Below are 72,089 nucleotides of genomic sequence, written 5' to 3'. Positions count from 1 at the left end.
CATTAAAATTTACTGAAATAAAGATATTGAGTGAATGGTTGTGCAGGCACCAGCTGTGTGAATTCTGTGTATCCTTTGTTTAGGAAGTACCTGAAGGCTTCTCAGTCCTGACTTAGCCTGTGCCAAAACAGCACATGAATAGCAGTGTCTTAGATCCCACATTGCATTATTTGCAGGCAATATAACATTGAAAATGAGTGTAATTAAGACATCAAGTTATTAGTTGTGCAAGTACCAGCTTTGTGCATACTGTGTATTTGTTCTTTGACGACAAAATGTATTTATGTGCCATCAGACACGAACCAGGATGAAGAAGCCTAACCTAGTCAATAATTAATTAGTGGATGCTGTTGATGCTTTTATTTTACTATGTATTAATTGTTGTTAACTCTTACTGTCTCTAGGTAACCTCCTTGAGACTGAGTATGGTCTTTGCTCATACAAGGATCACCAGACAGTGACCATCCAGGAGATGCCTGAGAAGTCTCCAGCTGGCCAGCTGCCCCGCTCTGTTGACGTAGTATTAGATAATGACCTTGTGGACAGATGTAAGCCTGGTGACCGAGTACAGGTACAGTACACTTTTTTTATTATTATTTTTTTTTATTGACTGATATTTTGGTAGCTGCATATACAGTACTGTAATGACTGGCAGACAGGGGCTGAAGCCAGCTCTTTGGCTTTGGAGCCGTAAAAGTCATGAAACTGAAGGTGCTCCTTTGGAAAGCTGTGAAGCCGAAGTCGTAGCCAGGTAAACATTCACGGAGACAATGCCGAAGCTGTATGAATTTTTTTAAGCCAATAATGGTTTCCTGTCACAGTATCCCAGTTGTAACCAACCAGTAAGAAAATCAGAACTTCAATTGTAGAGAGCCCTTGCAAGCGAGTGAGTGCCTAATACCTTGCATCTTACCTAGGGTTAAATTGATACAGTATATACCATTATCTCTTACATGCAAATGTTGACCCTAGGAATGGACAGTTTGGAAATAAAGTACTGTGTAAAATTTAATGTTTTATTGAGCTGAAGTAGGTGCAAAAGAAAGTACTGTACTTGAAAATATGAAAATCAGTATTCATGCATATAGAGTTTTCAGTTAATATGCCAGCCAAGTTCTCAGAAAACTTAAATTGTCCCATTACATTCTAGACCTGTTCACATCATGATCCTCTTACAGTAGCTTTGTTTCCACTGTCCTACATGTTGTAAACGTATTCCATTCCTGTAACGATTATCTGGACTTGGTGCTTTGGCCAGCAGTTGGGGCTGAAGCCAGAGCCTTGGCTTCAAAGCTAAAGGCAAAGCCCTTTGAAAGTTACAAAGCTGAAGCCGAAGCCGCGACCTAAAAACCATGGTTTCATGAAGCCGTAGCTGGTTTCGTCCTCGTGTCTAATGACTAGAAGGGACACAGGTTGCAGTTGCTAAGTACTGTACCAGAATCTTTACATACAGTACTGCTGATAGATACCTACCTACCTACCATAGATGTTGATAGACAATGAAATAGGCAGTGTTTGTGCTAAAAATTTTAGCTTATACTGTATTACACACTCATGAGAGAGCACTTATCTGCTTGGCTGAGATAATCACAACAGATGTACAGATGTTTTCTGTTTTCAGATTGTTGGTATTTATCGATGTCTGCCCAACAGGCAGGGGTCATTCACCAGTGGTACATTTCGCACTATCATGCTAGCCAACAATATTATTCTTATGAATAAGGAAGTTTCACCTCAAATCTCTACTGAAGATGTTCACAAGTGCAAGAAATTTTCCAAGCAAAAGGTAATTGTATGTCATTAATTGATGGGAATAGTATTAATTTGTGGTGGGTAGGGTGCTCACCATCCACTCACTTGATGTAGTACTGCTTTGGGTGTCTGCCCTTTCCTCTTTTCCATCCTTCCTCTTCTGTGTTTCTTTCCTGCATTCTTTCCTCTTTCTTCTGTCTACAGGTGACTTTGCATTCCCTCTTCTGTCTTTCTTTCCTGCATTCTTTCCTCTTCCTTCTGCCTGTGGGTGACTTTATACTGAGTGACAAGCCAAATGGTTTCCTGTACACCGGGAAACGATTTACTACGCCGGATGGTAGCTATATAATGAGATTATGGTGCCTGGTGGCTTAGTGGGTAATTGTGGTGCTTCAGTTAGAATGAGTTGGTATAGGTTTATATCTAAGGGATGGTTGGGGTTTATTGCTTACGTAATATCAGTCAGGGATGAGTGAGGCAGGTCACCCTTATCTTAAATGTCAGGACCAACTTGCCTAGCCCCAGGTTCGTATTCTCCTCGTGGGGTGACATAAAATTGGATGTTGGATGGATGGATGAATAGTATTAGTGTTAGTGTAGAAGTACTGTGCTGCTGTTTTCTTCATTGGTATAAATATATGCTAACTTGTTTGTAAAAAGAGAGTTTGATGTCTGAAGATATATCTCATTTGTAGTACAGTATTTCAAAAAAATTTATTATCACAGTGATTCCTAACTACCTACTCTTCATTGAGACAGTCGAGTGATGATAGTAAAATGTCTTGCAGATGCACCATGAACCTTTTCAGATAAACTTGTAAATAATCATAGTCTCAACAGAAATTTTTGTTTGTTATGGTGTTTATAATGGAAGTGGAAAGTAGAGTGACACAAGGAAGGAGTGTAGCTGGTGCTATGAAGGCCTTGATAAAAAACAGAGGTTTGAGTGTTGCAGCTGCGCGAGGCTTACATGAAGGAGTGTTAATGTCAACTAACATATGGATGTGAGACAATGGTGTGACATCATAATGAATGAAAGAGGTAGAAATGGGATTGCTGAGGAATGTATGTGGAGTACAGAGAGTGGATAGGATACCAAATAATGTGATTCATGACATGTGGTGTGAGGAAGTCTGTGGACACCAGAATAGAAGAGAGTGTACTGAGATTGTATGGTCATGTGGAGAGAATGAATGACAATAGAGTGATGAAAAAGGTATATCTGAGTGAATCTGAAGGAGGGGGGAGGCGAGGTAAACCAAGGAGAAGGTGGAGGGATATGGTGGATGAGTGTGTGAGGAAGAGAGGTATGGAAGGCGGTGAGGCTAGGGGACTGACAAGATATCGAGCTGGCTGGATGAATGTTGTGAGGAGAAGTGCATGATCAGGGATTTGGCACCCTTTTTTAACGTGACAGTGTCCGGATTGACTCAATTGGAGTCAGTGAAGCTGCAGAATGTGGTGAAAGTTTTTGGCGTATCAGATAGAGCCAGGATTCTGGGGGCTTGAATGATGAGTGAATGGAAGTGTGGCCCATTGGTTTGGGTGAACTTGGGCTGTCTGGAGGTTGCTACTTGTCACCCTGCCCTAGGATGGGAAAGGAGGGTCCGGATGATGGTGATGAATGATGATGAACTGTCAGTTATCCTTCAGTGCAATATCTGGTCCAACGCAATAGCAGGTGCAGCAATCTTGGCTTTGTTAAAGCAATATCTGGCAATTTTATGCAACATCTGGTGCTGAAATGGGACTTAACTGGTGGTCCAATGCAATATCCAATGTTGAGGGGTTTCATCCAGCTTGTCAGCAGTAGCCACCAGGTGCAGGGGAAATTCCGAAGCTTGGGAGCCAATGAAAACGCCTGCTATGCGCCAGCCAATCAGAATCTGTTTTGGGTGTGGCTTATCTGACACACCAAGAATGCCCCCATGCTCTCCTTCCTGCCCATGAATGTCATAGAGTCAAGACGTGCTTGTGTGCACCTGCTTTTCTGACCATCTGTCTGTCTGTCTATCTATCTATATATCTATCTATCAGCTTAACTATCTGTCTATTGCCAGGCACCTCAATCCCATAAAGGGTGGCCACAAACAAATTGCCTCCATGTTGCCCTGTCCAATGCCACTTTACTGCCTTGCTCCCAGCTCACACCCTCCTCTCCCACATACCTTCCACTCCATCCTTCTATCTCATCCTCGGCCTCCCCCTTCCTCTCCCCTCCTCCACCTCACTCGCATACACTCTCCTCATTAGTCTCTTGCTGTCCATTCTCTCCACATGGCCAAACCACCTCAGTGTATTTCTCCTAATGCTTTCTGTCACATTCACACCACTGCATTACTTCACTTCCTCATTTGTCAGTCTCTCTCTCCTTGTAACTCCACACGTTCCTTTCAGATAACTCATTTCCACTGCTCTCACTCTTCTCCAAGAAGTTCCAAGCTTCACTTCCATATGTTAGAGTTGGTATCACAATACTGTCATGCAGTGACTTTTTTACTTTCATGCTCACTTGCCTGTTTTTTACTTTCATGCTCACTTGCCTGTTTCTTATCACTGCTTTCAAGGAACCAGCAACCTTTCTTCCTTATTGTACTGTTTCAAACACTTCACCTTCTAAACTTCCATCCTTACTCATCACACTACCCAAGTACTTTAATGCACTCTCATTTTCCATTTTTTCCTCATCCAGCCTTATTGTGACTTCATTTCTCTCAAAGGCCATAACTTTAGATTCCATTTCTTACACATGCTCCCAGACTCTTTCACCAAGCCTTGCAGTTCCCCTTTGTCTTCACATAACAGCACAGCATCATCTGCAAACAACAGTACAGGGAGTTTCCAAACACTGCCCTATCTTATTAGGGTCTCTCCAACATCCACAGCCATACCTTGTATCTCTTTTATAACCATATACTTTTCCTATTATACTAATAAGTCAAATGCCCCAATGATTACCACATGCTTCTTTTTACCCTTTTCCCTCGTACAGGGGAATAATTATATCTGACTTCCAGTCCTCTGGGACTTTACCTTCCTCCCAGGCCAATCTGCACATCTTCCATATCCATTCTGCAACTATCTCTCCCCCATGGTTCAGCATTTCACAACACACTCAATCAGTTCATGGAATTTTCCCTACTTTGACTTTCTTCATTGCTTCCACTACTTCCATCCTACTGATTCCTTCCTCTCTTCTCACCTTCCTCATCATCCCAGCCATTTCCCAGTCACTTTTACTTGCATTGCTTTCATTCTCTGTGTTCAACAATTCCTCAAAGTGTTCTCTCCATCAGCTTACTTTTTCTCCCTTCTCCCTAGCAACATGCCATTTTTATCTTTCACTCCCCGACTAACTTCTTTATAACCCTAACTCTCTTTACCTCTTTCCAGAACATTTTCTTACATTCCCTCCACTTTACACCCAAATTCCTTCCAAATTCCTCATCCACTCTCTTGTTACTCTCTCATGCTAATCTTTTCACCTCTCTCTTCCTCTCCACATATATATAGTCCTCTCTTCTGTCTGTCAACTTCCTCCACATCCCTGTTTCTCATCCACTCACTGTATGCTTTCTTCTTTTGTGGCACAGCCTGTCTCACCTCCTCATTCCACCATGCTGTTCCTTGCACTTCCTTTCGTCTTTTTTAACCCACCACACCACCTCATGCTGCACAGGTTTCTTCTGTGAATATCTTGCACACACCTTCCACGTCCCCCATCTGCTCCAAATCATATTTACCCAATTGCTCCTTCACTTCTCATATATTCTGCCCTTTTTCCATCCTCTTGCAACCTTTCTGACCTCCGTGAATGGACTACATCTTCCTGTCCTTCCCTCCTCTTGTTACTCCATTGCATTTGACCCTTGACTTTCACCACCACCACATGTTGGTCAGAAAGTCCATGCCCCCAGGCTCTGTATGTTCTTGCATCCATTATACACCTCATTCTATCATGCACACACACATAATCATTGCCTTCTGTTCATGCATTTCACCACCCTAACACCAATGTATGTTCACGCTGTAGACTGTTAAATTAAAGTTTAGTTTTTCAAACTAGGTCATTTTGTACTTCCCATGCTGGTTATCTTAATAGTAGTATTGAGTAGGTTGTTGAATTACCTTGTGTTGTATTTGCTTCATATAGTCATAGATAAAGGGTTGTATGCCATAACTTGAGCCAAGAAAGCAAGACAGTGGATAGTACGGTATCTCTCTCTATTTTTTTTTTTTTTTCTCCTCCAGAATGTTGATGTATTTGAAATGCTGGCCAAGTCACTGGCTCCAAGTATCCATGGACATGAATACATAAAGAAAGCCCTGTTATGTATGCTGCTGGGAGGAGTGGAGAAAGTGTTGCCCAACGGTACCAGGCTGAGAGGGTGAGAAATGAATTTTTTTAGCATTTACCATGTTAAAATGTCTTAGGTAGCAACCTAGGACTGGCATGTAGTTCTTTTCATTTATGGAGTAGTTGAATGAGTGTAGGAATATTTGGCAGTCACTACGAGGTCTGTTCATTACGCACTAAAAAAAATAAAGATTAACCAGTTGAGCTAGGACACTAATCCCCCTCAAAGTAGGCCCCTTCTGATTTGACACACGTAGCCCAGCATTCTTTCCACTGCTTGAATCATTCTTAAAAGTCAGTTTTCAGTATCTCCTGCAGGTGCTTTGTCCCATTCATCATGATCTCTTATCTCGGATGAATGTTGCTAAAGACGTTATGGAGTGTGCAAATCATGATCCAGACTTTCTGAAGACTGTTATAAGTGGAGATGAGACTTGGGGGTACTGGTACAACCGAGAAACCAAAACACAGTCGTCCCAGTGGAAGCATGCTGGGTTGCCTCGGTCAAAAAAAGCGTGATAGGTCAGCAGCAATCTGAAATGCATATTGACATCCCCCCCTGACTATTGCGGTGTTGTACATCATGAATATGCACCAGAAGGTCAGACTGTCAACAGACATTACTACCTTGATGTTATCCATCGTCTTCATGATGAAGTTCAGCAGAAGAGACAGACCTTTGGAAAGCAGCAAGTTGGATGCTGCACCATGCCAATGTCCTTGCCCATTCTTCAACTGATTCAGGGATTTTTGGCAAAGCACAGCATCCCGCAGGTCCGGCAGGCCCTCTACTTGCCAGACATGGCTCCATGTGACTTTTGGTTATTCACCAAGCTCAAAACTTTGCTTAAGTGTTCCTGATTTGAGATGAGAGAAGAGATCATGACGAATGCGATGAAGCACCTGCAGGGGATACCGAAAACCTATTTTGAAGAATGTTTCAGGCAGTGGAAAGAATGTTGGGTTATGTATATCAAGTCAGAAGGGGTCTACTCTGAGGGGGATTACACCCATAGTCTTGAAACTGGGGGCAGGGGTTACCCTTCCTGCACCCCGCTCGAGGTGGAAGCTCAGACCTTCAACTTAAGAGGTAATTTTGAAAGCGGGAGAGTGCACCCCTTCATGTGGGTAGGCGTGGCAAAGAGTTGTTAACACTGATTAATTTTAAAATTCAAAATCCTAAAATAAAAACAATACATATGACAGTTTCCAATATTCACACAATATGATATATTAATGTTTGCAGTTCCTATCTCTTCTGTTATTAAAGACTAGCATTTTTTCTTAAATACTCCGTATAAGAGTATGCATACAGGATTTGGAGAACCTGTGCCGCAAAAAAAGTTCGGTGTCAGACATAGCTTCAAAGGGGTTCATGCGGTCAGTAATAACCCTATGAATAAGCTTTGGCTGGCATACCGATTTTGACTATATTTCTGCCCCAAATGCTTGTTTTTGCCATTCTTCCCACCCAGAACCCCGAAATCCCACTCCCCAAGACATGGGGTGGGGGGGTTAATTTTAAAACCAGTCACGAACACTGTAAATAAAAGCCAAATTCGTTCAGATCACACCAAAATACTGTACTCCACAATAATATACTGCCAAGCCAAAACAATATAGCACAGACTTGTAAAAGCTCACTGAACGCAAACTTGAGACTTTGTAATTCAAATTAACTGGCTGTGCGCCAGTCATCTGTTTAGGTAGTACTTGGCCATTCTTTAGCATAGGAATTATTTCACATACTAATCAGACATTATAAAAGTATCATGCACCATATCTGACTAACAGCTTAGCAGAAATATTGAGAGATAGAATGGAAGTGGATACAGTTCCTCATCTTTGTTTTTGTATCGTCAAAAATTAACCATCTCCAGAGAAACAGTGAAGTCTTCCAAAACGCTAAAAATATTAAACACTTATTTTTTTTCTTTACACGATGTTGTAATCATTAAATTAAAATTCCAGTCACACACATCATAGGGTCCTTCAAATTCTACAGTTTTCTTTGCACAAGACTACTATAATATGACGAAGGGGCATTCAAGGGGGTGCAATGAGACTCCCCGCAGATTCCAGTACTATGCTGTGGTAATCCTCCCGTTCACCAGGGAATGCTCTCCCTTTTGTGCGTTAAGACTACCAAAAGATACGGATAGGGCAAGGTGAATGCCTTCCCACAGTTTAAGACTATGGCCGTTAGTATCCTAGTTCAACAGAATAGCTATTTATTTTTTTAGAGCCTAAGGTCGGATATTTTCTGAACAGACCTTGTATCTTTGGTCCTCTGCCCTTGCACAATACTGTCATCACAGTGTTTGTAACTGAAAAACATTTAGTATTCTCATGTGCTAGTACCCTTAATGTTGGGTGTGAGACTTTGGAATGACATGAGTACTGCATTATAGAAAATCAAGATTGAGAGCAGTAGGGTGGATGAAAGAGTTTAGGTAATGGTTGAATATTTAATTTAGGTTGACCAAACAGGACAACATAAACATTATGTACTGGAACTGTAGTTTTTGTATTAGTGATACATTACAACAAAGAGTATGGTACACAGTAGGCAGCACTGTGAGAGGGGCGAGTACAGTCTGGCTTCGTCAGATGATAGGGTCGCGTGAAGTGAAGACCTTTTGCGTAACGAATTTTCACATAACGAGGCGAATATAACATGGGTTTGGTGGGGTTAGGGAGCATGACCTTGACCGCAAAACTTAAAATGACTAAGCTCTGCTACCTGCCTGAAGTTTTCCCCATGCTGGTAAGGATCTTCTCCCAGGGTCCCCTTTGAGGCTTGGGGACAGTTGGAGGGCTGTCACTCCACTCAAAAAGTCACTTAATGTCAAACTGCACGCTATTTGTTAAGTTTTTGTGCTGTTATTTGGTGATAGCATTGGTGTTTTAGTGGCTAAAGTATTTCATACAAAAAAACTTTCACTTCCTTTAATATCGCACTGCACTATTTGTTAAGCTCTTACACTGTTCTTTGGTGATAATAGTGGTGTTTCAGTGGTCTTTCATGCACAGCATAGAATGAAAGGCAACAATCACAGTCAACGTAAACACTGTGCGACCATCTTGGCATGTGTGTGTCACTGCATCCACAAGAGACTCTTGAAGGTGACGGTCAAAAACATCTTTGAAGTGAAATTGTGATTAATTTTTTAATGCTGTACTGAGACAGTGTAACTTTTTGGTTATCATTGTAACGATTTATCACGTAACAAGGTGTTGTATAATGAGGTTTCAGAATGTGTGTGTGTGTGTGTGTGCGCGTGCGTGTGTGTGTGAGAGAGAGAGAGAGAGAGAGAGAGAGAGACTGGTTGTGAAGTCAGCTGACTGTAGGCCTCTGTGCTTATATTGGGCTTATTTCCCAGAGGTGTATGTAAACACCGGAGTTTGCTGGCAAGTTTAATCCAGCATTATCTTTTTCTTAGTAAGGATCTAGTGGATGGCTAACCCTGCCTTACCTGTGAGTTTAATCCAGCCTAACCTAAGAATCTAGTGGACAGTTAACTCCACCTGCATCTAGGACAGGTGTGACAAGGCTACATGGTGACTGCCACTGAATAGTAGGTGAATAAATAAGGATAGATTGTAAGGGGATTAGGTAAGGAGAGAGTGATTACATGCACTGGTATGTTACAGGCTCCCTTCCTTCACACCAATGGGAAATTGTATGCAGCTTGTATGAGAAGTGTAATGTTTAATGGTACCGAAACTTGTGTAGTAAAAGACACTAACATCTGTAGGGTTAAGCATACAGAAATGGGGATTGTATGCTAACTACTGGGTTTTCCTGAATGGCAGGGCTGTAGATCTCAGAACTGTGAATGAGGAATTGAATGCACTGATAATGGGTAATGGAGGGTGGGATGGACATAGAAAAATGGAAGATGAAAATCAGATGAAAAGATCAAGGAGTGTGATATTAAAGGGTATGAAGAGGTAGACCTATGAAGGCTAGGGATGATTTTGCACAGTATAGCCTTAGGGTTAAGGAATTAAGCAGAGATTGTGCAGCATGTAGAACAACCATCATCTAACAAGGCTGACATCTGCAAACAAAATCACTGAACAAAGGAATTTATTGTCTCTTTGTACACTGTAAATGTTGATATTTTCAGAAACTGTACAGAACCCAACTTGTCCACATTACAGGGTATTTTGTTTGATGAACTTAAGAGGAGGAGGTTAGCTTGTATACAGTGAAATTATTTAAGGAATCCTAATTCAAGAATAGGTAGTAGGTTGGTGGCTACCATTGATCCTGGGAGGTACTGCCATGAGAGTGAAATGTGACTGCAAGCTTGGTAGCTACCATCATAAGCATCAGTCATAAACAGGAAACTTCAGTCATAAGCACAGGCACTCTTCTGAGTTGCTGTACATAGAATCAAAGTCCAAGCTGAGACAGTGTTACAAATGTTTTTACACATCTCAAATTACATTAGTTCCCAGCAGCTTCCAGCAAATGTTGCTACGTAATTAGCTGGTTTTGGAACTTGGTTTATCTTCCATAGAAAACAGCTGTACCATTGTCAACTCCAAGTTGGGGATTCCTGAAGAGAAAACCTGTCATAATTTTTATGAGTAGATAAGATTACTTTTGACTCATTAACTCACATGAATTTGATTACAGAGACATAAACATCTTGCTGATTGGTGACCCATCAGTGGCAAAGTCTCAGTTGTTGCGTTATGTTCTTCACTCTGCCCCTCGTGCTATTACCACTACTGGCCGTGGATCATCAGGTGTTGGTCTCACAGCCGCAGTCACCACCGACATGGAGACAGGCGAGAGAAGGTGAGGATGGTGGTAGAGTAAAGGGTATTTTTTATAACTATAGTTTGTTCTAGAATTTGGCAGTCCATACTGATGTATATATTTGTTTTACTCATAACTTGTGATATGAAAATTTAGATATTAACTGGGTTTAGCACTGTACATAAGTAGAGTTGATAAAAAAATGTCTCCTGCAGGAGGGGGCCAGTGATATCCTAAATGATCAGTATAGCTTGTGATGTCCCAGGAATAGTAATTGGTTTTTATTTAAATGAACTTAACAATATCTGCTATGGATTAGACCAGAAATGTTACTAGTAAGCTATGTATGAAGTTGGGCTACTGTATTTGGGTAGAGCCAATGGATGTTTGACAGTATTCATTGCTGCTAGTGCCATCTTGTTGCATACAGAATGTGCATTGGTAGTGTTTTGATCGACAACATACATGATTACATATGTCTTCCAGTCTGGGACTCACCTATCATAAGTGTAGGGACCCGAGCCTTGGCTGTTAACCCTTTCGCGTACCAATGGCAGCTTTGCCTGTCATCTGCTTTTGAGGCTCAGACTTTCAAATGACGGCCAAAGTCGTCATCCAAAGAAATATTTAAGACAGAAGCTTATGCTTCCTTTTCTGGTATTTCTTACCTTGTTATTGTTGATCAGAATGCGATAAATAATACAACATTGGTGGTTAGTGGGGATGCTCACCATCCACCCGCTCGATGTAGTGCTGCTCTTGGGTGCCTGCCCTTTCCTCTCTTCCTTCCTTCTTTCCAACCTTCCCCCTCTGTCTTTCTTTCCCTCATTCTTTCCGTTTTTTTTTTTTTTCTGTCTACGGGTGACTCTACACTGATTGACAATCCAATTGGTTTTCTGTACACCAGGAAAATATTTACTACACTGGGTGATAACCTTATAACCAAATTATGGCACCTGGTGGTTTAGTGGGCAGTTATGGCATTCCAAGCGGATTGAGCCAGTGCTGGTTTATATCCGAGAGATGGTTGGTGTTTATTGCTCACGTAATGCTACTCAGTAATGAGTGAGGCTGGTCGCTCTCATCTTAAATGTCAGGACCAACTTGCCTAGCCCTGGGCTCCTATGCTCCTCATGGGGTGACACTATATTAGGTGATCAGTAAATGAATGAGACATATTCATTTTTATGGTCCAGTCTCAGCTAGAAAAGTGATCCAGGAAGAAATAATGTAACTATCAGGGAACAAAAAACTGAACACTTACAGAGACTGAAATCTGTTTAGTATATTACATTCACAAGTACGTAGCTTAATTTTACATATATTTTTTTTTAAGCTTCTTGTTAAAGCACTGACTAATTTAAGTTGCCTTCAGATACAAAACTTGGCTGATAGTGAGCAAACTTATAGTACAGTACTGTAATTGGATTTTTATCATGCTGCCCAAACTAAATCAGCAGTTGCAGTGTATGTAAAAGTTAGAGCCTGAGTTCCAGTACCTGTAGATAGAAATATTAGTGCTGGGCTGGATCAAAATCCAAATATTGGATCTGCTATTCATCATCATCCGGACCTCCTTTCCCACCCTAGGGCAGGGTGAGGAGTAGCAATGTCCAGACAGCCCAAATTTGCCCAATCCAATGGGCCATGCTTCCATTCACTCATCATTCAAGCCCCCAGATCTGCTATTACCCTGAGCAAACAAGAGTATTTCATTATCACACTTCAGCACCGTTTAATTGAATATACTTAATGCTTTGTTTTGTTTCCAGGTTGGAGGCAGGAGCTATGGTTTTGGGTGACCGTGGCATTGTGTGCATTGACGAGTTTGACAAAATGAGTGACATGGATCGCACTGCTATCCATGAGGTGATGGAACAGGGTCGGGTCACCATCTCCAAGGCTGGTATCCATGCCAGGCTTAATGCTCGATGCTCTGTTTTGGCTGCTGCTAACCCTGTTTATGGTCGTTATGACCAGTACAAGACTCCAATGGAGAATATTGGTCTGCAGGACTCTCTTTTGTCACGTTTTGATTGCCTTTTCATTATGCTCGACATTGCGGATCCAGAAAGTGACAGGAAGATTTCTGACCATGTTGTGCGCATGCACCGTTACAGGTAAGGTGCCAGCATATAAGAATAATTTATTTGAATGATTTTCTTTTTTTGAGCTTTTTATATTAATATTGCAGTGTAAGGACTATCTATCTGCCTATCTATAGCCAGACACCATAATCTTGTAATGGGTGGTCATTTGTCCAGTTAGTTGTTTTATGGGGAAGGGCACTAACCCTCTGCCAACCCACTTGCCGACACGTAGGGAACATGTATCGGTTGGTTATTTGCTTACCACCCAGTGTTGAAAATGGTTTCCTGCCTTACAGGAAACCATTTGGCTTGTTGCTTAATGTAAAGCCACATGAAAAGGAAAGAAGAGTAATAAAAAGTGACAGGAAAGATGGGAGAAACAGGAAGAGAGAGGGCAGACACAGAAAAAGAGTAATACTGTAATGGTGAAGGAAGAAGTAGGCAGCACTACATCAGGTGAGTGGATGATGGCCACCACCACCCATAACCTTAGTAAATATTAGCATGTAGATGCATACACTTTACATTGACACAGCTTACAGTGAATAACTGGAATGCTCTGCATTATTGTCCTGAACATAATGATAATGATAACTGTCAGATCATGCTACCTGAGAAGTTGAGGAGGTAGTAGTACAGTAAGGTACCCTTGTGCATAACCTTGGAAGACCTTGTTTCCTGTACACGTAGTCTGCAGTGCCAGAATTTTGAACTTTGGTTGGAATTGCTGTCCAAGTTTTGGTTTGATCAGCAGTAGTGCATGAACATTATTATTATTATTACTCCTTCCTTCTTTTGTTCCTTCCTCTTGCCTTTGTCTTTCTTTCCTCTTCCTTTAGTCTGCAGGTGACTCTACACTGAGTGACAAGCCAAATGGTTTCCTGTACACTGGGAAACTATTTGCTATGCTGGTTGTTAACCATATAACCAAACTATGGCACCTGGTGGTTTAGTGGGTAATTAAGGCACACCAGCCGGATTGAGTCTGTGCAGGTTTATATCCAAGAGTGGTTGGGGTTTATTGCTCACATACTGCCACTCAGGGATGAGTGAGGCTGGTCACTCCAGAGCTCTTGCTAACTACCGATGGTTATGAGCCATTGGCTCCTGTGGTTTCAGATTTACGAGCCAAATAAATTTTTAGTAGCCAAACTGACTACAAGCCGAAATATTTTACGAGCAATAAATTATTTATTTACACATTGTGATGATTAGAATCATATAATGAGGTTTTAAACATTCACATTGGCAACAAGGAAAGAATAATAAATCACAATGTGCTTTTTTGTTCATTTCAGTGAGATTTAGTTATTTTGTAGTTTACTGGGTTTTGAAGTGGATGTATTTTCTCCTCGCCAAAAGGCGAATTGCATGTAAAATTTCGCTGAAGGGAAAAAATACTCGCATTTGCGAGCTGTGGCTCGCCAAACAAGAACCCTGTCACTCTCATCTTAAATATCAGGACCAACATGCCTAGCCCCGGGCTCCTACGCTCCTCATGAGGCAAGGTAGGATTGAATGATGGATGGATGGATGGACGTAATGAAAATAGCAGACACTCGCATGTATGAGAAATTACGAGTATTTTTAATAATATCGCTAGCAAATTCAAAATATAAAGACTGAAAAAAAGTAAAAATAAAGACAGGTTTGATCTAGTGCACATATGCTTCAGAATAATCTTATGTTCTCTCCCCAAAGTAGACTTGACTTAATACAGATTACTCAAATACACTTGTAAACAGTACTTTATATGGCATTTTTAGGTCTCCACATGAGCAAGATGGTGAAGCACTTCCAATGGGTCTTGGAGTGGATATACTGTCAACCAACAATCCTGACAGTGTTGAAGATGATGCAGAAACTCCAGTATTTGAGAAATATGATGCCCTTCTGCATGGCAGTTTGCGCAAAAAGAGGTATGTTGGAAATTTTCTCCATAACTCGTGGTAGATAAGTAAAATATTCTCTTGTGTTGTCAAGGAAATATTTATTGTACCAGATATACAGTAAACCTTTTGCTATAACAAACCCTGATATAGTGGATATGGGATTTAACTAATGCCTTGAAGCCCACCAAACTTCCATCAGCTGTGATGAACAGTGGTTGTCGAATGGATTGCAATAGGTTGCAGTACATGCATTTCCTACGCTTTTCACTCCAGCCTGGCCTGAAATTTCCCTCTCATTTTGATATTGGAGTTGTAATAACAGACTATAGTAATATTGTACCAGTACTAGTTGTGAAGAAGCACTATGACATACCGGCAGATGTGAAGTAAACTGCGAAGAGGTGAAATTATGATCCAAGTTAGTGTAAAATGGGTATACAGTAATTTGCATTTTTAGTACTAGAATATGCTATTGTACTCATTCATTTTCAAACGTGTCTGAAATCCCACTTCGGGGAACCCTCGAATATAACAAACTATGATCTTTAAAGAACATGGCTTTCCTGCAGTTAGTGAAGGTCTGCTGTATATCCTCGACTCTTATATTTAACCCTTCACGCTTCTGTTCTCTGCATGCCCCTAGGTAGGTATAGTATAGTCTATTGTAGAATTTTCTAAGCCATTGTCTTTTGCATAATGATAGCCTCAATGTATCTGCTGAATCAAGCCTAAACCTTACTAATTTCTTCCTTTTATTTATTTATTTATTTAATTTACCTTTTGTGAATACTTCCTTTGTAGTCATCATAGTCTGTTCATCATTATCATATTATCTGTTCATTTGCATAATCAACTTGGTAAGCTTAATATTACACTGCATTCCTTTTACCAGATTTGTATCCATCACACTTCTCTTGATTCTTCGTCCACTATCATTGTCTTTACTTTGGTATCTCAAAGATTAAATCAGTGATCCGTACTGCACTTTTCCCTTCTATGTACTTCATGAATGCTTATAAACTTGTTTGTGCTTTAAGACATATGGGCTAAAAATAGCTCCCTTTTGGCACATGTATTAATCAGTAAGTCCTCATTTCTTTCAGTCTCAGTAAGTCCTCTTTTTTTGTCTTCCTCACTCTTCTTGCCAGCAATAGACAATATCTTCAGGTACAACTCAGGCATTCATTACACCCTATAATATCCCCCCCACCCCCCGCTTGATAATTGATCAGTTATCCGCAACTTCTAAGTTACTTATACTTTATAGTAAGTCCTAATTATCAGTTGCCTAACTGACATTATTACTAAGTTTTCAGCAGCCCTCAGAAAAACTGCTATTATTCATTGCAACTTATAAAGTTGTTATAGGTATACCAGATTCAGTCAGTTGTATGAGGCATTTTTATGTAAAGTACTGTAGTTGACAGTAAATTTTGTGGTAAAACAGTAGCAGAATGGTGATGTACAGTGTGAACATTTACTTCATTTGAATTCCCTACTTGGATTTATGATGTAACAGATAAAGGTCCCATCCTCTACACTCTCCTTGAGATGTGATATTGAGAATCAGGTGTACATCCTTTAATCAAGAACCTTTTATCTGAAAATATAATGAGAACAGTAATTGCCATCTTTAAGTTGCATAATATTGTCTGACAGCAGGAAGACAATAATAAAGTTGTTTGGGTTGAATTGAATGGATTAGATTTAGTTTCATATATTTTGATTACTGGTATTATATATCTCATTCTGATGTGTGATCATTAATATTTTAAAGCATTTTCTCAGTTGCTTGTTTGATCTGCATTCCTACATATTTTCAGTGACAAGATTGTAAGCATGAAGTTTATGAGGAAGTACATTCACATTGCCAAGAGCATCAAACCCACTCTCACCAAGGAAGCATGTGAGGTTATTGCTGAGGAGTACTCACGCCTTAGATCCCAAGATGTAGAGCATGCTGATATGGCTAGGGTAAGTTTAATTGTTGGTTGACTAATTAAGGAGAGTCTTTGGATACTTCAAGGAAAATTATGATCATTTTCCATTTTGTGTTGTGTCCATCCATCCATCATTCAGTTCTTTAATGCCTCATTAGGAATGTAGGGACCTAGGGCTAGACTACTTGGTCTAGTCATTTAAGATGAAAATGACCAGTTGCTCATCCATGTGTGGCAGTATGTAAGTAGTAAACCTCACCCATCCCTCCAATTTAGACTCATGAGCTACATTAGGTTGGAGTGCATTATTTCACCAGACCTCCAGGTGTCTCATTGTTTGTTATATGGTTATCACCCAGTGTATTTAATAATTTCCTTAATTATGAGAAACCATTTCCATGCCACTCATTGTAGAGTCACCTATGTGCAGCACTTCATTATGTAGTGGGTGGTAGGTGGCCTGTCCATATTTTTGTTCATAGTATTTTGGTAGTCTTGTTATGTCAGAAACACCAGACAGGGTTGAGGGTCAGGTGTTCTGTGCTTCGTTTTGAGTTCCCCAAGAGGTAGGTGGATATTTTTTGATTTAGTACCATCACAGGCATAGTCTGGTCACCTACTCTAGAATATTCTGGGCTATGGAGTACAGTACTGGTAGTTGATCTTGGGACCCCATACTATGAATGGGATAAAGTGAGCTGCCTATTTATTACATTATTTCCAAGACTGATAAATGCATGCATGCATTATGAAGATTAAGTACCAAGGTTTTCATTTCCAGCATATGCCAAGGTTATTTTTTAGCCATGTTTGCACACAGCAGTGTGTATCATCTGCCCTTTGGAACAGTTTATCACACTTCACACTTTGTTTGTGTATCGAGCTATTCTTACCTAGCATGACTGTTCAGTCAGGTTTATACAGTAATACTATGCATACCAGCTTCATATCTATTCTGGTATAACAGTTTCATTATCTGGTCCACATCACCTGATAGTTGCCGTAAAGGAATTGTTGGAACCAGATATATGCAGCGAAATGGAGTGTTGTCAGGCTGTCTGATTAAATTTCCTTTCATCACTTTCAAATTTGTCTGAATTTCAGTATAGATTGCGTAGCATGTTATGGTGTTTTATAACATATCATTATTCAGTGTTTCAGTATTCCAAAAAATTGTGCTTGATTAGTGTGGTTTGACATAAGGTTTACTACAGGTTTTTATTAAAAGATTCTTGTGGTACTGTATTTTGCAGACCCAACCCATCACTGCACGAGCCCTAGAAACTTTGATTCGTTTATCTACTGCTCATGCCAAGGCTCGTCTGTCACGGTCTGTTGATGTAGAGGATGCTGAGGCTGCCATTGAAATGGTATCTTATGCTTACTTCAAGAAGGTAAGTATATAAGGATAAAGCTACTAAATGAGATTTGCCCTCTCACTAGAGATACGTTAAGTTTACTTTTGCAAATGAGATTTACCATCTCACTAGAGGTAGGTTAAGTTTACTTCTTATTTTACGGTACCTTAAGTAAGATTTTTGTGTATTAGAGAATATTTAGAAAAAATAGATTTGACTAACAAGTCCTAGCAACCTGACCTGGCTTTATCTGTGTCCCCCAGCTCTAGTATATTATAGATTATTCCTTTACATCAGCAGAAACCACTCAGCTATCATAATGGATATTATTTATGATGCTGAGGGAAAAAAAAACAAAAAAAAACTAGGTTTTGATGATGTCAATCTCTCACCTGCATTCAGACAGGTAAATGATATGAATGAACAGTAGAGAAGGAGTTCGGAGTTAGTGCAGCGGGAACAATTGAGATTTTAGAAATTATACAGTGCAATTATGGAATGTGAGCAGATGGGAAGCAGAGGCACAGAGGAAGTTGAGAGACAGGATAGAGAGTTATATGTAGAGAGGAAGAGAGAGGTGAAACGATTAGTAAGAAGAGGGTGGATGAGGAATTTGGAAGAAATTTAAGTATAAAGTGGAGGGAATGTAAGAAAATATTCTGGAAGGAGTTAAAGAGACTCAGGATAAACTGGGTAATAAGAAGGTAGTAGGGGAGTGAAAGATAAAAATTGTAGATTGATAGTGGAGAAGGGAGACGTGAGCAGAAGGAGAGAACACTTTCAGGAATTGTTAAACATAAAGAATGAAAGTAATGTGAGTATAAGTGGCTGGAGAATGGCTGGGAATATGAGGGAGATGAGAAGGGAGGAAGAGATCAGTAGGATGGAGTTCTCACCTTTCAGGTTCCATAGAAAATGTTAACCTTTGTTCATAAATTTCCTTGGAATGCATAACTGAAGTGACTGGATGTCTGGTCAGTCAAAAGCATAGAATGTGACCTAGGAGATCAAAACAGGAATGGTTACTTAATTTCCCCAAACTGAATTCTTCCAGTAGTGTAAGTTATGATTTTAAATTAATTTTATAATAGCTATTTGTTATGGTACTGTAAGGCCTTGATTGAACTCTGAATTGAACAAGTACAGTGTATGGTAACGAAGAAGAACCCTTTGTATTTTGTGGATAACTTCTGTTCAGGTGTTTTGTATCCTATATTCTACCCATTGCAGTGAATATTGGTTGGTTGGTTGGAATAGGATAGTGGTTTGGCCTAACGACATTTGCAATTATAGGGCTATTAACATCGAGGAGGAAGCATTTAAGGCATATGTTTTTGTTATTCATAGGTAATGGAAAAGAAGAAAAAGCAGACCAATGAGGACGACACTGCAACAGAAACAGAGACAGAGGATGAAGGGGGAGAAGAAAGTGGTCGGAAGAGGAAGAGGAGAGCTACTGGGGACAAGAAAAAAGCCAAGAAGTCAAAGAAGAAGCCTGGTGATGAAGGTGAGAAAAATAAAAACTTGAACCTAGAATTGCTGGCATTGTAACCACAATGCTCTCAAGATATTTGATGGCAGAAGGACCAGAAAGAAAGCATACATTTCTATCTCATATCCTATGACTAATGGGGGGGGGAAAAAAAAAAAAAAAAAAAAAAAAAAAAAAAAAAAAGTTTAAATCATGCTTGTTGTGATGCTGTCCACAACCAGGAGATGGCCTACAAAAGGTACCAGAGCCAACCCACCTCTGAATCTCATCTCATTTTATGGTTCCGCCCAGCATTGTGCTAAGTCCGTTTTTGCTGTGCTGAAAATAATTTCATATGTTCTAAATGCTCTGGACTCTCAAACTCAGATTCTTCCTGCTCCTTTTGGTACCTTGCCAAAATCCTTTCTAACAACTTTACCTCATCATCCTTTCCTCTTTTCCACCCTGATGGCTTTGTAGCTATTTCTTCTACTGATGAAGTGGAACTCTTCGCTCAGACTTTATCCTCCAATTCCACCTTAGACAATTCTGGTGCTGTTCCTCCATCACTTCCCTCCTCTGGCTTCGTCATGGCTGGCATTAAAACTTCTTCATTTGATGTACATTCAGCCATCACTGGTCTCAATACAAACAAAGCATATGGGCTTGATGGGGTCCTTCCTGTTGTTGTCAACAGTTGTGCTTCTGTGCATACACTCTGCCTTTGTAAACTGCTGCCTGAGTCAGTTAACTTGTAGCTTTTTTTCGTGCCGGAAGTTTGCTCTCATTCAGTCAAACATACTGAAATGATATACTGGCTGTGTACAGTAGTGCATTCTTGAATGCAAAGTCTATGGAGGCAGGGGCTAGGATTGCAATTGCATAGTTCGGAGGAATGTTGGGACTGGAATGTATTGATGTTGTGATAAGGAAGTGTAGATTGAGATTGTTTGGGCATGTTGGGAGGATGGAGAATAATGGTGCAAAAAGTGAGAGGAGTGAATTTCATGGGTAGGGTTGCGAGAGGCATACCGAAAAAGACCTGGGATGAGGTCATACAGTGTGACCTCAGGGACATGGGACTGAATAGGGAGACTATCAGAGATCGAGCAGCGTGGAGGGCTGCCATTAGGTGACCAAGGCCAATGCATGCAAGCATGTTGGAGCCATTATAAATGATATGACTGTTGTATGTACAGTAGTTACATCTTTAGCATCAAGTCCCTGATCATGAGGGGTCTTGCGCTGGAGTAATTAAATTAGAATCACAATTAAATTACCGTATGGTTTGGGGTTAATGGAGGTTGTATCTAGTTCCATTTGAGATTTCAGTCCTTAGTTCAGTAAAATTGTTAGACTTTTGTATTAAATTTATGTATGGTATAGGCTGAAATGACAGATGACATTCTCCGTTTAAAAGCTGCAAGGAAGATTGTAGTATTCATGTTGAACTTATTTGAAGGTTATGATGGCAAATTTGGGGGATTGTGTTACACACTGTATAGTAGTAGATTTTAAATATTTGGCATAGTAGTATGTCTGTGGTACTGCCTAGTGTTGATATTTTGAATTTTCCAGATATGTGTGGAAAACTACCAGTCTCTTGTTCACTGTAGTATCTGTTTGGTTTCAGGCTACGACCCATATGACATTGAGAGTGCAGATGATGATGATGAACCTATGTCACCCACACCTGCATCAGTAAGGAGTACTGTTAGCAGGTCAGCCAAGTCCAGTGAAGAGACATCAACATCCTCCACTCCAAAGGAGATCTCTCCTGATCGTCTAACTGCCTTTAAGGCTTCCCTCACCAAGCTGTTGAAAGAGGTTAGGCTTAACATTTGTTGTAATTTATTCATCCATCATCCGATCCTACATTGCCCCATGAGGAGCGTAGGAGCCCGGGGCTAGGCAGTTGGTCCTGACATTTAAAATGAAAGTGACCAGCCTCAATCATCCCTGAGTGGCATTACATGAGCAGTCAACCCCAACCACTCCATGGATATAAACCTTCACTGGCTTAATCCGATTGGAGCGCAATAATTACCCACTAAACCACCAGGTGCCAAAATTTGGTTGTATGGTTACCTCCCAGTGTAGTAAATGGTTTCCTGGTGTACAGGAAACATTTGGCTTGTCACTCAGTGTAAAGTCACCCACAGGCTGAAGGAAGAGGAAAGAATGAAGGAAAGACAGAAGAGGGAGTATAAAGTCACCCATAGGCAGAAGGACAAGGAATGAATGAAGGAAAGAAAGACAGAAGAGCATGCAGAGAAAGAAGGATGGAGATATTATTATTATTATTATTTTTTTTATTTATTTTTTTTTTTTTTTGTGGTTACATGCTAGACCTACCCTCAGAATATATAATCTCATGGTAAGGGAGTAAGATGTCTTATCCATGCAACTGCTTTCCTGGCAGAACTGAGACTGGCAACACATCCCAGACTTTTGAAGACTGAGGTAAATACTTGTAATCAAAGCTGACAGTTATTTTCAGAAAAAAGGTTGTGGAAATACAGTACAGTTTACCATGATTTCAGTCAGTACATATGAAAAGTAAAGGTGAGCGAAGTGAGTGCTAGAATTATTGTGGCATGAGTTTATTGAGTGTTTTAGGGAAAGTATATGGAGGAATTATTATACAGAAAGTAAGAGAGATATCAGAAGTCCTAGTGAGTGATGAACAAGGTGGTAGAGGATGTGTGGATCAAATATTTGCAGAGACAGATAGTTAAGAAGGCTTGTGAGAAGGACTATATGGTGTTTATGTCATTTATGGATCTGGAAAAAGCATACTGCAATGTTGACAGAGAAGGATTGTGGAAGGTTTTGCACATTTACAATGTAGATGGTAAGCTGCTAGGTGCCATCAAGAGTTTTTGTTAGGGTAGTGAGGCATGTGTAAGGGTAAATGGGCATCTAAGTGAATGGTTCACAATTATTGTGGGCATGTGACAAGGTTGTGTGATGTCCCCATGGTTGTTCAGTATATATATGAATGGGGTGATGAGAGGAGTAAAATACAAGTAATGGAGAGAGGGATGGCGTTGGTAATGAGTGGTGATGGAATATCTCAAGTTTGTTGTATGCTGATGATGCAGTGCTACTTGAAGGTACCGGAAAAGAACTTCGTAGAATAGTGCAGAGTTTTGTTGATGTCTGTGATCTTTGTGCCTTGAGAGCAAATGTAGAAAAGAGTCAAGTGATGGTAATTGAGAGAGATGACGACTCCCTGTGTGGTGTTACAGTGAATGGAGAGAGACTGGAATTGGTGAGAGTTTAAAAAAAAAGAAACTGGATACAGTGATTAAAAAAAAAAAAAAAAAAAAAAGTGGAAATTAGAGTGACACAAGGAAGGAAAGTAGCTGGTGCTATGAAGGCCTTGATAAGAAACAGAGGCTTGAATGTTGCAGCTGCATGAGGCCAACATGGAGTGTGACAACTTTAACATGAATGTGAGACTAGGGTGTGGCATGGAAATGAAATGTCAAGAGTGTGAGCAGTGGAGATGGGACTGCTGAGGAATGTATGTGGAGTACAGAGTGGATAGGATAGGAAATTATGTGATTCATGAAAGATGCAGAGTGAGGAAGTCTGTGGACACCAGAATCAGAGTGTCCTGAGATGGTATGATCATGTGAAGACAATGGATAACAAGAGAGTGGTGAAAAAGGTATATCTGAGTGAATTTGAAGGAGGGAGGAGGCGAGGTAGGCCAAGGAAAGGTTGAAGGTTGAGGGATATGGTGGATGAGTGTGTGAGGGAGAGAGGTACGGAAGTCAGTGAGGCTAGGGGACTGACAAGAGATTGAGCTGGGAGGATGCATGTTGTGAGAAGAAGCGCATGATCAGGGATTTGGCACCCCTTTTTAACGTGACGACGTTTGGGTTAACTATCGGATACGTTTATGTGAAGCTACAGAATGTAGTGAAAGTTTTTGGCGCATCAGATAGAGCCAGGATTCTGTGGTTTTGAATGATGAGAGAATGGAAGCGTGGCTCATTGGATTGGTCAAAGTTTGGCTGTCTGGAGGTTGCTACTGCCCACCCTGCCCTGGGGAGGGAAAGGAGGTCCAGATGATGATGATATATGAAAAATGCTGTAATTTTAGAGTATAATTTGCACCTTTTATATTTTCAGGAACGTTCCCAGATGGTAGCCATGAAACGTGTGACTGAATTCATCAACACTGAACATTCCTCTCAACCCTTCACAAAAGAAGAAATTGATGCTGCTGTAGAGAAGATGACTGATGAAAATCAGATTATGGTTGCTGATGACATGCTTTTCTTGATTTAAATGTGTGATATGTGGGCCTAGATACTGTTGCAGGTATTGTATTATTTTATGAAGTACCATATATCTGGTACTTTTACTCCAGTTTGAAACTCAGTTCAAAATATACCTTTGGATACACTTCAATGACTTCTTTTATTTTAATAGGCTACCTCCAAGCAGTTGTATTCAGATTAAGAGGGATCTGTTAGAGAACAGGTTAATGAAGGCTGCATCTTACCCCTTCAAGCTGGAAAACTTATCCTGAGCAGAATAAAATAATTTTGAGACAGCAAGAAGAGAATATAAAATGTTCTCGAGCTGAACAAGTTAACGTTTTATATTATATGTAACCAAATTTTGGCGCCTGGTGGTTTAGTGGGTAATTGCAGCACTCCAATTGGATTGAGCTGGTGAAGGTTTATATCCAAGGAGTGGTTGGGGTTATTGCCCACATAATGCCACTGAGGGATGAGTGAGGCTGGTCACTCTTATCTTAAATGTCAGGGCCAACTTGCCTAACCCCGGCTCCTATGCTCCTCATGGGGCAAGGTAGGAATGGATGATGGATGAAATTTATATATATATATACAGTATATATGTATATATATATAATGTACTGTATATATATACATATATACAGATAGATAGATAAACAGATAAGTTGACACAGATAAATAATGATATTTATATAGGGAAGAATAGGGAGAAAAGCAATCTGTACTTTGGTTTTGTTGCTTTGGAGAAGGCCTTTGACAAAGTCCCTAAGGAGGTGGTGAGGTGGGCAGTGAAAAAGTTGGGACTGAGGCATGGCTTAGAGTGGTTATGGCTACGTATTTGGATGCTCGCACCTAGGTGAGAGTGAATGAAGATCTGTGTGATGAATTTTGCATGAATGTTGGTGTGCATCAGGAATCAGTATTGAGCCCCATCCAACCCATCCAGAACCCAGTGGCATTCTGGCTGAGTTGGGTGGGGTAATGGTGGGGTTGAGTGGAGTTCTGGGTGGGTTGGGTGGGGTGTAGGAGGTTCTGGCTGGGTTGGGTGGGGTGTAGGGGGTTCTGGCTACGTTGAGTGGGTGGTATTGAGGTTCCTGCTGGGTTGAGTTGGATATATTGGGCTTCTAGCTGGGATGGGTAGGGTGTTGGGATCATGGTAGGGTGCAGTGGAGTTTGGGCTGGGTTGGGTGGAATGCAATGGGATTCTGGATGGGATGTAGTAGGGTTGTGGCTGGGTTGGATGAAGTGCAAAGGGGGTTCTGGCTGTGTTGGATGAGGTGTAGTGGGGTTCTGAATGGGTTGGGAGGGTGCAGAAGGTTTCTGACTGGGTAGGGTGGGGTGCAGTGGGGTTGTGGCTGGGTTGGGTGGGATGCAGTGGGGTTATACAGGAATGTCTGTCTATCTATACAGTATATATATATATATATATATATATATATATATATATATATATATCTCGGTATGTCTATCTATCTATCTATACCTATTTTTCTACCTGTCTGCCTATCTATATATATATAAAATGACTGTGTGTGTGTGTGTGTGTGTGTGTGTGTGTGAGAGAGAGAGAGAGAGAGAGAGAGAGAGTTCTCTGTAGGAACCCAGTTGAGATGGTAATGGATGGATGGAGGGAGGAAAAGAAGGAACGAAGGACGGTTGAAAGGAAAGAGAAAAGGAAAGAAGGATGGAGAGAATGAAGGAACGAACGAGGAAGGATGCAAGGAATGAGGGAAGAAGAGAAGGGACGAATGGAAGGGAAGAAGAAATTAAGAAAGAAGTCAGGATGTAAGGAATAACTGAATGACTGCATGAATGAATGAATGATGGAAGGAAAGGAGGCAGCTCAGGAGAAAGGAAAAGAGTTAAGGAAGGTTGGGAGGGAGAGGGGGAGGAAGTAAGGAAAGAAGGATGGAAAGAATGAAGGAAAGATGTATGAAAGGAAGGAAGGAAGAAAGAATGGCTGGGAAAGAAGGAGCACAAAGGAGAGCAAACAGAAAAAGATTTGTTGGTCCTTTCGTGTGTGTGTATTTGCCATAAACCCTCCCATTCCACCCTATCATATCGCTACTCCAGATCCATAAATCCACCACACACATTCATTCCAATGTATTTCATCTCAGCTGTTCAAATTTTAAATATTACATACATCTTTACCTTCAATAAAATTCTTTGCCTATTATCTTTAATCTATGCACCCTCTCTGTAAGTACCGTCCCCCTCATAGCTGTATGGCGAATCACTCCCTATCCATGTATCATCCAACTCTTCATTGACCCACCAGAATAGTAGGGGTCTGGGGCTAGGCTACGCAGTTTATAAATGATAATGACCAGCTGTTCTCTTGAATGAATGACATCATATGAGCATTAACCTCAGTCTCCCCTCTGATTTTAACTTTTAGGGGACACTTTATTCCGGAGAAAGACACAAAGACTAGAGACCTCCAAAGCTGTAAGTTCGAGAGAGAGAGAGAGAGAGAGAGAGAGAGAGAGAGAGAGAGAGAGAGAGAGAGAGAGAGAGAGAGAGATGATACTGCATAGCACATTACCGGTACGCTTAGGAAACCACAGATCATAAGCAAAGGGGAATACACTATGAGGAAGACACTTCCAGAGCTGACCTGTTGAATAAATGACAGAGCATCATTTAACTCCTGCATTACAGAGCTGGACAGAGAAGGGGTAAAAGTGCCCTGCCAGACGGGTGCTGCATGCAGTTCATCCGTGGTATAAAAAAATGAAGTATAAAAGTGTAGATAGGCTATATTTTAACTACTACCAGCAGGGATGAGTAACGCTAAAGAGGCTGCTGAGTAGGGAAGAATTCATCATTCACTCAGTCTAGCATTGTATCTGTGCTGGCCTGGGACACACACACACACACACACACACACACACACACACACACACACACACACACACACACACACACCGCTCGCTGGTGCAGTGGTAACGTTCCCGCTTGCCAACTGGTGGACGGGAGTTCGCGCCTCGCTCAGGTTGCGAAAAGTTTCACTGACAAAGTGGGTGGTTACTGTCCCCCTTGAGCAAGGGGACGGGTGTGTGCGTGTGTGAAGGTCACAGCCTTGCCCTTAGATCGGACTATATGAGCTCTCAGCTCCCTTCCGGGAGGGTAAAAGCTGACCATCACGACCATCAAGTGATCCTGACCGACCCGGTGAATTACACACGCGCACACACACACACACACACACACACACACACACACACACACACACACACACACACTCGCTGGTGCAGTGGTAACGTTCTCGCTTGCCAACTGGTAGACGGGAGTTCGCGCCTCGCTCGGGTTGCGAAAAGGTTCACTGACGAAGTGGGTGGTTACTATCCCCCTGGAGCAATGGGACGGGTGTGTGCGTGTGTGAAGGTCACAACCTTGCCCTTAGATCGGACTATATGAGCTCTCAGCTCCCTTCCGGGAGGGTAAAAAGCTGACGATCACGACCATCAAGTGATCCTGACCGACCGGGTGAATTACACTGACTGACTCACCCACCCACCCACTCACTCACTCTCTCTCTCTCTCTCTCTCTCTCTCACACACACACACACACACACACACCGACTGACTGACTGACCTACCTACCCACTCACTCACTCACACTCACTCACTCACTCACTCACCCACACACACACACACACACACACACACACACACACACACACACACACACACATACAAAGGATGTTTGAAGGGAACACATTTTTCGTGGAGTAGCCACTAACCTTTCCTGGAGGCGACACATAATACTTTTACGTCTAGCTGGGCCCTGCGACCCTTGGCTACCGCAAGGTGAGGCCTCTGTGACCTTCCAAGATTCTGGGTGAGCGGTGATGACGAAGCTCTCACTGCATTAATCAAATACTCGTTGACCTCCCTCTTGTCGTCAGGGTGCGTCTCCTCTTGTGCATTCTAGCCCAAACGATCCGAACGAGCAGAATGTACCGAAAACAAATGGACTAGAATGGACGTGTCTCCGTGCCAAACCATGTGAACCAAACATGTCCTGTCTGTAAATGGTGTACACTTTAAAGGACTCTGTTGCTCGGCGGTGCACAGTTCAGACAGGCGGTCGTGGTGTTTAAAGTATTCTATATATATTGGAATGACACAGAGAACAAGTTTAACTTTACCGGATGAATAGGAAATGCATTCGGTCCTGTGGAATCCTCAGCATGGCCTGTATTTCAGTAAAGGGATCAGGATATTATGCCAAGAAAATACATAATTTCAAAGCTGATGTTTTACCTTTAAAGCTTCAGTCAGAACGTGGCATGTTTCTTTGATTTTTACTTATGCGTTGCTTTGATCTAGATAAATACTGCATGCTAGTGTCGAAGTCTCCTGTGGCTTGGATGAATAGATACTGTGACAGGCATGACTCTTCGGAATTCTGCATCCTTCATAATTTTTGGCCCTACATGGCTACTAATGTCCTCTGGTGTCATTAATGTTCGGTTCTCCAAATTTAGTATTTCTTTTAGCACAATATGGACGTATTCTTCCTTCCAATAAATATTTGCCTTAACCACAGTCTCTTGAATGCCTTTCCCCCCTCCTAGCCCCCCACCTTTGCGTAGTTGGTATATTTTGGATGAGGCCCCAAGCTCCCATCCCCTCTTCCACTCCCTTAGTTCCGACACTGACAAGAATGTATACTGTATTTATATTCTCACTATGGACACCTGTTACTTAATAATATTAACTAATTAATTTACTATTTTATATATATATATATATATATATATATATATATATATATATATATATATATATATATATATATATATATATATATATATATTTTATAAATAACAGAACGGAGGAAGGAAAAACAAATGGGTAAAAAAAATAATCCATACACCAGATTACTGGTGTCCTCTGTTCATAAAATATCTGTAACAGTTAGACTTGAACAGTTGTGGGTTGAAATTTGGAGGAAAACAACTCTGAGGAAGTGAGTTCCAGAGAGATGCAGTTCGGGGAATGAAAGAATTCTGATAGGCAGAAGTTCTGCAATATGGTTGAGTGACATTCCAGTCATGAGCGCTACCAGATGCCCGTGTAGCACGAGGGAAGGCATGGAGAGGTGGCACCATGGACGCAACTTCGTCTGAGCATTTGCCAAAAAATATCTGTAAAATAATGCAAGGGAGGCAACATTCCTTCTTACTTGCAGGGGAGGTAGTTTATATGTAATGGCAGGGTTGTTAATGATTCTAACAGCTCTATTCTGAATTTTGTCTAGTTGTCTTAATGCAACCTCTCCACAACCATTCCACAAGGGTGAGCAATATTCAAGCTGAGAGCGCACATGACTCTTATAAATTATAGCTAACTGCTCATCGGCGAAGAAGTTACGGACTCTGTACAATAATCCAAGTTTCTTTGAGGCGGTTTTAGCAAGTGATCTGACATGAGAGGTCCAGCTGAGGGCACTGTTAAGTGAGACACCAAGAATTTCAATACTTTTGGAGATGGGAATATTAGTAGCACTGAAGGTAATGTACGAATCTGGCAATAACTGTCTATTAGTAAACTGTATATATTTAGTTTTACTAGCATTAAAAGAGACAAGGTTGTTTTGTCCCCATTCACTGATTGTAGATAGATCTTGATTTATGGAGACGGCTGTAATGAGTTGAGAGGCAGAGATACTAGACTTTGTAAATGGATGTCTGAGTGTGAATGAACTATGTAATGTTGAGTCATCTGCATATGAGTGAATGGGATTGTGAGTGACAGATAAGAGATCATTAATATGAACCAGAGTGGAAATTCGAATATACATCATCTACTTTTACTCTTATTTTCCTGTCACTGAGATAAGAAGAAATCAAAGGAACAAAAGGCATTAGTCCATAGCAAGGGAGTTTGGACAGCAGGGAACGGTGCCACACTCTGTCGAAAGCTTTAGAGATATCAAGAGCTACTGCATGAGTTTCTCCAAAAAGATCAATTGATTGATGGATGGTATGAGTTAAGAGATTGAGTATGTCAATGGTGGATCTTTCGTGGCGAAAACCGTATTGTCCATCACTAATTAAGTTGTTGGATTCAAGATGTTTAACAATATGCTTATTAATTAGAGTTTCAAATACCTTACCAAGAGAAGATGTGACAGCTATTGGTCTGTAATTGGAGGGGTCAGACGAACTTCCTCTCTTCGGAACTGGGTGGATATTGGCTTCTTTCCATGAATTTGGGAATAAAGAAGTACGTATGCATACTGTAGTCTGAATAATTTAGCTAGGACAGAGGCAAGTTCAGGGGAACACTTTTTCAAAACAATTGGCGGAATTCCATCTGGGCCTGGAGCTTTGTTGGTAGGTAAATTGTCCAGGATGGATTTTACGTATCTTGTCTGCATTCTAAGTGGGTCAACTTCGGGAGAATATATATATATATATATATATATATATATATATATATATATATATATATATATATATATATATATATATACATATACGTAATTACGGTAGTAAATTGAAATACATTAAGGAACAGGTGTCCGTAGTGTACCGGGTGGTCCGCAAATAGCGCTCCACTAGAAACTCGGCTGGTGGCATCCTGTGTTGCAGGGACGGCTCACTCTGCTGGTGTGGCCGTGGGTGTGCGAGTGGGAGTAGGAAATGAATAAATGATGCAAGACAGACACTGATGAGGATGACTGAGTCGTCCCGACAACACACATGAAATTGCCCGGTGGTGTGGAAGAGGAGCGTTATTATGGAGCAACCTATATAGCCAAAGTTTTATGAACTTGTCTACCGTAATTACTAGTAATTATTGCCATAAAAATATTTTGGTCTCCACAGTATAATGTGTATTTGATCAACTTCTTTCTGTTCTTTTTTCACCGTCTTTTCTTATTCTCTCTGTCTTTCCATCTTCTTTCCTTCCTTCTGTCTTTTCTTCGTTCCTTCTTTGTTTACTTTTCCCTTCTTTTAATTCTTCCCTTCTTTCTTCTACTTTTTCCTACTGTTCTTCTTCCTCTTTCTTTCCCCAAAATTTTTCAGTCTGATGCATTCCTTTATTTCTTCACCAGTTCGTTTCAGACATGGTACAAATGACCCTTGGACAAATACACTGAGACATTTTTTTTTTCAATTTCTTTGGAATTTATGCTTTTTAAAGGAATTCATAGGGTCAAAGTCAGACCATACAAACACAAATTTGGGAGCCTGTGTTATTATATATTCATTAATCATAACAGCAATATGCAAAGAAGTCAGTGCAGCAATGTGGAGACCATCCTGCATTCCCTTGGGAAATTTGGTAACCTTTAGCTCGACTAATCTTTATCTCGTTTCCCCTCCATGTTGCAGCACTTTTTTCTTCATAATAGTGGTTTTTATATTCACATGAAAAAACTGTCTCTTTACTGCAACTACTTCGGTGCAATTCATTATTACTACCGTGCTTTGATGCATACTTCATCAAAGTGTTGCGTAACGTAATATACTCGCGAGTTGAGTACAAAAATGCCTGCAGTCGGTTGCAATTCACGGGAACTAGTCGTTACATGTGAATTATGCGTCATTACGCTGTGCCTCCCACATTACCGGAGGGACAGCGTACACTGTTCTCGTCGGATAAGGAGACTTGCTAACACATATTCCTTCGCCAGATATTTTGTCTGTTATACCTTAGTATTCAAAAGATTATTACCGTCCCATACACAGAAATAACACAGTAAAGAAATAGTGTTAAAGGGTCTCCTAGGCTGGCGAGAATACAGTAGAGGGATACAAGGCAGCGGCCGGAAGCCCAGCGGCGAACCAGTGCCAGTGGTGAGCCAGAAGGAGTACGAGTTGGTTGTCACGCCCTACCACCCTGGCTCTGGTTCTGTAGTCTCGGGGTGAGTCAATGTACAGTTTTTATTGGTTGCATAGCGCAAAATTACATATCAAATGAATACTTCATGCATCAAGGAGGTTATTTATAATATTTTCTTACTACATTCTCAGTCCACTCATGTAAAGTTGCAGATGAAGCAGTGTGTGTATGAAACGAGGGCCGGGACGGGATAATGCTCTCTGTGAAGATAGGCATTTCAAATTAGTCGGTATGAGTGTGGCAATGACTTAAAATTAAAGGTTCCTCCATGTATAACAAGAAGAAGAACAAAAAAAAAAAAAAAGCACGAGCCACCCACACGTCCTGTTCAGTAACTAAAGAGAAAAAAAAGTGGATACTCTGTGAAACAATGGGCAATATTCTAGATGGCATAGGAAGCTTCGTATTATTTCTTCCTTATCGATTTATTTTGCGTATGCTACTGACATATCCTTTTAATATCGACATCGTTCGCATCAGTAACACAGAGAAAGATGCTGAGGTGTGATGTGTGAATAAACCGCGAAGGAAAGAGTGTTACGAATTTTCCAAAGCGACCTAGAATACGATCCATTGTGAGACCATGGTTTATGTATGTGTGTAATTTCACCCGCACGTTGGTGTAGCTGTATATTCATGAAGGTGTCATACTTATGTTGATCTGTAGTACCATTTTCCATCATACACAGGGTAAATATGTATGTAGTGACAACCTAAACAGCTTTATACAACCACCCACTTATCAATAGCTATATTTACGTAAGATCATTATGCACTGACCAACGTGTAGTGTATTTTTTTTACTAGAAACTGGAGAATGCATAGCTCACCTTGTTTTCGATGGGTAATAGCTTACTTTCCTGGTAACACCGGTCAATTAGCGTTGCGTAATAACAAGGTCCGTAATTACTCCCCGTGCCTCCTGCGCGGTATCCACGCTGAAAGGTATACAACACACTGTTGCCTCATGCTGTCCTTCATATGCATGGAACCAACGTTGCGGTGTGTTTTGTGCAACAAGTTCGCGACACTGAACTTTGTCACCTTACCAAAGAGCCCGTTTTAAAACTACATTTACGAGTAAATCGCATCTATGATCATGTCTGCTCAATCTCCATTTTCCCCATTCTTTATCTTCACAACTCCCCTCCTTCCTAACCACATCAGATTAGTTACTCCAATCGTGTACGAGTAACATGAGATATGATATTACATGACGTGACCATCACAGAAGCTCCTTTTAGATGATAATTGTGTGTGTGTGGGGGGGGGAGAGGGACAGGGGGAGGGGAACCCCGGGAGTTCATGGGGACCCAGCGAATCGCCCTTGGATCTGTCACTGAATCGGAGGTGGGCTTGTAAGGCCTTGGCTTTTGGTATCAGAGTAAGTAGACATCATCAGCTGCAGGTCAGCACCTCCAGGCAAGCAGATTCACTGAACGATTAGCAGGTTAACCGGAAACTCAAAGTAACAATATTCTGGGCTTGGGATAGACACACTCACGCATGAAGAAAAAGAACAAGATAATTACTCCTAGGGATCTTTCGAAAAATAATTGCAAATTGCGCCGTAACACTAAATACAGTGATTACTGTTATGAGGGCTTGGCGGACTGCAAGGCACTCTACTCCTCCTGTAGTTCCAAGTAGGATGGTTGCAATGATCTGAGGTACCGGTAATAATATTACTTTTGGTCTCTCTGGACTTGGTGGGGTAGATGAGGACGAGTGGGCTGGGACGATGAGTGATTTTCAGAAGCGTATCCATTAATTTGTGCATTATATTGTGAGGTAAGTTATCTTCTCCCTCCATAACCATTTTTTACATTCACCCTCAGACACCTTCACTCCTCACTCGTAATCATCCACTATATTCATGACAAATTAACAAAGTTAATTTCTACTGTTACAGAGCACTACGGCAGATCGACCTGAATCATATCTCATATATTTCGTCTCTCATTATCCACCACCAGATATACACCCTTTTCCATCACCCACTTTGACATTTCCTGTAAATCAGTCCATAGGCGAGAGAGACACACGCCACAAACCACGTAGGTACACGCCCTGCATGTTTTTGAACAATGTTTAATAATGTCGTGAAGCCCATTGTACTCTCCTCAAAGTATCTCTACCATCGAGGCCCGACTTCCAGCAGCAGCAGCAGCAGCAGCAGAGCAAATGTTAATTTACTACAGCAATCGGGGGTGGAATGAGAAGTGGGAGTTTATTTTGGCATCAAATTATTGTTTGTGGTCACCGCCACGCATGGCTTAGAGTCGTGTGTTGTCGTGCCTCACACAACGTAGATGAGGAACCTAATGAAGGGGCAGGAAATTTACGTAGGCGTGTATAATGGCAGTGTGGGGAGGAAATATAGGGAAAGCCTCTTCAGAGATTCAGATTCGCACATACGCTGAAGACATGCCATGCCAAATATCCAATGGGAGAGGTGTTGTTAGCAGGAAGGATATCGACTACCCACATACAGTAGGTAATATCATCTCTTATGAAAACAAAAGGCAAAGTAAGGAAAGTAAAGAAGAGCAGGAATGCTTAGCCACGATCTACAGTCACGCAGACAACAGAAATACAGGAGGGCATAGGGAAGTATGGTGTCCTTGAGGAATACAGTGGATAGTACTGCTCTGTGAATATAACCTACCGGTAATCCTTCTTTCCTCCTCCCCTTCCTTTCTTCCATTTTTAGCCCGGCGTTCTTTCCCCATTTTAATCTTTCACCTACTGCTTGGTGGTAGGTGGTGGCGACCATCATCCACTCACCTGATATACTGTAGTGTTGCCTACTTTTTTCTTCAACTTTATCATTCTTCTTCTGTCTGCCCTTCTCGTTTCCTATCTCTCCCAACTTTCCTGTCACTTTTTATTACCCTTCTTTCCTTTACAGGAGGTTTTACATTGAGTGACATGCCTAATGGTTTCCTGTAAGCCAGGAAACCATTTACAACACTGGGTGGCAACCATATAACCAACCCACACGTGTTCCCTACGTTTCAACGAGTGGGTTGGCGGAGGATTAGTGCTCCTCCCAGTAAAACAACTAACTAAAAGACAAACGGCCACCCCTTGTGGGATTATGGTGTCTGATTATAGACAGGCAGATAGATGGACCTACTGCTTCCTCCTCTCCCTTACTCTCCCTCCCATCCTTCACTCCTTCGAATCTATCAACCCTTCTCTAGATCCGTATTAATTCCTACGTTCGTTTTAATTCGTCCTTTTACACAGGCTCCAAATTGCATGTATGCATCGGCATTTTTCAACTAATTGCAGCTCTCCACGCTGCTCGATATCTAGCAGCCCCTCGGTTCAGTCCCTTACCCCAGAGGTCACACTAAGTGGCCTCGTCCATTTTTTTTTTTTTTTTTTTTTTTTCCGGTCAGCTTCCGACAACTCTACCCTCAACGATCACACCTTCCACCCTCCGCACCAAGCTGTCATCCTCCATACACCCCCTATGCTCAAATGATCTCAATCTACCCCTTCTTATTACAACACTAGTGCATTAAAGGCTCGTTCTTCCTCTCAACCCTTCATTCACAGTCCTAATCCCTCAAGGCTGTCACTCAGGGTCGCACTACGCATCATGTAATCAGTCTCATAATGTACGTTTGAGTCTAAGAATATCCTCGCCATTCGCTGCCCAAGTCTGACTACCGTACAGCATTAGATTCCCAACACATGGTGTATACAAGGAACCCTTAGCACGGAGGGAGAGTCTTCTCTAAATATTTCTCACACACTTCTCAACACAAATATCTATTCTAACCCCACCCCCCTCCAACCGCTACACCTAAAACCTCTTTGTTCCTCCCTGATAAGATGTATAATGTATTGCACTACTTCTGTCATCGCTCTTCCATACGTTTTATCTAGCATGCACAGCAAAATTTCACTTCCGAAATCAGAGCATTTCCTTTTGCCATCCTGCCTTAACACAGCGGTTCAATACATACACTCTGCCAGTCTTCTGGTACCCCATCATCATCCAGGCATACAATAAAACATTCTAAGAAAAACCCTCTACGAAGCCACCCCTCCGCCCTCCTTTTGAGTCACTGCTTCAGTCCCACAATTTCTTGTTGCTTTTTCACGCTTCAGTTTCTGTAATACTTTTCCTGCATCCTCTGTTTGTACCCTATCACACTCAGTACGTTCACCAAGCTTTACTCCGAAACTGATATACAGAGGCATCATTTTCTACAGCTTATAAGAAATGGCTACAAAATTAAAGGCTGTGGCAGTTATGTTAGACGTATAACTTAAGAGTTGTATTTTTCAACCTTGAGTTGTTGAAGGCGAAATACAATTGCCAACGTGTAACCAAGTTCAATACAACGACCATATCTGTGACATATTAGTGGTATATTATGGTACATGTGATATCGGCTGCACAAATAATCTCTAGCTGGGCTTCCCTCTCGTACTTTCCTCTAACCACGGAACCGAATCATTCTTCCAGCCAGTTGGTTCCATGAAAGACCTCTGATCAATAATCACAACACTTCTCCATCAGTCATACTTTCTTTACCAGTGATGCGTAATTTTTTTTCTAAAGTAGCCTTGCTAAGGGAACCTCGCCGTTTCTGTCGTGGCATTCTTTATCCCTCAGTGCCAGAGTAATCGATGGTGGGGCACACGAGCATCATGTGATGATAGCGTGGCCTGAACGAGTGGATGTGAAATTACAAGGGCGCCGCTTTTTCTCTCAAGTGCCAAAATGGTCCAGGGGATCGATGTCACGGCTATTATTCTCAGAAGACTGAGTATGTTGCAGGTTACCCTTGAAGAACACTATCCCTGAACGGCCATGCACCAAGCGTTTTGTTTCGTAGAGCTATCGGTTGTTCAACTATTTATACCCACATACTGGAACTTACTATAGTGTCCACTGTGAAAGGAATCAACAAGCTAAGGATTTAACAGTTCCTCTGTCTGCCTCTGTTCAGCATATGCTCATTAATGGATAAATATTCACCCTTGGCAAATCAGCTGCAGGGTACATAATTGATGGTCGCTACTAGGAACTTGCGTTCATCGACCTGTCATTCCCGCCCCAAACTCGCCGTTGTCTCTTCATCCATCCACTTGTAGGAGAGTTCCATCCTCACAACCAGAAATTTTCTCAAACAGCTACTTGTGACAAATGTTAGAATTTCTCTTACTGGAATTAATGAGACCTTGAAGTATACGAAACATTAACACAGCTAAGTTGATCAGAATGTTTAAATCTGTCATCCTTCAATTTTGCAGATTATCAGCCCTGTAATCTAAGAGCTTAATATGATCTGTAATATCTCACAACAGATATAATGATGCCTTGCTCCTTGTCAGCACCCATTCTGTCCCCGCGTACAAACACCTACTCTAACACACCCATCATCTCTCTCTCCCGCTGTCAAAAGTTTCCAAACTCGCACAGTGGAGTTCAGGTTCACACCTCAGCGAGAGAACGGATTGGTAACGCCAATGATAAACTTAATGTAGCCACCTTTTCATGACTAACACGGTCCTACATTTCCTTTACATCGCAAGTTGCTAAGAATCCTGGATTAATTAAGCCATATAATACTAGGAACTCTTTTGTGAATGATGTTAATTACAGGAGGGCTACTCTGTCGAATATTTAACACGTTCATTGTATTTACTTCTAGTTATCAGTGTTTCTGAGAGAATCTTCCTGGCTGGATATAATCACTGTCATGTATCTAGACTTTAACTGGAATGATTTGAAGCTTTTCTTTTTCCCTCAGAAGTGGCGTCACTGATGGTGGTAAAGTAAACAACGATGATGGTACTGACGGCTCCCTGGATGGCGCCTCACATTGTCCTGCCGCTCCTCATGGCTGCTAGCTGGTGTGGCTTTCATGGTGTGGCTGAAGTGAGACAGGAGAGTCCATCACCCACGATACAGCATACTCTAATAAATCGCAGCACAGACAACATCACGAAGGCTTTACCAACACCAATGATGAGTGACCACGAGGGCTCACATTCGCAGGACAATAGACGCAACTATGAAACACCCACTCTCTTCAGCAGGAAAATGTTATCTAGTTCAAGCAGCAGTCAACGTATCATAGGCATGAGAGGCCAGTCAACAGGGACAGCAGGGATTGGGAACAGCAGCATCAGCCAGAGAGACTCCCCCCTGAATGACAGCGAGGAGGCATCATTGACGGCGCTGTTGACGTGGGTGGTGAGACGGGAACTGAGGCCATGCTCCTTACTCCTGGCCCACGACCCACACTATGCACACTCACACGTCCTCAACTCTCTCATACATCTACCCAACCCTAAACAGGTATAAATAAATCAGTGTGTGAGTGTGTGTGTGTGTGTGTGTGTGTGTGTGTGTGTGTGTGAGAGAGAGAGAGAGAGAGAGAGAGAGAGAGAGAGAGAGAGAGAGAGAGAGAGAGAGAGAGAGAGAGAGAGACGAACTCGACTGGCAATGAAGCAATGATAATGGAAAAAAAAATACATACCAGTTTTTCATGGGTAACTAAAAACTTAATTCATTGTACTCACTAATAAACCGAAGTTTCCCTTCTTCAAACTGCGAAGTTCCAGAACCCATGACCAGCAACAGGGCAATAAATGTGTATATATCACTTCCGGTCATGGGCTTCCATTTTATATTGTTTATTTTCCCTTTTTTCTTGGGATTGGTCTTGAAAACAATCTTCGCATTTTGATTTGTCCGTTCACAAAGTTTATTCAATACCTCGTCATCAAGAATGAGTTTAACCCTTGTAAGGTAACCCTACAACTCCAATAACACGTCAGATAACCCGGGGTCTGCCAGACCCCAATCTTTAGAAAATCACCAAAAATACTTACAACACATTTATTCAAACAATCACTTGTACACAATTTCTGTAGCCCTTTTCCTTCACTTTGGTGCAAAATGTATGAAAATACAAGGGACGAAATATTGTAAAGAAAATTAAAATTAAAAACACTGACAAATTTTATTCCAACTGAGATTACTGGCTGCCATACCAAAACTGATATGTTCCACCAGTTTTCTATCAATGCCTGCTGTAGACCAATGCCAATGTGTCTTTAAGAAGAAAGAGAAGCACATGTCATTATAAATAATTTTTGGTATGGAAGATATACATGGGGAAAAAAATCACAGGTTAGGTAACCTGGGGTCCACTGGACCCCAAAGGCCCTTTAGCACGAAAATAGAATCAGATCCCGAACAGACCCCATCACCTCCCTAAACTAGTCTACTAGTCAGGAAGGTAGAGGGAAAACCAGATCCTATTGTAATATATGAAAAACACTAGGAAAAATAGCGTGGGGTCCAACAGACCCCAGGTTACCTTACAAGGGTTAAAGGCATCAGAGAGGCTACACTGGCAGAGTTACTGATTGCAAGGTTCAAACACGAACTTTTACCGGTGAATTCTGGCACCATATTTGGTCACTTATCACCGAAAATATCGCTAAGTAACCAACTCCCTCCCTCCACTTCCCTCTCGTCGCTATCACTAAACCGGTAACTAATGAGGGTTTCATCAGAGGTTCGTCACTCTCAGAGCCATCCATCGTTGGCTGGAAATCTCGTCACTTGATGAATCACGATCACCAATGCTCATTTTGTAATTCAGCCTCGTCTTCCCCCGCAGCCCACCACCCCGGCAAAGCATTAATCGATTTTTATTGGTGGATTGAAAAAATGGGTGGAGCTTACCTTTCCTCTCAGCACAATATACGATAAGTAAGAGGTGGAGCTACGAAATATGGCTAATGGTGTTCTGAGTACGTCATCGTGTGATCCTCTTACCTATAAATGAGGGACAGGTAGGTCATCATGGCGAAGGGGTTAGGTGGTGCGGAATTCTTTGTATTAGCTTAACAATGAAGCTGAGTACGCGAAGGTGAACGAAGAACGCCTAGTATATGACGACCAGTTTGCATTTAGCTTCACATAACACACTGCACAACGAGACAAAAAGGTCACAATTCGGATATTTTCCGTCATTTTCTTTAAAACAGATATATAAAACTGGGTATACCTCCTTTGGGGATCTCAGGTTTAACCCCTTCTATCCGAGTGGGTCAACGTGGTAACTTCATACTTCACCATCTTCCTCAGAGAATGCAAGTAGGGCAGTTTGGATGCGGATACGTGTCCTGAAAGCATACACAATGTTACGGGAACTGCAGACAACGACCTGTGTAGCTTAGATACAGTGTAATGTTTATGAATGGATAGCAAACTCCTTATATTTGAATGTAACCACCTATCCATTAGCCTATTTTAAGTTTCCTGATTTTACAATAACACAACGGCTGAGAGAGTAAGAAGAAGGCTTAGATTGATGCCTTTTGACTACACGAAGGCTATTAGGGCTCGTTTACACGGTCAGTTACCACGTGTGGTGGTAAAGCACGCGTCGGATCAAGGGCAAAGCACGGGGCCAGAGCATGACACAGACCTCTGTTCAGTTGCATTTGTGTTTACATGGTTCTTCTTCAGTACGGCTATCAGTTTCAGCTTATTTCTGTACCGAAAGCATGTTGTGTTTATTTTCTTCCTGACAGAACCATGTGCGCATAGACGATTTACCTTTTTCACATAACTGTGCTGTTCCCAATAAGCTTTCGTTTGTGCTTCTGTATCTATCACTTGCTGCCACAGACACGGCCGAGCTTTAAACAATTTATTAAGTTGCAACGTTAATGTCATTGTCCACTCAGATAGCGACCTTGACTCCTGCGGGTCACTGGTGCAAGGTGTAGATGACGGTACAACGTCCATCGTTGCTTTTAACTAGCGTCCTTGTGTTGACGTGGAGGGAATACACATACGTGGCCACGCAGTTGCAGGGATCCCATGCATGGCTGCCTGAGACGTGCTCGTGGTTCAGCACCGCCGTCGAAGTTGCAATACATGTCCCTATTTTAGTTCTGGGTATGAATTAGTTGGGTTAAAGAAAACCTTGAACAAAGGTGTCCTAGCAGACCGGGAATGGAACTTGCGACTTCAAGGATGCGTGCCCAGTGTGCTTCCTATTACACCATTACCACCTTGCCGACGAAGATGAGGACTGGAGTGGTGGAGTACTTCTGCTGGAATGACGTCTGTGCTCATCGATTCCATTCTTGACAGCTCGTGTTGTGCTTCATTCATACCCTACTTGTAATCAGGGGATATAAAATGATACATTATCGACGAGCGCAAGTCAGTAGGCAATCGGTTTTTATAATAAGAAAAAAAAAAAAAAGTATTACTGTAAAAGCGATGATTGCTTTATAATGTGTGGCAAGACCGGGGCTAAGCAAATGGTGATTGTCTACGTCAATGACCCTCGCATGCTCGACAGAAAATTATAATTGTTCTTCTTTCTTTAGGCTTAGCCGTATGTGATCACTCACAAAACTGTACTATTACTGAAAGAGTAGAAGACTTAAAAAAAATAGGAGACGATTGCTCATTTTCGAATTAAGGATTTTGGAATCGTAAATAATTCCTTGTTTGCAATTGCCCTTAATATTACTTCAATATTTCATAATTCAACCTGCTTTAACTGCATTTTTCTTATTGCTGTCTCTTTGGGGCATTTTTCTTTAATTATTGTGTATAATGTTAAAGGGAGGGCATTTAAAACTGACACTGTCTTGTTTTAACTTTGTAGTAGATCAGCTGAAGACGGTGTTATACATGTCGAAGCGTTTGACCTGTGTAACTGATGTTTGTGACGAGAGTTAACATTCTGTTTGTGCTGGAATTAAGCTCATTTTCTTTCTTATCACAATTAATATTTTGAATGATTTGACGTGTTTACGTATACTTATTAGTTCATACTGATTCATGCCAGAGAGGTTTAATTATCCAGATTAGTCCTTATATGTTCATTCCTTGCCACTACAGGGCGATTTCTCATGCGCTTCGGGGGCTGTCCAGTCAGCGTTATTTTCTACATTGCTTTCCTTAACCATTTTCATGCCTTATAGTGTCCGCTTTTTAAACGACTGTGCCCCTCACGCAACCAGAGTCATCCATCTTCACAAAACACTGTACGGCCGGGTGACTATTCTATGAAAGGGATTTACGGAACCCCCTGTATTTTGTGGCGACTATGATTGCTTGACGCATGGAATATTACGAATGTTCATAACCTAGCTGGAATGAGTAACAGTTTGTGGATCAGATGCTTAAATGAGAGTTGAAAAAAAAGAAAGAAAGAAAGAAAGAAAAAGAAAAAAATGAGTGACGGTAAAAAATATTGGAGATTACAGAATGCCAGATGTCAGTCACACTATATACAATTGTGACATTCATAGGATTATGGTCAACAGGCTCTTAATGTTAAGCAAACTATATATGTTTACAATAAAATGGGTAGGCCTACTGCTGAATCTAGGGTAAGGATTGTGTCTCCAGCCATCTCTTAACAATGCTGCCGTCCACCTCTTTAGCTTTGTTAGGTCAACGGGAAATCGATAGAATGGCTCGTTATCCTTCGCATTCTTCTTTGAGCACCCATCAACACCACTTTTGCTTTATGAAAAACGAATGAGTATTGAAGGCAGAGAACTGTTTTTATATTCCCTCATGACGATCAGTATAACCTTCCAAACACCAGATCAAGGGTGACTTCACTCTAGGCAGTGTAATTTTACTACCTGCTGAAAGTAGTGGCACTACCACTAACACTACTTGGATCAATATGTAGTGTCACTTGCAAAACAGATGAGTTTTGGAAATGTTGTGAACTACTGGTACTGTATGTTACTTTATCTATCTATCTATCTATATCTATCTATCTATCTATCTATCTATATACCAGACGACACATTGTCGTTTAGTGTAATTATTAATAACATCCATGATATATATATTAAAGTACCAAAAGTAATGATTATGAACAATATGAACTACTTACACATTCATTAGCATATATAAGGCTCAATCATGTTACTCCAATACCAAACACCTTTTTTCGTAACTAAAGTTGTTACAGTTTGGCTGTGAATAATACCAGATGGCAACCGTGTCCACGGTTCACTGAAGACTGGTGAGCACCAGACTCCCGATTTGCGTCTGACACAAGCACGACTATGAGCAGCGGGTAGCGTTTGGAATACATCAGAAATGTAGCTTTGCTACATTTGCACTACCGTTAATTAAATGTGGTGCACTAGTCACTCGGTGTAAAAAAACAAAATGTAACTCCCCAATATTGCTTCACACACACACACACACACACACACACACACACACACACACACACACACACACACACACACACACACACACAAAGGCACAGCTGCTTTTGATGCAGCCGAGCTCGCGAAGTGGGAGCAGTTGCTACTTTTTGATCGACGTGCGTGTAAATAAAGCAACTCAAACTGTTTTTATCTATTTTTAGCCAAAATTAAAGGGGGGGGGGAGCAGACAATTATTTTTTTTCTAACAACCGGTCAAAGGTTAAAGTCACATGGCTACATCAAAATTTTACCTAGCATGATCTTGCCCTTCCCAGGATAAGAGCCGAAATAAAGGTTCAGATTCTGAGATGGCTGGAAACATTGATTAAACCAGATTGTTGGTCACTGGCAAAGGGAAATACAGACTGAGGAGGAGTTTCAGAGCTGACAGCTGCATACAGGAAGGAGTAGAGGAGGCATGTGCACCCTGTTTGAGACAGCTGGCCATAATATGATTTATGTATTGATCCGCGAGCCACTGTCCTTTGTACTGATTCTAATGGTACTTTTACTACCAACTAGATGCATGTTTATATAAATCAGTGGTCATCAATTTAGTAACTAGTAAAATAATATAATAAAATGCTTATGAGCAATAAGTTGGTCATTGATATTACTGTACTGCTGAACATTTTTTTTTTGAATTGCGATGCATTGCGAAAGAAATCCTATCCTTACATTGCAAAGTGATTATTCTCGCTACATTTTAAGAAAAGATACATTGTTAACTTAAAATTTTAACCATGATTCACGCTCAAAGTAAAACAAAAAAAAGATGTATTTCACGTCAATATAACAACACCGTTTTTAAATGAGACACTTGGGTTCAAAACCTATATCAAGCAGGTCAAAACCTGAAGGAATTTTTTATACTTGCAACACTGAAATTATTAGATAAGTGTTCATCTGTGAGCTGAGATCTGTGACTGGACATCATAAGCTTCATCCATAAAGATATATTGACAATATTTTTGGTACTTTCAATTAATTTAGGAACATGAGTACCGATCCAGTACCAAATTTGGTGAATGTCGTACCAAATGTACTTATAATAACTAACTGCATGTACCAAATCTATTACGTCAATACAAAAAAGGTTCCGTTGGTTATATTTGTCTGAGCCGCGGGTGAAAATTCATGCACAGTAATTTTCACACAAGTCGGCGGGCCGCAAGGGGGCAGCAAGGAGGGTGCATCGAGTCTGAAGGCTGGATGGACCCCTGGGCCTCGTTTTCTCGTGGCGATCACATGTTCAGGGGCAGGTGTGTCCGGGCATTAAGGCGAAGAGGGAAGGTTGAAGTGAATTAATAAACTTTGGAGAGATGATAAGACGATAAGCCTTTGCTCCACACTGTTTAAAAGAACAGCACGCAAGAGAGCACAATACCACACAGGGACGAATAAGGCCCCTGTACAAAGTCAGGTGGGGTATAGAGACTACACAGTCAGTTCAGCACACCCAGCCTTTTGGAAGCAGACTTTGTACGGGATGTGGTTTATCTATGATGGTCATGAGAAAAAGATACCTCAAGGATATTCAGAGATGGAACGTGGTAACTGTTGGCGTCACGTTCACCTTACCCCACGCTTCCTAAAAATGCCAACAGACGCTTTAAGTGGAAGACTAAACACACTTTCATTTTGCTGTATAACTATCAGGAAAATAACAGAAAGACCAGCGACCTTTCGTCTGTATTTCACATCTTTAGAGTAAACAATTTCATTATGTAACAATTTCCTAGTTCAATAAAACTGCTTAGAAAATACACAGCTCATCTTAGTACGCTTAATTTAATAGCCATTTGTTGTATATTTTTTAGGTTATCTTAATGTGCATTATAGAATTTTTGCATATCTGTTATTCATGTGTTTTTCTAATGTTTCAGGATGTAATAATTATGAAAGCTTAGTTTTTCCCAATTATAACAGTGTAACATCCCATCTGGTTTCAACTGTATGATGTGCGTGGTACCCGCAGGTGGTGGTGGCGCGTGAGGCTGGTGACCTGGCCGGGGTGCTGTGGCAGGCCAGGCAGTGTCGGGGATACATATTCCTCTTCCATAGTCCACAACCTTTACTTGCCTTCACTGCACTCTCAGACGACTTATGGGACTTCCAGGGCAGGTCAGGAACTTTGAATATACACTAGTGCATTATGGATTAAATAATGGGCAGATGAAAGTAAGGTAGACTGAAAAGAAGCAGTGGCCATGGGAAGTGTAGCTGTAATTGCTGTCGCTGTAGCATGTTCCTTAAGCTGGGATGCAGAAGAGAAGTTGGGATTTTGGTAAACAAATTTACAGGACGTTTTTTTTACTCATGATCAAAAGCTACGTAAAAATTTCATGATATTAGCTTAAGTACTTATCTAGCAACTTGTTGATTCACTTTTATCTATCTATCTATCTATCTATATATGTGTGTGTGTGTGTGCCAAAAGTCATGTCAGTAACAAACGTCCTTGTCTCATTCCTACAATGGCACTAATTTACTCACTTAAACATCCATCCAACTTTAGTGTGCATAACACCATGCATAAGTCATAACACCATGCATGAGTCATACCTTCCATTAACTCTCCTCGTTTAACATGGCTAACGTTTATTCAGATCTGTATATGTCAAAAATATCTTGCGGTCCTTTTGTGTTTCCTCCATTACCCGTGTTACTGCACATAATTATTTGATCCATACACATTCAGCGTTTCGGAAACCACCCCAGTCTATCACGAGGTCGGTAACTAAAAGACGTGTGCAGGTACGTGGTGGTTGGCGCCTCCAGGGACCAGCTGTACACACTGTTCACGTCCGGGAAGGCCACCAACACCGAACACCTTCTGGGCATCATCAGGGTCGGTACCACTTTATATATATATATATGGAGAGAGAGAGAGAGAGAGAGAGAGAGAGAGAGAGAGAGAGAGAGAGAGAGAGAGAGAGAGAGAGAGAGAGAGAGAGAGAGAGAGAGAGAGAGAGAGAGAGAGAGTGAGTGTTTGTATCATTAACGTGAAAGTGGATATGAAGGTGTAAATTAGACAAAATAAGTCGCTTAGGAAAAGGTGTTAGGAAATCATTAAAGCGAACGAGAGTAGGCTATGACCTTTGGTTTCCCATTTTCATCTCCTTTTCTCCCACCTTCTGCATTCTCCCACTACCTTCCCTCACTCACCTTCCTCTCAGCACCTCTTCTCTCACCCTCTGCACTCTCCCACTCCCTTTCCTCACTTCTCTCACCACCTTTTCTTGCCTCTCCTCGTGCAGGGTTGGCGTGATGGGGAGTGGTCGGTGTATAGTCACGCCCTGTACTCTGGTGGCAGTTTGCTCGTCCGGGTCAGCACTTGGCGTCACTCAGCATTCACCACCACTACACAGCTCTTCAGGGACAAACTCCGTGACTTGCGTGGCGCCCAGCTCAAGGTGAGAATATAAGACTTGTATCAGTGGCAATGGAGGCTTCGTTGCACCTCTTCCTCGGTGATTTGTTCTGCACAAAACAAATCTGCATGTCGCCCTGTCCCATGCTATTTTGTTGCCCTTCCTCCAACATAAAAAGGAATAAACCGGCTTAAAGGGGAAAAAAGGAACACATACAATGACGATTAGAAAGTGATGGTACTAAGTGTGATTTAAAATGAATAGACCCCAACTTTCGTGTCATTCGTGCCCTTAGGTGGTGACGTTTGAGTTTGAGCCCAGCGTGCTATACTACCGTGACTCCAGTGGCGCCCTCCAGTTCCCCTTCGGCATCGACATCGAGGTGGTAAGGGCGCTGTCCACGGTGCTCAACTTCACTGTGGTCTTCGAGGAGCCCCCATCCGGTCAGTGTTGGTAGACAGATAGACAGACGGACAGATAGATAGACAAGTATACAGAAATAGGTAGATATATATATAGAGAGAGAGGGTCGAAAATGAAGAGTGCACGCCTTCTATCCGACTGCATATTATTTTATTCTTTCTTGCGCCAGGTGATTTTATTCAATTTAGGACACACCTGTAGTAGTGAAGGCGTCAGTGAATAACTTCTGTAATCGAAAAAGCTGAACAAAATCGTCTGATGGTGGTAAAAGCAGAATATAAACGCCTCATTTAACAGAAGGGGTTAAGAAATATGTGAGGTGGTTGCGTAGACTAGATAGGACATGAAATATATATTCGTGGAGGATGTAGGGTTTGGAAATCTGTTGAGCGAAGGGAAAAATAGAATGTAGAACGTACGGTCACACAGAGTATAAATACAGATGTAAAAATGGTATATATAAGAGAGAAGGTGACTAGAGGCTTGGTATAGGCCAAAACACTCATATGTCCGCGAGTCCACCTTTCGCTCTTCCGCTTGCTTCTCACATCATCCATCACAACAACACAGTACTAATAATTTCTTAAAAACTCAGGTGATGAGACTAAGACACACCTTACTTTTGAACTGTCTAGTATTTCTGAGTGAAGCAAAATCCCGCTCCAAATCTATTTCTTCATCTTTCTTCCCGCTGCAGTTTTCCATAAGACTAGAGGCGGTGTGTTAGTGGCAACCCTTGTGGAAGTTAAGTAGATTATAATATTTATCCATTTCCTTCAGGTACCTCCATTAGTTTTCTATGCTGCCTCTCCTCGATTACGTTATTTTGCCATTTCCTTTATTTATCTTCTTCGTGTTTCCTTGTCGCCTCTCCTGGATTATGTTCTTTCTCCATTTCCTTCACTCATCTTTATTGCGTTTTCTGTCTCCTCTCCTCGCATTTACCATATAAACACGTCACTACAGACGGTGCTTCGGAAAAGAAGTGTTGTGTGAAGACAGAGAACCAAGTCATAACATTCTTCCTCTTATGCTATTTTTCCATCCTCCTTCACCTGTATCGCTGTTGTTTTTCCTCTCGTCTATCCTCGCTTTTTATAATTTCCGTTCTGGCTGTGGGCGCCTCAGGAGAGCTGTTGGATGTGAACACGGAGAGCTAAGTGCCCTTCTTCCTATATTCTTTTACCCTTCCCAGTCATCTGTATCTCCATGTCTCACTTCTTTTTATATATGTTTTGCATCATGTCTCTCCCGTGTGCGTCTCAGGAGAGCTATGGGGTGTAGAGACAGAGAACGGCACGTGGAACGGGATGGTGGGCAAGCTGGCACGGGGCGAGGCGGACATCGGGGTGGCCAACCTGTTCCTCACGATGGGCAGACAGGGCGCCGTGGACTACAGCGCTCCTTATGACGCAGAGGTGAGGGGAGGGGAGGAGGGGTAGGGAAAAGAGAGGAGGGGAGGGGGATCAAGAGGGGAAGGGTGAGGAGAGGAGGGGAAGGAGGGAGAGCAGGAGGAGCCAGAGAGAGGAGAGGAGGGGAGGTAAGAGCTACAGACGTTAATGTAACACTGATACGGGTACTATTGGAGGGAAAGACTTGAACTTAGCAAAGACTTTTTTTTCAGTCGATAGGCATAATCTAAGGATTTTACTGTCGTCCGCTTTGGGGGCTTTCAAACATCTCTTCCTTAGTGAATTATTTTAAATATTACGCCTTTATACTGTTTTTTACATTACTTATGCCCTCCTGATAACGACACAAATTGTATACATTGCAAGCAGTGACGTAGTCAGATCTTCCCGAATGGGGGGTCCAAGGTGGGGCCAAACTCTAAGCTGGGGAGGGGGTGGGGGCGTTGTATACAATGGGCAGACATAAACTGAAATTTAAAAATGGTTGAAAGGTTCGTGGGAAGACCAAGGATCTTACTGGGGGGGGGGGGAGGGGCAAAGGGAGGGTTGCCCTCCCAGGCACCCCATGGCTACGCCACTGCTGGCAAGGAAGAGTTACTAGGGAGCTTCCTCAACTACGTAAAATACGGGCCTAATTCCACTTCTTTTGTTTTTGTCTGTTTACCTATCTATCTATCTGTCTATCTATCTGTGTCCAGGTGAGCTGTTTCCTGGTGCGCAGCGACCCTCCCGTGGCCCCGTGGCTCTCCCTGGCCCTGCCCTTCCAGCTGGCCACGTGGCTCTCGCTACTAGTGGGCCTCTTGCTCGCCTCCTTCCTCCTCTTATGTTTCTCCGCCGCAGGGACAAAGTGGTGAGCACCCTTATACCACCACCCTTGTACCACCCCAATATCTCTCAGTACCACTACCCCCAATACCAGCCCGCCAATACCAGCCCCCCAATACCACCACACTTATACCACCCTAATACCCCTCAGTACCACTACCCCCAGTACCAGCCCCCCAATACCACCCTCCCAATACCATCACCCCAACAGTCACACTACGCCAAAACCACCCCCAGTACCATCACCCCCAGTACCACCATCCCAATACAACCCTCCCAATACCACCCCCCAATACCACTACCTCCAGTACCATCAACGACAGTACCACCACGTCCTTAACACAATCACCACCACCATCCTAGCACCATCACACCCCGACCACCACATCACTACCACACCTCATCACTAGCACACTAAGGCACGCAATGGGTTGCTACTCGTGCTCACTTCGGACCCTTAACAGCTCTTCCTAAGCAACTTATTTTCCTTATTACATCCTGATAGTCTCACGCATAGTAAGCTTTGTCTATATTAGAAAGATGTGAATAGCAAACAAGATAAGGCTGAGGTATAATATGTAAAATAAATCGCCAAGAAAGAGGAGCAACGTAATCTCCTATGTAACTTAAAATGTTGGCCTATGATGCTATAATTCCTTCAGTCCAATGACGTACTTGTATATAACACTTTTACTGCCTGGTGCTCAACATTACCTTCTTGTTCAGACAGACATGAATCAAACCTACCCACATTTTCCTTCTTTAGCCAACCACTCCCACTGGAAAGACTCCCCTCCTAAAAGAAAGAAAAAAAAATAGAACTTACTTTGGATATATACATGACCTTTTCTCAACACACAAGTGACATCAGTGTAGCACCTCGTAAATTCGTAGGTTTCTCTGATCACAAGTAAAATCGCTTGGTGTTAGCCAGGGTAATATAGATTAGTAGTCAGCCGAAGTTCAAGCGTAAAAGCAACTTGGAGTGACGGCCATGTGTCCTCAGCGTTCCAGTCTCGCATCTACAAGTGACAGCTGAAGGTTTCTCAATCATTAATGTTGACTTGGGTGTAGGTTGTTTATACTGTATGTTCTGAAATGTTTTTACCATGGCTGCTAGGCATGGACCCTTACGTCATAACGGAGATACTATGGGATTGGGCGTTTTTGTGATTCTAGTGGCGACATAATAACACTGAGGAGATACTTGTATGTCTGTTTATTCATGCCATTTACGCAGCTTTTGCCGCATCCCTCACCTTGAATATAGATCAGACTGAATTTATATTATGTCCTTCAGCTTACCGTTGGGCTTGATGTTACGTTTTTGGAGGCTTTCTAACATAACTTCCCTACCTGTATATTTCTGCATATTGCACACTAGTACTCACTTATATGTTATGTATGTAAATTATGTCAGCGTAAAACTTATGCATATAAGCAAATAAATAAATAAATAGATAAATAAATAAGTAAAATAAATAAATATATATATATATATATATATATAAATAAATAAATTATATAAATAAATATATATATATATATATATATATATATATATATATATAAAATCAATGTAGGGAATGAAAATACGTAGTATGCAAAACAAACAACGGAAGAAGAGGTGCAATAAAGCATCCTTATCTGGCGAGAATACTGTCTTTTGTGTCCTCACATTCTACCCGCCTTTCTTCCCCGGCAGTAGCGGTGACAAGAGCAGCATCCTGTCCCCGACCCACGCATGCCTATACTCTTTCGGCATGCATTTCCGTGAGCCACAGGATCTATTGTCACGTCAGAGCAGTGTTCGCCTCATCATTAGCTTCCTGTGGCTGTACACCATCATTATCACCATCGCCTACAGCTCCAACCTCACTGCCTTCCTCACCGTGACCCGCTTACACCCGGGCATCGACACAGTGAAGGCACTCTACGCTTCCGATATGGAAGTGTCTGGTCTCGGCATCTTCTTCAAGGGTGCGCTGGCCTCGGCTGTGGATCCATACCTGCAGGTGAACTGGCGTGCCATACTCGGTTCACTTAAACTGAGCTAAAATTGCCGCCTCTCCAGCTTTAAAGCTGATTTGTAACAGGAGATTAGTACAAGGATGCTGTACTAATTATGATAACGTGTTGTGGGCAGGATCTAGAGCCAAAATATTATTTTATGCTGCTGCTGAATTACAGTAAATAAGTTGGAAAATGCCGAAAATATTCAGTTAACGGTGGATCACCTGCAGGTGCAGGACTTGAGGGGTGATGCTGTAGACACCATGTTAGGCAAATGTGTGACGACAGTCAACAGTAAGTGATGAGAGGAAATGACGAGAAGGTGCAGTGGGTGTAAACAGGGAAAGAGAACCTAGAAAGACGAGGGATACAAAAATACTTCGTAGGACATAGCTAGTTTCTTGTTGTCCTTACACTTCCCTTTTCTTCACTTATTTCTCACTTTTAAGCTATTTCCAGGTAAAGTAAGTTTTCTAAAAACTTTCAGCCCAATCCTACCTTCACTTGGAAAGCTGAGAAGTCTCTCCTCACCTCCATTCCACACAGATCCATACAATATACTCAGGCAGAACCATACAATAGACAGCAAACCTTGGCGACATCCGTTGCCGGATGTGTTCCCCTAACAATGTTCAAAGAAAGAACTGTGTAAACAGGGCTTATAATACGACTATAAAATTATTAAAATCTTTTAGTTACAAAACCATGCCTAAAGTATATTTACTCAAACTGAGAACATCTGATATTAACGAAAGTGTTCATAATGACGTGGTACACAACGAACTGGAGAACACTGCAGTATTATTACCTGACTATCGTATATGGAGTACAGTCAAGATAATTGTTGAAGTAGACTATTTCCTGTTCCACCTGCAACGTGCTTGAGAAGAAAGTCAGTGAACTACATTAAGGACAAACTTAGAGGCAAACAATTGAAATTAAAACAGTCAAAAGGGCAAGCGTGTATTATCACGCATAATTTTTACTGTAACATCGTCGAGGAGTCATTTCAGGATAGATACACTGATCCTCAGAAACATATTAAAATAGGTTTTGAGAGGAATGAAGACGGATAATGCAGAAGGTACTGACAGTCTCACCACTGAATTTACTGAGGATGCAGGTGATTTGGTATTAAATGAACTAGCATAACTATGTATGAAAAGTTTAGAGGTCACAGCTTTACCCGGATCATGTAAAAATGTGTCTCTTTTTCTGGCTTACGGATTGACTGTATATTCGTTTGTCTTCACTCATAAAGCTAAAACACACGTCACAACCCAATTTAGAGCGAATATTAAAGTGAAACAGTACGAAAAATATAACGATCTGTAATAAGGGCTTACTGCTAGGGAGCCTTGCATTTCCTGTAAAAGTGGTTAGGATGGCGCCTTGTTTTTCCAATAAATTGATAAGGATGGGGCCTTGTTTTTCCTGTAACTTGATGAGGATGATTGTTTTACCTCTGAGCTCATTAGGATGAAGCCTTGTTTTTCCTGTAAAATGGTTAGGATAGTCTTGTCTTCCTTGTAAATTGGTGAGGAGTCTTTACAAACACGACCCTTCGTCACTACCTCCCAGGGTCTTGCTGAGAGGTTCGTGTCGTACCAGGACCTGAAGGTGGTGTGGGAGGGGGTGAAGGCGGGCCGTGCTGCCTATCTCCACAACAGGCAGTTCCTCGAGTTTGTCATCACCACCCAGTTCACCAGCGCTCAGGGCGGCTCCACCATGAGGATTATGAAGGTACGTTCGTTGTTACAGGCATTTTTAAGTGTTTTTTGAAGCATTTTTTTATGGATTTTATATCTGATCATACTGCATAATCAAGTTAGTTTACTGCAATACTGGTTATTTTTGTGGGGAAGTTTTTATCTGTGGCCTCTCGGTAATTTTCTAAGTCCAGTCTATAATTCTGAGCTTTTTATGTTTCGATTTTTTTTTTTTTTACCTCGCTTTCTATACCAAGTAACTAGATGCAGAAATATGAGCACCCCCAGGGGCCTCCCATGTATTGTGATTTACGCTATTAATCAAGATAAACATCGATGAAAAAATATAAAAAATAAAATTGACGTTCAGGCTTGAAGCTAAACCAGCCTGACATTAACGGACCTAACTAAAACCTAACCAACCCATCGTAATCTAAGCTAAGCTACGCTAACCTGACCTGATCTGACCTAACCTAAACTAATCTAATAAAATTTACCCTAACCTGGCCAAACTAACCTGTTGCATGTCAGCCTGAGTCACACAATATCCTGAACTCTACCTTCTCATCTGACATCCCCCAGGTAGCCACAGACGTCAGGTTAACATAAATTCTTAACAATTAATATTGCTTTGAGTTGTATCATTCACTACATCCATTTTATAAATAGGCTATGTACATAAAATCCTGTGCAAATGAAGAGTATATGTTTCAGGAGTGTTTTGCGCCGTACAGCATCGCCATGGCACTGCAGCGTCACTCGCCACTCAAGGCAAAGTTTGACCGCGTTATCAGGTGGATGCTGGAGAGCGGGCTGGTCAGACGGTGGTTTCTCGAGTCACTCAGGCTCTCCAGGAAGGTTAAGAAGGTGAATGGGGTGGGGGAGGGATGGGAGTTGGGTTTGGTAGGTACTAACGAAGCTGGGATGGGATGAAGGGTGGTTAACTTAGGAGGATGGGGAGGGTTGGGAAAAAGCAGGAGTAAGGGTAGAATCTACAAGTAAATAAGAGAGAGGTGCAGCTTAGGAGATAAATCTGATACAGAATTATAATCGGACAATAATATAAATCGTTCATTGTAAACTCATGCCATTACTACTCTCCTGCATACTTTTCATAACAAGAAATTGCAATTTTGTCGGTCAAACACAAACCTCTTCCTGTATGCCATGTTATCTTATGCAGCGCATCCTTGTGGTGAAAAACCTACTACTAATAAAATTCTTTATTGATATATATTTCAGTCTGCTTATTATAATTTTCCCCCGGCATAGCGGAGTCAATACTTTTCACTTGACTCATGGCCAACCTTTTCACTCAGAAAACATAGAAAACACCATTAGGCTCCTCCATGTATGCATTCTTTCACCTTGCTTATTTCAAAACATGCCTTTCTTTTCAATAATTCTATTAACACAAGGAGCACATGCAGTCACCAGGGCCACACTTAGTACCTCAGTCTTTTAAATAACACGTTCTGTACATGCACTTGGAACCTTGGCTTGAGCTTTTTAACCTGAGGTTTTGACAAATTTTTCGCAAGAAATCTAACTTATCACAGCAATTCCAGACTCCAAGGAACAATGTTTCTAGCAGAGAGGGGAATATATCAAGTAAACACCAGTGTCTATCTGTCACCAGACGCCTTAATCCCAGTGGGGTGGCCATAAACGAATCGCCTCCATGTCACCCTGTCCTGTGCCATCTGGGTAACCTTTCCCCAACTCACACCTCCCTCTCTCATATACCTCTGCCTCATCCCTCCATCTTTTCCTTGGTTTCCTCCTCCTGCTCCCTCCACCTCATTCACATACACTCTCCTTGTCAGGCTCTCATTCTCCGTCTTTCCCACATGGCCAAACAATCTTCAACTCATCTTATGTAGAGGTGGCAAATTATATACTGTAGTGATCTGCTTTTCTTGTTGAGGGTTTGATAGAGACAGCACATGAGGCAGCTGATGCCTCATGTGCTGTGGTTGGTGAAAAAGTCAGAGCCTTTCCTGAGAGTGGCAGTGTGGAACGCCAAAGGTGGCAATGAAGGCAAGGCACACTTGATCCTTCATTGCGGTAGCGACACTCCTTATTGGCATCTAGCATTTATCGTGTGCCCTTGTAATCTTGGCTAAGGCAGTCTAAGTTGGTGCAGATTTGGGTAGGGATCACCTTGTTAACATGGAGAGACTGGTACTGAATGATTGTAACTTAGAAAGTGTAATCTTGGCTAAGGTAGTCTAAGTTGGTGCAGACTTGGGTAGGGATCACCTTGTTAACACGGAGAGGCTGGTCCGAAATGATTGTAACTTAGAAAGTCATCATCGTGAACCCTTCGCCATCCATGACATGTCTAAGTCGAGTCATAGTTAGTCTTTATGAACATTATTTTCTTTGACAGGTAAAGACGAAGAAAACGAGTGAAGACGAGGGAAACTCAAACTTATCCAGGTCAGAGGGCGATGGCGCGAACACAAGAAACAGTGGTTTTATTCCCCTCAGCATCAGCCACATGCAGGGCGTCTTCTTTATCCTTGGGATTGGACACCTTATATCTCTACTCGTGCTTATATCGGAACGCAGCTACGAAGGCATAAAGAAGCAGGTGCCATTCGTCCTCGATTATGACGATGAAAAATAAGAGATATTTACTCATTTGTGTTTATTTACATCTTGGTCAATGCAAATTCATCCAACTTCAAAGTGACAGGCATTTGTAATCCGAGTGTAGTTGTATGATGACAAGGCTGACGTGTCCTTTGCAGACATATGTAATTTTTTTTTTCCGTATTTATGACCTATTAAATAAAGTCTTATCCAGGATTAAAGTTCGGGGGAGGATAGTGGCTTACATTTAGCTTAATGAGATTTAAGGCTGGAATGGGATGAAACACGGTTAACAGATAAATCCACGCTCTATCCACCCATGTTTACTGTGTGTGATTGCATATCGGTATTAATATACGATGGAAGGTTTATACTATATGCTCGTAAGAAACTGTTTTAAGAGCAGGATTTTGAATAGGATTTTTATTTTTATTTTTCACAGTTTTGTCTGAACCGCATCCTTCAGAAATATTATTGGGGTTCATCTCATGATGTTTCTCTTTAGAAATGAGAGAGAGAGAAAAAAATCGGTTCTGTTATTATTGTATACGGTTCTGAGATGTGCCGCAGGACGTAGTGGGCTGTTATTAACCAAAAATGCTTGTTCGACAATACTATCTACCTTGCTGTTCGACAATACTCTCTACCTTGTTGATACTGATCCAACTAAATACGAACGTCCAGATATACATCATACCTTCTGTTTCTAGATGCACTGATGTTTTCGAAGAAGCTCTTCCTAAATAACTATACACAGGAACAGCCTACCTAAAAGACTGAGATTTTCACATATCTTCAAGTTTTCGTTCGGAAAACATTAAGTGATGAGAATATGCAAGGACAGAGTTCAGTGTCACCATCATAATGTCATGCTTTTGTTTTATTGTACATATTGTGACAAGTCTCTGAATGGTGATGTTACTGGGCCGTGCCTATGTATCCTACACAAATACAGTATCAGCACCAGCATATAACCCGCCAGTGTATCACTGTCCTAAAAATGTATCGCAGGTCAAACACATAACTACACGAATAAGGTGATATGCGTGCACTGTGAATGGGGCTGTGCAAGTAACGACCGTAGAGTTTTATGTTAATCAAGGTCAAGTGTGGGGGTGGAGTTCTCGAAAGTACCACCACCTGCTGCGCCACACTGCTTTGTTTATTATCGTTTTAGGTATCCAACCGGTTTTTTTTTAAAATACCTGGTTACACGCGAATACTGGTAGTTTCTAGTCTGCAGCAGAGGGATAGTGGTACTTTTCTGTGTTTAGAAGATTGCAGGATCCGTCATTAAATACTCATACTCAGCCTCAAAGTGTCCCGCCATTCATGTCAAGAAGGCGGGATTACACAACAGTGCGCCGGATGCTTAGTGTAACAATGATTTAGCAGCAGCAGCAGGCTCATCTGAACGTGTACCCGGACGACCGCAGGCTAAAGTTGCCACGTCTTTCAGTCTACTATACGTTTCGGGGACAGGGAAAGAGTTGAGGGACGTTTCGGCTATATCAGTGACATCACATGAAAGCGTCCCTCTCCACTAACGCTAACACATTAACAGGTAACTATGATGAGGTTGTCAAGAATATGACGTAAGATAACAGTGAGAATTTCTTAATGTGATGTGAAGTTTATGTTTCATTGGACAGGAACAAGAATGAGGCCAGAATCTTCTCTATGTAAAGACTGTGCTTAGAGTGCGAGCGTTTATTGCACATTAGCCCTACCCTTATTAATTTCCATTTTCATTATATCTGGTGTTATGATGTAATCTCTGCCCTACCACTAATTTTATCCCCTCTTCATGCTAGGGAAATTATCCACTTCCTTTCGCATGTCAGCCCTTTTCAAAAACTCACTCAAAACAAAACAAAACAAAACAAAACAAAACGGTGGGTAGAGTCTTTTCTTTGACTTTCAAGTTTTAGAAAGGATGGTTCGTCTGGCACTTCACCTGTTCTCCCTGTATACTTACTGTACACGATCACGTCCTTCACACAACACTTAAAGGCCACTAACACGAGCCAACAGAACATATGTCTATCAAAATATAATCTTTGAATTAGGCGAAAAATACTCACCATATATTGCATCAGCGTCACTGAATGCGAATAAGTGTAAAGGCAACAGGGGTGGGAGGCTGAAATATCACTCCTCTTTCTCAAACTCTCCAAGCCATACAAAAACCAGGTTGCTCTTAAACCCAACCTTCCCAGATAACTGGCACAGTGAGCAAGTACGAGTAAATCAAATGTCCGGCAAGAAGGAGAACTCAGAGTGCAACACCCGCCACCACCAACTGGTCTTAGGGCTGAATGTAATTATGATCTTCGACAAACTACTCTCAAAATCAATTACTTCACTCTTGTCTAAACCTTAGTTTTTCCACTAACTTTGGCTTAGACAAAATCAAAACTGCTTGAGTTGATTTTGCCCAGTGATCTAGATCTTGGACTTTTTGTTCCAGAAATTGGTTTGAGGCATGGTAGTTAGGTTTCAACTGTTAGTGCAAATTAAGCGTGAACTATACACATTTCTTGAGACATTACAAGTAACATAATTCAGAAAAACGCCTCGAAATAAAGTATTTATATACTGACATGTGCACTTTCATACTTAGGTGAATATCAAATCCTATTTTTATTTTTTTCGAAATATTTGAACAAAGGCCCTTTTACCTCTCAACCCCAGAGTCCACCTAGGGGTTCTGTACATCAACAAGGAATTATATAATGCCAAATTATTTTACTTAGCCAAGGAAAGATTTTTGGGTCCGTATTCTCGTCAGTTAAGGAAGCTCCCTAACACCCATTCATAAGCGATTTGTTTTGCTTATTACACCTTGCCGTCGCCGTCCTTTCATTAATATAGCACGTCTCAAAACCTTAACAATTCATATATATATGTTTGCAAGTCTTCCTGCTTATCACCTTTCCCGATTGCCTAATTTTCCTGCCTTCTCACCTGATTTTCTCCCTCCCTGTTTCACTCTGTATTACCTCACAAGCTCCACCCTCCCTACATCATTCCCATCCCCATTCCTACCTCTTCCACTTTCTCTCTCTTTTCCATTTGACAGTTTCTTACACCTCCTTCCATATTGCACACTTCTATCCCCGTCTCACACCTGTCTCCCTATCTCACACTTCCCTCCCCATCTTACAGGTGCGCCCTCCCAACCAAATAAGGCATCCATGTACCTTCCAGTCTCTGCTTTACGTCCCTTCCTAAGACCTTCATCCCCCTTACTTAATTTTTCTTGCATCTGTATAATCCCCCCCTCTCTCTCTCTCTCTCTCTCTCTCTCTCTCTCTCTCTCTCTCTCTCCTTCGTGACCTGATCTGCTTCTTTGGCTGGCTCTGTTGGGCAATCCTCGTTGACCTTGCCTTCCCGCCAACAATTTGGCCGGTCGTCGTGCTGTGTTGTGCTCATGTGTTGCTGTGTTTTGATGCTAGTGTGTGTGTGTGTGTGTGTGTGTGTGTGTGTGTGTGTGTGTGTGTGTAGTGGTACAGAGCGTATGTGTGTTCATGTGGTGGAACGTTTAGGTGTGCGGAGCTTGATGTGGTGATGTGGGTATACTGATGAGTTGATATAGTGGCGTAGTGTTTGCGCATGTGCGGTGTTGTGATGGTGTAGTGGGGTATGCTGTGATTGCAGAGTGGTGTTCTGATGGAGTTGGGACTGAGTGGTGTGACTTACGTGTTGTGTGGTGCAATATTATTTATTTATTTATTTATTTTTACCGATTCGTTTCAAACCTGATACAATTGATCTATCTATCTATCTATCTATCTATATACATAGGCTGCTTCCCCCAAGGAAAGGGAGGTAGCCGAGACAGGACGACTCACTCTCCATTTACTCATCCATTCAAACACATTCATTCGCATCTTAGCCCCAAAGGGGAGAACGGACAGATCCTCACCGCATCACACCGCACAAGGGTCAACTGCGCAATGCAATCAGTGACATCCGCAGCAGGGCCCGACAGCAGAACTGGTTTACCCCTGCCACATCATAACAGACCCATCCCCTTACCCGCACCTGACAATTGATACAATTGATACTTGGGCAAATACCTCCAGACCTTTTTTTTGTGGTCTTTCAAAGGAATTTATAATTTATGGGTCAAAGGCCAAATCACACAGGCACACAGATTTTGGGATCATATGTTTTTGTATGGTTATTAATCATCACGGCAAAGTGCACAGAAGTATGTCAGTGTATTGTACATTAGCTGTGTGGGGACTATTTTGCAGTCGTTTGAGAATGTTGGTAGTCTTATTTTATTTAATTCTTGCTAACGCCAGACAATAATATTCAGCTTACTATAGACCTCTAGTAGTCAAAAGATTAATGAAGACTATCGGGCTCTTCCAGTTCGACAGTATTTCCAAAACTACATAAAATCTTTTGCTGGTGACAACAATATAATACAGATTAAATAACATATAAAACTAAAAGATAAATAAAATGAGAGGGTTAAGGTTAAATTCTACCTGTCACTTTAAGATCCTGGACCCATGAACTTATAGGTACAATACGTGAATAATGTGTGTGTCTATAGGTGCCTCTAGATTACTTCTGCAGTGGCCCTAATTCATGCATTAGATGCTAAAATGTAAAGGAAATGATGGAGGGATTATTGCCAACCATAAATGAATGTTCTGTGAGATGTTTATTTCATCTGAGACACACGGACGCCTCGGTTATTATCTGAACCCGTGTTTGTCTTCAGCCTCATCATCACTATCATCAGTACTATCACCTCCATCATCACCACCACAGCCACTAACACCATCATTCACCACTAACACCACCACAATCACCATCGCCCCCACCATCACCACCACCACCACCACCACCACCACAGCATTTACAGCACAAAACATGTACGGTAACATTTTTGCTTTGTACCTTCTCACTGGCCGTGTTGTTTCAGAGATGCCAGTACCCATATTTGTCTGACTTGAAGCAGGTCCCTGGCTGTGTGAGGGGTCAAGGAAAAGCATTGGTTCCCCCAGAATTACCGCGCTTGATACTGAAGATTTGAGGATCGCCGTCATGGGCTGAGATGGCAGATGGATATGGCAGTGTGTGAGAAAACTAATGAAGGGTAATGACATTGGATGAATTATGACCGGAAGGGTAGATGGCAGGAGTCCAGCACACCCCTCCTCCCCTCCTTTTTTTTTTTTTTTTTTTTTTTTTTAAGCTTAGTTGAAGGATTAACTATCTGGTGGAAGTGTGATGTGTATCTGTCTGTCAACAGATCCATCTGTCTATCTATCCATCCATCCATCTATCTATCTATCCATTCATCCATCCATCGATCCATCCATCAATCCATATATCCATCCATCCACCCACCCATCCATCTATCCATCCATCTGTCTGTCCATCAATGTGCGTACGAGCGCATGCGTGTGTGCGTGCGTGCATGCGTGTGGGCATGTGGGTGTGCGTGTGTGTGTGGGGGGGAGGGAGAGTAGACTAATAAGGTGAAGCCAGGATTCCTGAGACTTGAACGGCGTATGAATGATTGTGTGGCCCATTCACTGGGCATGCTGTTGGTAGTTCTCACAGTCTCGTATTTCTCTTTTCTCGTATCTGTATTCCGCCTCATCCTTACGTAGGTGGTAGGTGGGGACGCCCGTCACCCACCCACTTGATGTAGCGCTGCTCTTTCTTCCTTCATGCTCATCATTCTTTTTATGTGTCTGTCCTCCTCCCTTCCTATTTCTCCCAGCCATCCTGTCACTGTTTATTATTCATTTTTCCACACCAGGTAGCTTTACACTGAGTGACAAGGCCAATGGTTTCCTGTAATTCAGGAAAGTATTTACAACGCTGGGTGGTAGCTATATAACCAAATCAGGGGAGCTTACTATGGTGCCCCTATTATTTAGATAGAGAGGCGCAAATGCGGCATCCACCCAGGAACAAAACCTCCACACTAATCCCCGGAGTCGCTGTCAGCCGCATGGGAACATCGGTTCACTGCACGGGACGATCCTGGAGGCGGTTGCTTGCTCCCGGTTGAGGGGTCTGCTCGATCAGACGACTGGGGTACACAACAACAAAAGCAACAACAACAACCTCATCTTATCGTGGGAAAAAAGATCATGATGATGATGGTGGTGGTGGTGGTGATGTTAATGTTATCGTGGCGAATATGACAGTAGTGGCAATGACTGCATCTCAGAAGCCTTTTTCTCTTGCCCAGTAATAACACCACCACCCAGGTGGGGACGACACGCATGTTTACAAAAATGGAAAAGCTTGATAAAAAAAATAGTGTCAAAAATATTAGTTGGAGATTGTTTTACACACGCAATTTTTTAATTAATATATAATTTTCTCCCCGATAGTCACGAAGTTAGTCCATTCTCAATATTATCAAACCTTTTCGATACATTGCAAGGCATTATCAGTTACAAATAATAATAAATAATGCAATTTTTCGAATAATTCAAGACTCTCACTTATACCATCAGTTCCACCGCTAATGTTGTAACCGTCTGAACTCAGTGTGTGTATATCTGTCTAGCTGTATCTGTCTATCAGTCTTATCTATTTATCTACACGTAGTGTGTACATTATACAAGGTATATGTAAGATTTTAAGACGCGTGATTCTTGCGTGGTGCCATTCCTAACAACGTTATCATCACTTTACACTTAATTCGTATTTTGCTTGTATTTTTCTGGCATATTTTCCCGTATAGCCACTGTTCGTTCTTAAATATTCAGTTTAATGCAAACATTCTCTGGCGTCCAGCGTAGTTCAATGGGATCGACAGAATTTTCAACACCCCGCTACACGACAGTCACAGGTGATACCGGTGGATTGCAGGGTGAGGCATGGTGTAATGAACGGTATAAACAAGACAAGAAACAATTTACTACCCATCATCATTGCTTGGAAGCTACACAATCACTCTAAACACAAAAAATGGACAATAAAGCAGTATCACAACATTCTCTGGCAAGTGTTTCAAAGCAGGTGGGCGGGTTGTGGCCATCAGCTGACGTTAGCATGGCACCACCCACCTGTGCGTGAGTACACCACCTCTTCTTTATACCTTGGGGTTAAGCTGCAGCATTTATTAGTCTATCTTCCTCCTTTCGAGAGATAGTTAGGGACTAGAGAGACGTTTGTATACCCTGACAGCAGAGCCATCTGATTAATTCTATGCCAATGCGTGAAGGGACAATGCGATCAGTGCCACATCTAATAATACACTATAATGTATAAGTGTATATCCCGAATATAAAGTTAGATGGCTCTATAAATCTTGATAACACTCTGTGGTGTACAATACAGTATGGTTCCTCTTTTAATTTTATTGGTGTGGAAGCCAGATGGTTTTGTGGAGGATGCTGGTATGGAGGGGGTTGGTATGGAGATTGGAGGTGTTGGAGAAGGGTGTTAGTATGGAGGTGTTGGTGAAGGGTGTTGGTGTGGAGGGTGTTGGTATGGAGGTGTTGGTGAGGGATGTGTTGCTTTCTCTCTCTCCACCTCATCGCCCAACCTGTGTCATGCCCTCGATCACACTTCACCGCACACACCAGGTCACCAGCAGAAACGAAGGGAGGGGTGGGTGAGGGTGTTTATAGAGGTAAATTTGGAGGAGCTGAGGAAGATGGGGGTGGGGTAACGTGGAGGAAGGAAAAGATGAAGGAGAGACTGTAGCGGTGGTAAATAATGATGTGTAAAGACGGTTCAAAGAAAAGTAAAAGGAAACTGGAAGCGCTGAAATGAGAAACAGATGAAAAAAGGTTACGGTTGTAGTAGGCTAATGGGTTTAGTAGGGAAGCTGAGGTGTGGTGAAAAGATAGCCGATGAAAGTGAAAAATGCATTCTTTGTGGCATATGGGAACTTAGAATTCAGACCTCTGATCCCCTAAAATAAAGAACATTAAGATTTTAAAGATTGTGGTACGTAAATTTAGCAGTAAGGGCAAATATGAATGAAGGTAAAAAATATCAATCCACACATTCCCCTTATATAACTATTTATGTGACCTACACTTGTGATGACGGTCACGGTGACTCTGGTTCTTTCGTCATCAAGACAGGGTCAAGTGGGAAGGGTGCGGCGGCAGGGCAGAATAACAGGGCTGAGTGGAGACAGCTGCTCTCGACACTGGATTACGGATGAAGGACTGTATTTTTTGTTTTAATGAGTTCATCGGCAAGAATAAAAGTAAATGCTGGGAAAAGTTTCCGTTCTTGGAGAGGAAGCAAGTAATTGACAAATGCACACAACCCCATGCACCCCAGAGAGAGAAAATGAATAAGATCTGGAGTTAGCTAAAATAAAAAAAAAAAAAAAAAAAATGCATCTCCGGGATGAAGATGTTAATGGAGAGTCCCTTCTGTCCACGGTCGTCTAAGCTGTGTAAAATCGTCAGGCGTTAGCCAAAACTTCAAAAACATTGCATCCTCAAAGGGGTTAATTCACTATACGTTGTAGTATTACACTTCTTTACGTAGTAAATGTGAAACGGTATTCTGCGGAGAAAGTTTTAAGACATAACAGACAGTAATAGGTATCTGGTCACGAACTGTTTCTTCTCCATTGCCAATAAGCTCTTGTACAGACAGTAATTCATTTTGCCTTACACAGAGAAGCAGAATCTTATTTATGCTTCACCCAATCGTTAACATTTACATCAGTACAAGGGCGTTACAAAGGTCCCTCATAATTAAAGCCTGCAGGTGTGTAAATAATTGTGAATACTCATTTACCTACAGCTTATCACCAAGCTGGATACAAAATGGGTAAATGGGGAAGATGGTGGTGCGCGACCGTCGTATTGTGTATAAAAATTCGGTGTACAACCATTAACTTATGTAGGTATGTAATGCCTAGTGTCATCATTGATTTGCCTTCAGTTGCACATAAGTTCTGGTATCACAAAGCAGTCCACAAATCGAGATCTCAATGTGTCTAAACAATTATGCATGGTTGTGTATAAGGGTACCGGAGAATAGTTTTGTTTGCTTATTATCGTTTTCTGCATACATTATATCCTCTGTAAAATTAATCACGCAGATCTGTGTTCTGATTATATAATTACCAAATGCACATTTTTAAAAAGTAGCTAGATGTCACTGTTGATAATCTGAAAGTATCCTATAAATATATGATAAAATATCTGTAATTCTGAGGGCTGTATTCGTACATCCTGCACTGTATTATTTTGACGGAATATTCATGTAGGCTATTTTGATTTGATGAACACTATGTATTATTAAAACTTGTCTGAGTACGTACAATGTACAAAAAGAGTTCTCTCCAAACCCGCACTGTACAGTGCGAGGGCTTTCTACCCACGAGGCAATGATCATTTCATGGAAAATAAAACTTCCAGTCTGCAGCGGCATAATGCCACATATGTCTTTCTTGGGAGGCCTCAAAGGTCCTCCTGCTGTAATATGATAAATCTGCCAAGGTAAGATTATGACTGAAGTCCAACATGGAGAAAGTATGTTCGTCCTGCTTTTATTAGGTGGTCAGGAATGAGGGTACACTGGTAGGGAGCTGTAATAAATGTATTACGTCAAGCACAGCAATGATGTTGGCTTGCTCGCCTGGTAGATCAGTGAATGGAGAGGAAAGCTAAAGGTGGTGCTGAACATTATATCCCCTTATAATGGAATGCATGGAAAAACTGTTCCACTTAACCGAGATACAATAAAGTATTTAGATACAGTAGTCAACCATGACAGAGTGATGGACAACACGGATGTGTTAAACAGTGTCTGACAGCTTTGAGTGTAAGATGTCCATAAGACTGATTTCTGGGAACACGTTAACAATTAGGGTTATTTTGTACGTACATGCTGCAAAAACCTATGACGTTGTACTCCATAAAACAGAGTACAATGTAATGAAGGTACTGTACTGGGCATGGAAGAAAAAGCAATCAGTAGTTGCAGACAAAAAATAATTCGTGAGAAAAAACAGCTTCAGATGGGGGATTGTAGAGGGAAGAGAGAGAGAGAAAAGGGGGAGGTAGCACGAAAGAAAAAGACTGTTTTTCCCCGATCTTGACGAAGCTGCAGTGATATTCTTCCGAGTGGCAAAGGATTACTGATTTTTTTTTTTTTTTATAGTGAAGGCGGATGATACGTATTCGTTGGCGAATGCTTCAGCCTTTATTTTCCGTAAATCTTTATTTACGTGGCTCGCAGCTGCTACTGAAGCACAGAAATACTTCAGAGTATCCATAGGTAGTCATACTTACGTAATGATATTAGCACATAAAAGAATAATCATATTTCCAATATTTCTTCCGAACAGAAGGCAAAGTGGAACGGGATGAGGGGATGTAGGGGGAAGTAAAAGATAAAAGAACGAGACCAGTGAGACAGAACAAGATGTAACAGTTACTTTCATCCTTTATCTAGTTTGATTAAGAGTCATCCATTCATCCCAGAGAAACTTGCACACACACACACACACACACACACACACACACACACACACACACACACACACACACAATCATACGTCGATCCAGGGTGGCTGAATACTATATCCCCAGGTGTTTGTACAGTTATGCTATGACTTTAACCCCTTCAAGATGATGACTTTTTAGATAATTTTTCCTGGCTACTTACAGACGATTTTATTTAGCATTAGTATTTTTCTATAATGAAGGGATTAATGAAGGCAATATCTAACCCCCCCAAGTTCGAAAAAAAAAAAAAAATGGAATGAAACTGCGTCACCAGACTGAATGGGTTAATGGCGTCCCTGTCTCCTTCGTACCTAGCATACTCGAAGGACTTATCGTAAAAATCATGTTCATTAATTTTCAAGGTCTAATCCTCGTATTCTCGTTGGTTAAGGAAGCTCCCCAGCACCTCTTCCTTAGCTATTTATTTTTGGATATGGGTGGTTAATATCCTCTTGTACATTATTTATGCAGAGTATGGCGATATTGGAAAAATTTATGTAACGCAGAGGAGGAAAGTAAGGTGTAAGAGAGAATATAAATCGACTAGGAAAAGATGTTAGGGAACTTCCTCAGTCTACGAGAATACGGCCTTAGAGTCCGCGCAACACACATGACATCGCCCAGTGGAGAGGAAAGAATGCATTAATATTGGCCACCCTGAGTAAGTCCTAATCCTCCATTATTAAGTACACATACACACACACACACACACACACACACACACACACACACACACACACGGGTTGAAGGGAGTAACACCTTCAATCCGACGACACTTTCCTTCTTTCATTTTTACCTGCTCCAGACTTTTTCCTAGAGTTTGGGAAAGACTTCAAAAAAGGGGGAGGGGATTTGATATAATTTTCACTGCTCCCTTCGCAAAAAAATCTCACCTACAATGAATATAATCGTTTGGAGACAGCAAAAATAAACCAACAGAATGGGTCATCTGAGAAAAGGAATTTACCGTCACTCTCCTTCATCCGACATTCAGCCAGTGAGTGTGTATCTAAGACGTTGACGAAGATGAACAGCCGAGGAAGGGTTTTCTTCAAGGCTCCTGCTGTAATTCCTCAGCGTGTTATTTAGCCAACGTGTGGACAGGTGTGATGCTCCTGGCTATCTGGTGGTTTGCTGTACTGTACCAGGAAGACACGCAACAAAAAGACCAGGACACAGGAAGACACGCAACAAAAAGACCAGAACACAGGAAGACACGCAACAAAAAGACCAGAACGCAGGAAGACACGCAGCAAAAAGACCAGAACGCAGGAAGACACGCAGCAAAAAGACCAGAACACAGGAAGACACGAAGCAAAAAGACCAGAACACAGGAGGACACGCAACAAAAAGACCCGGACACAGGAAGACACGCAACAAAAAGACCAGAACACAGGAAGACACGCAACAAAAAGACCAGAACACCCCAGGGCAAATTTAAAGTAAGTGCTGGAAACGGAACATGACCTAAAAAATCGTACTTGAAAATTCTGCAAAATTTATTGTTTGCTGATTTGTTTCTAATTAAGGAAGTGACCTAAATTGATGGTGAACGTTCCTTACGGATGACATGTAACGGTGTAGTATGCTGGCGTAGTTTTTGCTCCAAACTAGATGAACATTGAAACTGTGGCCGTGAATCATAAACGTAAAGCACATCTGTTTGTATTTATGCAATGCAACGCTAACACACTGCCACTTATCATTCAAACAACATTCGTCTTGGTCCAGCCACAAATTCAGACGAGTGGAAAGGTTACAGCTACCTCGTACATTAGGATACGACCTCCAAGGCCGTACGACCACCTTACCAGAAACCACTTACAGCCTGTTGTCATTGAGAAACGCGAGGGGGTGGGGAGTGCGCACAGAAAATACAGAACGTTATTGGAGTGACGTAAAACTGTGAATCGTGAGCTTCTGTAACAAATATAAAAAAGCTCTCCAATACAGGTTCTAGCACTGTATAGCTGCCTGCCATTATCTTGAGCCAGATTGCCTACATCCATTCCACCCCATTTCTGCTGAGTAAGGTTTGGCTGAATTAGGCTTGGTTGGATTGGGTTAGATTAGGTCGGATTGGGTCAGATTTGATTGGATTAATGTGTGTGTGTGTGTGTGTGTGTGTGTGTGTGTGTGTGTGTGTGTGTGTGTGTGTGTGTGTGTGTGTGTGTGTGTGTGTGTGTGTGTGTGTGTGTGTGTGTGTGTGTGTTCAACAGACTTCCTGGAGAGAGAGAGAGAGAGAGAGAGAGAGAGAGAGAGAGAGAGAGAGAGAGAGAGAGAGAGAGAGAGAGATCAAAACAGGAGATAATACCCCTCCCTCCTCCCCGTGACCTCAGCTGCGTCTTGTCCCCGCCAGCGTAATTAAACCTTGCTAACATTTGACCTATCCTCTCTCTCTCTCTCTCTCTCTCTCTCTCTCTCTCTCTATTACCTTCCCTCCTCCCTCTGTCCCTCCCTCCTTCTACCCGCTCCGTGACTCCCCTCTTACCCCCTCTCTCCCCCCTCCCTTAACCTGTGTCAACCACTTCCCTGTTACCTGAAGGAATGCCGCTCTCTCTCTCTCTCTCTCTCTCTCTCTCTCTCTCTCTCTATCATACACACACTTTTTTCCTCCATTCTCTGTCTTCACTTTCCTTCCTTATCTTTTGTCTTGCTTACTCTCTTTTCCTACCTTTCATCTTGCTAACTGTCCTTCCTTCACGGTCTCTCATTTACTCATTTCCCTTCTCTCACTCACTATGCTCTCTTCTTTTGCTTCTGCTCATGCCTTCTTTTGCACACACTCCTTCCTTCTCCCTCATCTTTGCTCACTCTCCCTCCTTGTCTCCACATCTACTATTAGTGTGTGTGTGTGTGTGTGTGTGTGTGTGTGTGTGTGTGTGTGTGTGTGTGTGTGTGTGTATGTGTGTGTGTGTGTGTGTGTGTTTATTCTACATGCTAACTGTTCATAAGATTAGCAGGGTGGCGCCCAGGGCAAGAGAAAGCATCCTCACATACTTTCACACTTTCACCTGTTGTATTATACCAACATACATCAGAACACAGAATTTTCACAGGCATGCTCCTCTGATTTTATTTTGGAGTTTGCCCTTACGGAAGTCTCAAGGTACCGTACTCCCTCTAATCCTTTCCAGCACATCCACGTCAACACAACAAAGCTCTCAAATCTCATTAATTTTGTCCGTCTCTGCACACACACACACACACACACACACACACACACACACACACACACACACACACACACACACACACACACACACACACACACACACACACACACACACACACACACACACACACACACAGAGGAGGTCAAAGCAGCGCAGAACAAAAAGCCTGACCATGACCAATGATTAAAAATAGAGGATATATTGAAAAATGATGTAAGTTAGCTTCATGGCGGCTCCTCTTGTTGTTATGAGTCACGACTGGGTGTGTAGGAGAGGAGAATTTAAAGCTGGGAGGCGCTGTGATCCCGGTACAAATATTCCAGTCTGAGAATGTCCTTTTTTCAGATGGATACCGTTGGCGGGAATACAAACTCGTCTGCACCGTTCGAGAGGATGTGCGCTGAGTTATGTCACGGACTGATTCAGAATACTTGTTGCTGATGGAATTGATGCTGTGAAGGAGATACGTGCCTCGAAATATGTGCTGATTAACTGTTTCCATCATATAGCGTCCTTTGTGATGAGTTCTTGCTCTCTCTAGGCGATTTTATACACCTTAGGATAGACTTTTGAAACTGGGAGGGTTACATATTGACTTCTTTAACCCCTTCACTGCAAGACGTTTTCCCTAAGCTGAGTAAAATCGGAAGAATATAGGATAAAATGTGTCTTCGGAATGAAGGAGTAAGAAAAAAAATAAAAGGGAGAGAGGTGAGATGAAGTGCCCCAGACTGACTGTTACGGCACATACAATACTCGTACACAGCGTCATGGAAGTAGAGGCTGGAAGTGTTCGGAAGCTCACTAACACCTCTTCCTTACCGGTTTATTTCAGATTCTGCTCCGTTAATATATTCTTGTTTATTTTTTATGCAATCTATGTCAACATCAAAAAGATACAAGAAACAAAAAAGAGAATATTAATGAGTAGTTAGGAAAATAAATCGTTAGGGAAGAGGTACCAGGCCTTAAACAGCGATATACTTCAATATTATCTCTCAGACCTCTCATGACACAGCCTGGGACCTTCAGCTGTCACTCTAGGCTGTTCCTGTCTTACCACTGTCATAACTGTCATATGCTTCACGCTCTCTATCGCCCAGTACCTGAGCTGAGTACCCTGAGGTGTTCTTGAAAAAGCCCCGACAGGAAGCAGGAACATGTGTCAGTTTTCGGAAAGTGGTGTACGGAATTCGAGCTGAGACTTAGCAGGATTGTGTGTGTGTGTGTGTGTGTGTGTGTGTGTGTGTGAGAGAGAGAGAGAGAGAGAGAGAGAGAGAGTGCGCGTGCACGCCAGTATTATCACAGTAGTGCGCTAAACTAAGGGGCATAGTAACAGTGGGCGATGTGGTCCAATGCAGGGCCAAACCTTTTCGCAATATAAATGAAACTATTATTAACGCTTACCCATGGCTCTGGAGAGGGACGCCTTCCCGTGGTGGCATCTGTATAACCGAGAGGCCTTCGCTGCCTTGTTATACGAGCGTCCCTCAACTCCCTCGCTATACCCTCAAAAAGGATGGTCGACACGAAAGGCATCTTCAGCCTGCAGTCCATCGTTCATGTTCAGATGGGGGAAAAAAAAAAAAAAAAAAAAAAAAAAAAGCCCTTCAACATGGTGCCTACGAGCGAATGGTGAAGATATATTAGAACTGAAAGTGTATAAGAGTTGTGTTGGTTGTGTTTGTGTCAGAGTCTGTATGAACCGACAATAGGCAAACATATACAAAGATATTAAAGGTCATACTCCAGCACCCACTTCAAATGTCCGCCACGTCTGGGTTTCGAAGCCTTTGCTGGTACGCTTAAACATTAAACTGCAGAAGTGAAGGGCAAACTCAATATTTGACGATAATTTCTGAAGTACATGAGTGAGGTGGAATGTATGTTTAGCCTTTTTGTTGCTGACTGAACTCCGTGTTGTGGGATACAGGCTGACCATACCTTTAACCACAGGTCTTTAAAAAATGACGATTAAGAATTAGGAGCTTGCGTTCCACTTTGCGATTTAAGATTTAAGCATACGACCGCTAGACTCAGGGTACACACAACTCACATGACAGGCGCTGTACCACTGTGTCATCCTAACTTCAGTAGGAGTCATTACAATTCATTTTTTGTAACTAGATTTTTCTACCACGTGAAGATTGGCATGACAGAAATAGAAACCAAGATAAGCTTGCCACAGAGGGCGGATTGACAGGCTCCCAAAGCTGTGAGGGCACTCTTGTGGCATCGTGGACGTCACCAGCCACCGCACGTCATTTGAGCCAGGCGTCCTCTTTTCCTGCCTTTATGTTGTTTGTGTAGCTTATTCTCAGTGTTAGTCATATTAGTAACAAGATATATTATTTTGATATACTGCTTTAGAGTTATCGTTGTGTTCCTGTCTACTGTAATCTGCTACGATCCTTGTTGAGTAAGAAAATATATCAAGACATGGATCTATTTTCTTAAACACACACACACACACACACACACAAAATGCGCGCCATCTATCTATCTATCTATCTATCTATATGTGTGTACGTATCCTTATTTATTTACATGTACGTACTTTTGCACATACGGAAATAATAGATATAATTCTCGAAGGGTACACGCTTCCTCTTTGCTATTTTTTATTTTTGCCCTGCTTCACCTCGCCACCACTTCCTCGAGGCTCAGGTGATGTTCCTTGGATCAGGTTCACTTCTTTTCTCCGTCTCATCTATCTTCCCCCCCCCCTTCTCTCTCTCTCTCTCTCTCTCTCTCTATGTATCGTTTAGCTTCGTTCATCCCTTCACATTCATTCATAGTACCGATCTAAAATTCTCTGCTTCCTTATCCTCTCCTTTCCCTGGATCCATGCTATTTCTTCTGCAATATTTTCTTTATCCTCGCTCTCACGTCATATTTATCGATACATACTTCTTACGCTTCCACGTTTATAGTAGTTTTCCCTCTTCCTGCTCTAGTCCCGTTTTCTCTAACCTTCCTTTACTTTTTATTGTTTCTTTTCTGCCTCTCACACTCACTTTCATTTCTCTCTCTCTTTCTCTCTCTCAGTTCTTTTTA

The 72,089-nt window shown here is 41.8% G+C and overlaps 2 protein-coding genes across 2 annotated transcripts in view; both read left to right on the top strand.

Moving 5' to 3' along the window:
- Mcm3 (minichromosome maintenance 3) overlaps positions 1–23,937 on the top strand; it is a 34,836-nt gene extending 10,899 nt beyond the window's left edge. Inside the window, exons 5-15 of the mRNA XM_080286218.1 lie at positions 405–571; positions 1,622–1,786; positions 6,004–6,140; positions 10,758–10,922; positions 12,656–13,003; positions 14,740–14,892; positions 16,689–16,839; positions 18,059–18,199; positions 19,511–19,670; positions 21,268–21,461; positions 23,778–23,937. Coding sequence (XP_080142344.1) covers positions 405–571; positions 1,622–1,786; positions 6,004–6,140; positions 10,758–10,922; positions 12,656–13,003; positions 14,740–14,892; positions 16,689–16,839; positions 18,059–18,199; positions 19,511–19,670; positions 21,268–21,461; positions 23,778–23,936 — 1,940 coding nt within the window. The 3' untranslated portion in view covers position 23,937. The remainder of the gene's footprint in view (positions 1–404; positions 572–1,621; positions 1,787–6,003; positions 6,141–10,757; positions 10,923–12,655; positions 13,004–14,739; positions 14,893–16,688; positions 16,840–18,058; positions 18,200–19,510; positions 19,671–21,267; positions 21,462–23,777) is intronic.
- A 13,652-nt stretch (positions 23,938–37,589) lies between these two features.
- Positions 37,590–55,415, top strand: LOC145390410 (ionotropic receptor 21a-like). The gene is made up of 11 exons (XM_080265343.1): positions 37,590–38,105; positions 45,006–45,151; positions 45,785–45,878; positions 46,288–46,443; positions 46,697–46,844; positions 48,091–48,242; positions 48,935–49,083; positions 50,767–51,076; positions 52,656–52,817; positions 53,498–53,641; positions 55,176–55,415. The coding sequence occupies exons 1-11, from the start codon at positions 37,590–37,592 to the stop codon at positions 55,413–55,415; spliced, it is 2,217 nt and encodes a 738-aa protein (XP_080121469.1).
- Positions 55,416–72,089: the final 16,674 nt, after the last annotated feature.

This window comes from Coenobita brevimanus, chromosome 14 (assembly GCF_032717465.1).
Source record: "Coenobita brevimanus isolate Jiangsu-jjx chromosome 14, ASM3271746v2, whole genome shotgun sequence".
In the NCBI taxonomy this organism is placed as follows: Eukaryota; Metazoa; Arthropoda; class Malacostraca; order Decapoda; family Coenobitidae; genus Coenobita; species Coenobita brevimanus.
This window is presented reverse-complemented; position numbering and strand designations above follow the sequence as displayed.

Bases quoted from the DNA above. Each gene is read 5' to 3' on its own strand.
- LOC145390410 (XM_080265343.1), top strand. From the start codon at position 37,590: ATGATGGTACTGACGGCTCCCTGGATGGCGCCTCACATTGTCCTGCCG. The intron at 45,879-46,287 runs GTCGGTACCACT...CTCCTCGTGCAG, and splicing joins ACCTTCTGGGCATCATCAGG to GGTTGGCGTGATGGGGAGTG. The intron at 53,642-55,175 runs GTTAAGAAGGTG...TTTCTTTGACAG, and splicing joins CACTCAGGCTCTCCAGGAAG to GTAAAGACGAAGAAAACGAG.